Below are 72,089 nucleotides of genomic sequence, written 5' to 3' on the forward strand. Positions count from 1 at the left end.
ACTGAACAATGTATGGCTTATTTGATACGTGAGGTTTTTTTGATCTATTGGAAGTTTCGTAATGATAAAGTTGTTAGGAATGTACTGATATGTAGGATACGTGAGATCCCGGACACTTTTAGAAGAAACTCTTTATTATATAACGGAGTTGTCTCGATGACCATGAATATTCATGGTATGAGGCTAGTACCGCCGTGCCGCTTTGTGGACAACGACTCCCATTGTTAGGACGGAGATACATGTATCTTGTCAGTATATCATTCATATTTTTCAAGACTGATGCTCCGCAATTGAATTGAATTGCTCCGCAGCCGCCGTCTTCTGTGGGTGGGTGATGATGTCAGACACCCGTGGAACTGGGGTTGTCACTAGTTACCACAGTCACAAAGTCAAGATTGACTATGTCGTAAAAATGAATGAAAACAAAAATTCGATTTTTAGTCTTCATTTAAGGTTAGGCATACGGTTAGCAGTGTGGTTAAGGTTTAAAATCAGATTTTAAGAAGATAAATTGTAGAAAAGGGCGGAGTTTAGACATAATTCTGACTTTGTGGCTGTGGTAACTAGTGACGATCGTGGACTGGCGGTCTGCCATCTTTGATTGTGCGACAGGCCGCGGCGCCTTCACTCACTCAATACTGTCTCATACGAGACAACGGGTGTGCAAGAAGACAGAAACACAAGCCGAGAGCCTGTTAACGTCCAAATAACGGAGGACACGTCGGGGAAGAAGAAAGGGCACGGTGTAGGCAACAGAAACGCATCAGGCCCGTGCAAGTCGAGAGGAGCTTGTTGGATGCTAGCTTCCACGCTAGCTAATATCGTTAGCCGAACTAGCAAGGTAGCTTTTGTAATCCGCCGGCCACACACACACTCGCACAAAACAGGCCGAACCCAGACGAGGCATACGACAGACTAGAAGAAAGGGACCGGCGGTGACGGGTAGGTCGCCATGTCAATGATGTTCTAGCTAAATAGTTAGTGGTGAAAGCCAGGTTAGCGAAGCCGAATATGGATGTGATGGCAAATGGAATTCAAAACCGAAACTGAACGTTCGGACTATTTTCAGCTAGGTAGATGGTTAACCCACCATACTGCAGTGTGTAGTTTAAATCTGAACGATTGAAGTCCGTTAACAATCCAATATACTGTTACTGGGGTGAGGAATCATGTTTGATATCGTGAATTTGTGTTCGATTAGGTTTGGTGCTTTGGGCTAGAAGAGGCCCCTGCGTCGGGCCAATGTGACCCACCCTGCCTAAAATGGTCCATGAAGCCAGGCATCTTCCTGCCGGTGAACTAGTTACCATTTCACTACTTGGCTGAGATTCTACAAAAAAATCTCTAAGCCTTGAACATTGCTGATATTACAAATTTGTGTTTGAGGGTTGAACACGTTGCATAGACATTACTTTAACTATTGTGGTTTGGACGTGACTGTGTCTATGCCCCCCCCAGTTTAGAAATTATTATTCTTTTGACTATCCTTTATACATCGATGATGCACAACTCAAACACATTCACCTAGACAATTGGTAACCACACAGTCAACCGGTTTTAACATGTTTTGTGTTGACAATGATCCTGACTGCCGGACATGTCCATTAGTAAGTTATATGAACCACAATGTATGTTGATAACCTCAGGTAGCAGTGATCCCAATGACTGACGATGCAGATGTATTTATTGAGCACTCTGGTATGTGACTGGTATGCAAATGACCAGGCAGCGATTTGACCTGGCCTTGGGTGTACGAGGAAGTGAGTGCATCTATGAATGTGCAGACTGTTGGAGATGGTGAAAAGAAGTGATTCATCCTCCCTGTCTGACCAAGGTTTTTTGTGTGCGTGTCTTTCCAAATCTCCAGAGTTGGTCAGTTGAGGCCATTTCATAGGAGAGTAAATTGTTTCAACCAATAGTCTCACATTGGAAATCCTAAAAGTGTGTATAGTTCACCCATAGGTCAACTTTGTTTATTGTTCAAAAGTAGGTTTAAGTCTCTATTTAATTACATATTTTCTGTCATTTGTTATATGAAGATGACTGCAGGCCTTATTCCATAATTACTGGGAAAGATAGGCACCATCTAATTCCATCTCCCTACGGACTGGGAGATATTGATGTTCCTTCCTCCCAAGAGGCTGCAACTCAATACTATGGATGGGCTGCATCGCAATAGTAGTATAAAGTGGCTTACATCATTTGCATCTCCTCTCCCTTGTGTCCTACTGATTTTTAAACCAAGATGGATAAAATCAAAATGGCAGGTTAAGCCCTTTGTGGGACTCTCTTACTAGCCCCATTTATTTCATATCAGTGTAGGTTTGTGTGTTCAGCATGGCTTTCTGGTAGGCATGTAATGGCGTATTGGTAATCCCCTATTCAAGTACGTGGGTCCGCGGACCCCAAACCGATCCAAATGTAGCATGCATCGGTCAGAAAATCGATTCAAACGTTAGAATCACTGGTTCAGTTTTTTTTGTGGCTCATATTGCATTCTTTACCTTTCGAAAATACCTCAGATTTTGTGAAAACTTTCAGTGTCAAACTACATGTAACTGTGTTGACAGTAATTGATCTACAAGTCATTTTGCATGTCAAACAACCCCAGGCGATTATTAGTAGCCTAGTCAAACTGCGCACTGCCCAGCTTTCAAATGCTAATATGGTTTGCGTGATATTAGGCTTTATTAGTTGAGTGACAACCTATGTAATTTGCCTAGGTCATTGTTATAATGTGCTGTAAACTTGTTTTACAAGAATAAAAGAAAGCTACCAGACGCACAACTCTCATCTGGCTATACTGTACCTGCTGATTTTAGATTTTATTTTGATTGCACAACTTAACCATCAACAATAGTTTTGGTAGTTTTGCTTTGAACTAGGGAAGTAACGGATGGACAATTTTTGTTAATGTTTAAACAGCCTTTAAATATTTTTTTGTTAAAGCGATAACAGAAATATAGAAAATTCCATGTGAATTCACAATGCAGATAGTCTACATCGCGCTTCCCGCGGGGAGAGAGAATTGAATCATTTAGGCTGCTGGTGCTCTTGCTTTTCACGAGTGATGTGTTTTGCTTGCTGTTGTTGTCCAATGACAAGTCATCAAACCGGCACTAGGCTACAGTCATAAAACTAGAGCCTCTGTGTGGCAAAGGAATTTGTTTAATTTTTATTTTCCGGTAATGATCGGGACTTGTTAGTTATATTTTGTGAAGAATGTATCTTTTAAGTTAGGGATTTCCAAGGAGCCTAATTTCATTTTACCGTTTAAAGCTCCCCCTAATTTAAACTGTATATGCTCATGTTTTTTTATGTAGGGTAAAAAATAAAAAATAAACGATAATTTCATAACCAGGACAGCAATCATTTTTGCGGGGCGCATGGCCGAAGCGAGAAGAGATTACTTCATAAACTTCCAAAAGGGTAAAATCCAAAGTTGTGCATTATATTCATTGTCTATGTCATAGCTAATTTGTAAATGATTCATATTGATACATTACTAGTAAACACTTAACCAAAAAAATGGGTAGTTGGTTATGGTGATTAAAAAAATAGGCTACATTTCCCTCCCCTAATCTGATATGGCTCAGCTCAGGTGCCTATATATTACATACACCATAGACATACATAATTTATACACACCAGTCAGCTCAGACAGATCCAGCTCAGCAGCCGATTTTAATTTAGAATGGAAAATTCATGTTTATGCAACAAATGTTAGTGTATTGCATCGATTTGTTCTCCAATTCAATTGTATCGTTTCAAACTAAAAACGTATCGTTCCTGTATCGGAGCCCATGTATTTAGATGCATATTTGATTGCTTCGAAAGTGAAAGGTGCACATCTCTATCATCTGACTGCTGTTGTATCACTGTGAGGCAGTGAGTGGTGACTCAGCTGATATCCACCTCCTCAACTGGCACAGTGCACTGCACAGTTTTATGTCCATCTGTAGCTTCCTGCCATAGGGCCCATCTCAATAGTCTAAAAGGGGTTCCTTGTTTCATTTCCATAATTTCCAGCAATCTGAAAGTACTTGGTGAAAGCAAATAACAAAGGAATAATTCAGGACATCTATCTGCTTACTGCCTGGAGGTGACATCCCATTCCTTCCTTCTGCTCCTCATCTTTCCTCTCTTCTCTCAGCTCTCCCTGGAGGCAAAGGGACAGGGTTACTGTTATAAGGGCTATACACTGAGTGTACAAAATATTAGGAATACCTTCTCTTTCCATGACAGACTGACCAGGTGATATCTATGATCCCTTATTGATGTTAAATCCACTTCAATCAGTGTATATGATGGGGAAGAGACCGGTTAAATAAATATTTTTAAGCCTAGACAGTTAAGATATGTATTGTGTGTGTGCCATTCAGGGTGTGAATGGGCATGACAAACGATTGAAATGCCTTTGAACGAGGTATAGTAGGTGCCATGGACACCGGGTTTGCACACCATGGACACCGGTTTGCACACCATGCACACCGGTTTGAGAACTGCAACGCTGCTGTGTTTCTTACACACAAGAAACTGTGGAGCATATCAAGAATGGTCCACCACCTGAAGTACATCCAACCAACTTGACACAACTGTGGGAAGCATTGGAGTCAACATGGGCCAGCATCCCTGTGGAACCATTTGACACCTTGTAGTCCATGGCCTGATGAATTGAGGCTGTTCTGAGGGCAAAAGGAAGTGCAACTCAATATTAGGAAGTTGTTCCTAATGTTTTATACACTCAGTGTATGTGTAAATTTGGATAAAAACGTCTTAATCCAAATATAAGGCAAGGTAAGGCTGGAGACTGGATTACAGAGAGAAACTACTGGACATGATTTGAACTGAAGCTGGGTTTGTGGCTGTATAGAGCAGGTGGGCAACAACCTCTGGGGGCATGGCTGGGTTATGTGGGACTTGACAGAATAAGGCAGTGTTTTATTTTTTATTAGTGGTAGATCAGCTTTAATATTGCAGATAGATCGTTGTGTCGTACCCCAGTAAGAGTAGCTGTCGCTAACGGGGATCCAAATCAAAGCGCTCCACTTTGTCTGTTGTTACCACTGGTTAGGGTATTTTATGATATACCTGTATTGCTGCGCGGACCGGTTTGTGTTTTTACTTTACCTTCTATAATGGTATTTGGTTTGTTAAATGTGATACGACGTGTGTAACGTCTATTTTTATAGTTTACTTCGCTACTTGAGTCATCGCTGACTGCGCTCTCTCTCTATGCTGCTTTCCACACAGACCTATTCCCGCTCCCTGTCACTCGAGCACATGTGTTGTTCCTCAACCGCGAGACAGTTTTTAAAAATTGTATTTAACTTGGCAAATCAGTTAAGAACAAATTCTTATTTACAATGACTGCCTACTCCGGCCAAACCCTAACCCAGACGACGCCGGGCCAATTGTGAGCCGCCCTATGGGACTCCCAATCACTTCCGGTTGTGATAGAGCCTGGAATCGAACCAGGGTCTGTAGTGAGGCCTTTAGCACTGAGATGCAGTGCCTTAGACTGCTGCGCCACTCGGGAGCCTCACACGAGTCTGGTCAATGCAACAATGCTGTTTTCACTTTGCTTAAAAACCTCTGAGCTACCCCCCCCTACTTTTTTCAATTTCCGCCTGAAGACATACCCAAATCTAACTGACTGTAGCTCAGGCACAGAACCAAGGATATGCATATTTGAAAGATAACACTGAAGTTTGTGTAAATGTGAATTGAATGTAGGAGAATAACACACAATAGATCTGGTTTAGATAATACAATGAAAAAAAACATGTTTTTTATTTTTATTGTTGTATCATCTTTAAAATTAACAAGATAAAAAAAATAAAAAACATTCAGATAGGATGATGGGAACAATTTCAGTGAAAAACATAAGAGGGCAACAGTACTTGTGCAAAGTTTCAGAATGACTTCCAAAATGAGTGCGCTACATTACATTACATTTATCATGTACCCAAGTGGCCAAATTGGTGAAGGTATACATTTTGAAACAAATAACTATATACAAAATGCCAAAATGGTATTCTAACACACACCCCCCCAAAAATGGAAAAAAATATATACATTTACAAAATAACATGGGTAACTACACTGCTCAAAAAAATAAAGGGAACACTTAAACAACACAATGTAACTCCAAGTCAATCACACTTCTGTGAAATCAAACTGTCCATTTAGGAAGCAACACTGATTGACAATAAATTTCACATGCTGTTGTGCAAATGGAATAGACAACAGGTGGAAATTCTAGGCAATTAGCAAGACACACCCAATAAAGGAGTGGTTCTGCAGGTGGTGACCACAGACCACTTCTCAGTTCCTATGCTTCCTGGCTGATGTTTTGGTCACTTTTGAATGCTGGCGGTGCTTTCACTCTAGTGGTAGCATGAGATGGAGTCTACAACCCACACAAGTGGCTCAGGTAGTGCAGCTCGTCCAGGATGGCACATCAATGCGAGCTGTGGCAAGAAGGTTTGCTGTGTCTGTCAGCGTAGTGTCCAGAGCATGGAGGCGCTATCAGGAGACGTGGAGGAGGCCGTAGGAGGGCAACAACCCAGCAGCAGGACCGCTACCTCCGCCTTTGTGCAAGGAGGAGCAGGAGGAGCACTGCCAGAGCCCTGCAAAATGACCTCCAGCAGGCCACAAATGTGCATGTGTCTGCTCAAACGGTCAGAAACAGACTCCATGAGGGTGGTATGAGGGCCTGACGTCCACAGGTGGGGGTTGTGCTTACTACAGCCCAACACCGTGCAGGACGTTTGGCATTTGCCAGAGACCACCAAGATTGGCAAATTTGTCACTGGCGCCCTGTGCTCTTCACAGATGAAAGCAGGTTCACACTGAGCACATGTGACAGACGTGACAGAGTCTGGAGACGCCGTGGAGAACGTTCTGCTGCCTGCAACATCCTCCAGCATGACCGGTTTTGCGGTGAGTCAGTCATGGTGTGGGGTGGAATTTCTTTGGGGGGCCGCACAGCCCTCCATGTGCTCGCCAGAGGTAGCTTGACTGCCATTAGGTACCGAGATGAGATCCTCAGACCGCTTGTGAGACCATATGCTGGTGCGGTTGGCCCTGGGTTCCTCCTAATGCAAGACAATGCTAGACCTCATGTGGCTGGAGTGTGTCAGCAGTTCCTGCAAGAGGAAGGCATTGATGCTATGGACTGGCCCGCCCGTTCCCCAGACCTGAATCCAATTGAGCACATCTGGGACATCATGTCTCGCTCCATCCACCAACACCACGTTGCACCACAGACTGTCCAGGAGTTGGCAGATGCTTTAGTCCAGGTCTGGGATGAGATCACTCAGGAGACCATCTGCCACCTCGTCAGGAGCATGCCCAGGCATTGTAGGGAGGTCATACAGGCACGTGGAGGCCAAACACACTACTGAGCCTCATTTTGACTTGTTTTAAGGACATTACATAAAAGTTGGATCATAAAGTGGGGTTTCCACTTTAATTTTGAGTGTGACTCCAAATCCAGACCTTCATGGGTTGATACATTTGATTTCCATTGATAATATTTGTGTGATTTTGTTGTCAGCACATTCAGCTATGTAAAGAAAAAAGTATTTAATAAGAATATTTCATTCATTCAGATCTAGGATGTGTTATTTTAGTGTTCCCTTTATTTTTTTGAGCAGTGTATTTACACACTTTCAATATTTGGAAGACCCTCAGTCCTCTCAAATCAAATATATTTATATATCCCTTCGTACATCAGCTAATATCTCAAAGTGCTGTACAGAAACCCAGCCTAAAACCCCAAACAGCAAGCAATGCAGGTGTAGAAGCACGGTGGCTAGGAAAAACTCCCTAGAAAGGCCAAAACCTAGGGAGGAACCAGGCTATGAGGGGTGGCCAGTCCTCTTCTGGCTGTGCCGGGTGGAGATTATAATAGAACTTGGCTGAGATTTTCAAACGTTCATAGATGACCAGCAGGGTCAAATAATAATAATTACAGTAGTTGTAGAGGATGCAACAGGACAACACCTCGAGTAAATATGAACAGTTTAGGGTTCCATAGCCGCAGGCAGAACAGTTGAAACTGGAACAGCAGCAAGGCCAGGTGGACTGGGACAGCAAGGAGTCATCGTGCCAGGTAGTCCTGGCTCAGGTAGATAGAGAGAGAGACACTTAAATTCACACAGACACCGGATAAGACAGAAGAAGTACACCGGATGAGACTCCCGGACAGGGCCAAACAGGAAGGCTATAACCCCACCCCCTTTTCCAAAGCTCTACACAATATTGTGCTGCTGATGCCAGGTGCCATAGCAGTCTCTTTCTGCTGTAAAGTGAGTATCAACAGGTATAATAAACAGATATATATATGAGTACAGGGAACATAAGGTTGAATATATTATTATACATGCTAGATCTACCATCTCTTTTATATTATGACATTTCAGCTAGATCTACTGTCTCTATTATATTATGACAGACCAGCTAGATCTACTGTCTCCATTTCACTTTGGCCATTGTTGTGGGCCTGCCCTCCCCTCCCCTCAACAGCCTCAAATAGGCTATTTCATGTGGGGTGGCAGACACACGCATCTCACATTTCATTACATTACATTTTTATATATTGCTTCTAAAATAAAATAAAAATCACATATTTTATATTATTAATTTCAAACAAGGGCATTAGCATGAGAAGAACTTACCAGTCCAAAACATGTCCTCTCCGTTCAAAAAATATTCCTCCACTTGGGAATCGCTAAATGAATCGTCATACAACAATCTCTCACTTTTCCGATCAATTTCTTCTAAAATTGTGTGTAAATCTGTATATCTAGACTTAGATTTAGCTTTCCCTGACTTGGTCGCCATACTGATTGATATGTAAACAGCTGAATCTGCGCGTTTACCAAACAATGCTGTTCGTAATATGCGTAGGTCCCGTCCGGTATAAAACTTCAATAGCGAATGACTCTCTTTACGCCGGAGTTTACTACATGGGTTGGTCTTCCAACACATAACCATTGCATATTGCCGTTTACCTCAGCTCATTGGCTATCTACCCAGCTAGATTTCAAGACGATCAGTGGTCATTGGGTTAAAATACAGTCAATCAACGAAACAGTGGTCATATCATTGGTGCACAGTGATGTCATTACTTGTCTTCAAATCGGTTTCTTTCAGTCAATACGTCCCGCGAAATGGCCCATCACGTTTGGTTGTGTTACAAACAAACCAGTTGATTGCAATGAAACCAAACATGACTGGAAAAGTCACGTTTTGTGTGGATATTTACCCTCGAATGTGTTGTCAAATGGAATGAGACGGAATTCACGACACAAGCAGTTCACAAAATGTTTCGTGTTAGGCTATAAAAATGGATTTTATCAAACAAAAGATCATTCATTGTGTAACAATGAGCATTGGGATTGCAAACAGAGGAAGATCATCAAAGGTAAACTATTTATTTTAATGCAGTTTGTGATTTTGTTACGCCTGTGCTGGTTGAAATAGTTTTGTTTTTTATGGGGCTCTGTCCTCAGATTATCACATCGTATTCTTTCGCAGTAATTTTTTTTTATCTGACAACGCAGTTGGATTAGCAAGATTCTAGGCTTTCGAATACATGTGAGATACTTGTATTTTCATGAATGTTTAATATGACTATTTATGTAGCGATCACCGTATGTTGTGGAATTTCAGCCCGATACTGGGTTCCGTGCGCAGAGAGGTTAATATAAATCCACTAGCGTTCTATAATTACACTTAATTTGTTACATCTGCAAACAGCTAGTTTGTGTTTTCTTAGCAAGTTGAGCCAAATATGGTTAGCCGCTAATCGCTAGTAAGCTTACTAGCTAGCTTATAAATTAACTGAGTCAGAGCAAACGTAATTCATTATACAGCCTGTTAATACAAGTGATGGTGTAGACCTTAATCAAGATGTTTTTGCAACAGTATCTTCTAAATCAGTGGTTCCTAAACTTTTTATAGTCCCGTACCCTTTCAAACAGTCAGTCTTCAGCTGCGTACCCCCTCTAGCAACAGGGTCAGGGCACTCTGAAATGTAGTTTTTTGCCATCATTGTAAGCCTGCCACATACACACTATACGATACATTAAACATATGAGTGTGAGTCTTTCACAACCCAGCTTGTGGGAAGTGACAAAGAGCTCTTATAGGACCAGGGCACAAATAATAATAATCAATAATTTTGCTGTTTATATATCCATCTTACATATAAAACCTTATTTGTTCATTGTAAATTGTGAATAACTCACCACAGGTTAATGAGAATGGTGTGCTTGAAAGGATGCACATAACTCTGCAATGTTGGGTTGGGTTGTATTGGGGAGAGTCTGTCTTAAATAATTTCCCACACACAATCTGTGCCTATATTTAGTTTTCATGCTAATGAAGGCCGAGAATCCACTCTCACCTACACTACCGTTCAAAAGTTTGTGGTCACTTAGAAATGTCTTTGTTTTTGAAAGAAAAGCAAAAAAAAAATGGTCCATGTAAAATAACATCAGATTGATCAGAAATACAGTGTAGACATTGTTAATGTTGTCAATGACTTGTAGCTGGAAACGGCAGATAAAAAAATAAATAAATGGAATATATACATAGGCGTACAGAGGCCCCTTTTCAGCAACCATCACTCCTATGTTCCAATGGCACGTTGTGTTAGCTAATCCAAGTTAGGCTAATTGATTGTTAAAAAACCCTTTTGCAATTATGTTAGCACAGCTGAAAATTGTTGTTCTGATTAAAGAAGCAATAAAACTGGCCTTCTTGAGACAAGTTGAGTATCTGGAGCATCAACATTTGTCGGTTCGATTACAGGCGCAAAATGGCCAGAAACAAAGAACTTTCTTCTTAAGCTCGTAAGTCTATTCTTGTTCTGATAAACGAAGGCTATTCCATGAGAGAAATTGCCAAGAAACTAAAGATCTCATACAACGCTCCCTTCACAGAACAGCGCAAACTGGCCCTAACCAGAATATAAAGAGTGGGAGACCCCTAAACCTTACTATTTAATGTAGCTGCCAATGAGAAATACGCAAAGTATGAATATGTTAGCTACATGAAGTAGCTAAGAGAACATTACATGTAGCCAAAATTAAACGGTTCCCTAAGAAACACTTATCAACTTTGGTTCCTGCCCTCTCACAACAACTCCTCCCTGGCATTTTCATCCGTTGTCATGTCAAACAACGCTGTATTCAAACTATAGAATTGGAATCATGGAAGTCAAATGATTATTGGACCAGTTCGTTCACCCAAGGGTTTTGCTCTAAATCACAAGTCAAATCGCAGTTGCAACATTTGGTAAAAAATAAGCCCCAGATTGCTTGCCCATATTGTGCAGCCCTACGTGGAAGTGATCTCAAATAAGTGCAGAAATGGATGAAAATGCTGACTTTTTGATTGAATAGTATAACACAAACAGAATGGAGAAAGACCCATTGAAATCACTTGTAATGGGGAAACTTAAATACATTCTATTTCATTCCACTTTTCACAACAAATTGTGTTCCCTCAGGCCACTACTCTACTATCACGTATCTACAACACAAAATCCATGTGCACCTGTGTGTAGATTGCTTGTCTTATGTGTCTGTGTGTGTCTCTTCACAGTCCCCACTTCCATAAGGTGTATTTTTTTATCTGTTTTTCAAATCTGATTCTACTGCTTGCATCAGTTACCAGATGTGGAATAGTTCCATGTAGCCATAGCTCTATGTAGTACTGTGCTCCTCCCATAGTCTGTTCTTGACTTGGAGAGTGTGAAGAGACCTTTGGTGGCATGCCTTGTGGGGTATGCATGGGTGTCTGAACTGTGTTCTAGTAGTTTAAACAGACCCCGCAGTGCATTCAGCATGTCATCACTTCTTACAAAAAAAGTAGTGATGAAGGCAATCCCTCCTCCACTTTGAGCTATGAGAGATTTACATATTATTAATATTAGCTCTCGTGTATATTTAAGGACCAGCCGTGCTGCCCTGTTCTGAGCCGGTTGTATTTCCCGAGGTCCCTCTTTGTGGCACCTGACCACACAACTGAACAGTAGTCCAGGTGCGACAACTTGGACCTGTAGGACCTGCCTTGTTGATAGTGTTGTTAAAAAGGCAGAGCAGCGTTTTATTATGGACATATTTCTCCTCTTAGCTCCTGTTCTTCATGTTGTTTCGACATGACATTTTACTATCCAGGGTAACTCCAAGCAGTTTAGTCATCTCAACTTGCTCAATTTCCACATATATTACAAGATTTATTTGAGGTTTAGGATTTAGTGAATGATTTGCCCCAATTACAATGCTTTTAGTTTTTTTTTTTTTTTTGAGGACTAACTTATTCCTTGCTACCTACTCTGAAAATAACCAGCTCTTTCTTAAGTGTTGCAGTGATTTCACTCGCTGAAGTAGCTGACGTGTATAATGTTGAGTCATCCGTGTACATAGACACATTGGCTTTACTCAAGGCCAGTGGCATGTCATTGGTAAAAAGTAAGGGGCCTAGACAGCTGCCCTGGGGAATTCCTGATTCTACCTGAATTATGTTGGAGAGGCTTCCATTAAAGAACACCCTCGGTGTTCTGTTAGACAGGTATCTCTTTATCCACAATATAGCAAGGAGTATAAGGCCATAACACAAGTTTTCCAGCAGCAAACTATGATTGATAATGTCAAAGGCTGCACTGAAGTCTAACAAGACAGCCCCCACAATCTTTTTATCATCAATTTCTCTAAGCCAATCATCAGTCATTTGTGTAAGTCCCATGCATGTTGAATGTCCTTCCCCATAAGCATACTGAGTCTGTTGTCAATTTGTTGACATGAAAATAGCATTGTATCTGGTCAAACACCATTTTTTTCCAAAAGTTTAGTAAAGGTTGGTAACAGGCTGATGGGTTGGCTAACTTAGCCAGTAAAGGGGGCTTTACTATTATTGGGTATTGGCATTACTTTTGCTTCCCTCCAAGCCTGAAGGAACACACTTTCTAGTTGGCTTAGATTGAAGTTATGGCAATTAAGAGTGGCAATATCGTCCCCTATTATACTCAGTAATTTTACATCCAAGTTGTCAGACCCCGGTGGCTTGTCATTGTTGGTAGACAACAATTTTTTCACCTCTTCCACACTTGACAGAATTGAAAATTACAATGCTTGTCTTTCATAATTTGATCGGTTATACTTGGATGTGTAGTGTCAGTGTTTGTTGCTGGCGTCTCATGCCTAAATTCGTTAATCTTTCCAAATAAAGAATCATTAAAGCAATTGTCAATATCAGTGGGTTTTGTGATGAATGAGTCATCTGATTCAATCAATGATGATGTGGAGTTTGCCTTTTTGCCCAGAATTCCATTTAACCTGTTATGGCTGCAATCCTGATACCGGGATCGATAATGATAACTACCAGTGAAAATAGAGGGCGCCAAATTCAAACCACAGAAATCTCATAATTACAATTCCTAAAACATACATGTGTCTTATATCATTTTAAAGGTAATCTTATTGTTAATCCCACTAAAGTGTCCGATTTCAAATAGGCTTTTTAGCGAAAGCACTACAAACGATTATGTTAAGTCTCCACCAAACCACAATAAACACAGCCATTTTCCAGCAAAATACAGCATTCACAAAAACCAGAAATAAAGATAATTCAAGGTTAGTGATTAATTTTATCTTCATCAGATGACACTCATAGGACAGAAATACTCATCATAAATGTAGATGATAATACAAATTATAGATTTGATGATATACACATGGAATTATAGATATACCTCTCCTTAATGCAACTGCTGTGTCAGATTTTTTAAAACTCTACGGAAAAAGAAATGCATGCAATAATCTGAGACGGCGCTCAAATGTAAAAAACCACAGCCGCAAAGATGGCGTCAACATAAACAAGAAATTACATGATAAATATTCCCTAACCTTTGATGATCTACATCAGAAAGCACTGCAGGAATCCCAGGTCCACAATAAATGTTTTTGTTCGAAAATGTCTGTTATTTATGTCCAAATACCTTCTTTTGTTAGCGCATTTGGTATACATATCCAAACGCTAATTCTGGTCATCGTTATATCGGACAAAAACTTCAAAAAGTGATATTACCGGTCAAAGAAACATTTCAAACGCAGTACAGAATCGATCATTAGGATGTTTTTAACATATAGCTTCAATAAAGTTCCAACCAGAATATTCCTTCATGTCTACGTGAGTAATGGAACGCAAGTAAATACCATGAGGAAAAAATGCGATCACAAAATGGCTGCTTGATGGACATCTGATATATTCTGCTCTCATTCACTCCCACAACAACATATAAGCCTCATTATAATTTCTATTGATGGTTGACATCTAGTGGAACCCCTAGGCAGTGCAACATAATACATATCTCAAGGGGATTTCATTGGGGACTCTGGTGAATACATACAAGCTCAGATTTCTGACTTCCTGTTTTGATTTCAACTCAGGATTTTGCCTGACAATATGAGTTCTGTTATACTCTCAGACATCATTCAAACAGTTTTAGAAACTTCAGAGTGTTTTCTATCCAATACTAATAATAATATGCAAATATTAGCAACTATGACAGAGGAGCCCATGTTTGATATGGGCACCTTTCATCCAAGCTACTCAATACTGCCCCTGCAGCCATAAAAAGTTAAGGTGCTTAATCTTTTTACTATCATTCTTTATATAATTTAGTTTAGTCACATGATTATTCAATTTTCAGCACGTTTGCCAATCGATTGTGCAGACAGAATTTTGCCTCATCCCTCTCAACCATACAGTTGTTCAATTCCTCATCAATCCCCAGGGATGTATCAGTTTAGTCATTTTTGTAATGGGTCCATGCTTATTAGTAAATGGAATAGGCAATTTCTTTCTTTTTTCCACATTTTGTTACTTTACAGCCTAATTCTAACATGGATTCTGCTCACAATGCCCCAAAATGACAGTGATTTTTTTCTCCTTCAAATGTGTATATATATATATATATATATATATATATATATAAAAAAATGTAAAAAAATACAGATGCCTGATTAACGTAAGTATTCATACCCTTTGCTATGAGACTTGAAATTGAGCTCAGGTGCATCCTTTTTCTATTGATCATCCTTGAGAGGTTTCTTCAACTTGATTGGAGTCCACCTGTGGTAAATTCAATTGATGATTTCGAGAGGCACACATCTGTCTATATAAGGTCCCACAGTTGACAGTGCATGTTGGAGCAAAAACCGAGCCATGCGGTCGAAGGGAATTGTCCGTAAAGCTCCGAGACGGGAATGTGTTGAAGGACAGATCTAGGGAAGGGTGCCCCAAAAGATTCTGCAGCATTGAAGGTCCCCAAGAATACAGTGACCTTCCATTCTTAAATGGAAGAAGTTTAGAACCACCAAGACTTTCTAGATTTGGCCGCCTGACCAAACTGAGCAATCGGGGGAGAAGGGCCGTGGTCAGGGAGATGACCAAGAACCCGATGGTCACTCTGACAAAGCCCAGGAGTTCCTCTGTGGAGATAAGAGAACCTTCCAGAAAGACAACCATCTCTGCAGCACTCCACCAATCGGGCAGTGAAGTGCTCAGTAAAAGGAACATGATAGCCCTCTTGGAGTTTGCCAAAAACACCTAAAGGACTCTGACCACGAGAAACAAGATTCTCTGGTATGATGTAACCAAGATTGAACTCTTGGCCTGAATGCCAAGCGTCACATCTGGAGTTGACCTGGCACCATCCCTATGGTGAAGCATGTTGGTGGCAGCATCATGCTGTGGGGATGTTTTCTAGCGGCAGGGACTGGGAGACTAGTCAGGATCGAGGGAAAGCTGAACAGAGCAATGTACAGAGAGCCTTGATGAAAACCTGCTCTAGAGCACTCCGGACCTCCGACTGGGGCGAAGGTTCACCTTCCAACAGGACAACGAACCGAAGCACACAGCCAAGACAAAGCAGGAGTGGCTTCGGGACAAGTTTCTGAATGTCCTTGAGTGGCCCAGCCAGAGCCCGGACTTGAACCCGGTCGAACATCTCTGGAGAGACCTGAAAATAGCTGTGCAGCGACGCTCCCCATCCAACCTGACCGAGGTTAAGAGGATCTGCAGAGAAGAATGCGAGAAACTCCCCAAATACATGTGTGCTACGCGTGTAGCGCCATACCCAAGAAGACACAAGGCTGTAATCACTGCCAAAGGTGCTTCAACAAAGTACTGAGTAAACGGTCTGAATGCTTATGGAAATGTAATATTTCAACTTTATTTGTAATACATTCCTAAACCTGTTTTTGCTTTGTCTTTATGGGGTATTGTGTGTAGATTGTTGGGAAAAAATGAAATAATACGTTTTAGAATCGTGCTGTAAAGTGAAGTGAGGCAGATGAACCTGTAGCCATTTTACTTCAACAGTATTTAACATGAGATCCTCTAAGCTTTACAGGAATGTGGTTCTGAATATAAACGACAATACCTCTACCATTTGGCATTTGTCTTTTATGTAGATCTTAACCATGTATTGCTACCACTGTATCATCAAAGGTATTATCTAAGTGCGTTCCAGAGATTGTCAGAATATGAATGTCATCTGTTACTAGCACATTTTTTATTTAATGAACCATGTTTCTTAAGTTACATACAGTCCAAGTCAAAAGTTTGGCCACACCTCATTCATGGGTTTGATTTTATTTTAAACATTGGAGAATAATAGTGAAGCTTCAACTATGAAATAACACATATGGAATCATGTAGTTACCAAAAAAGTGTTAAACAAATCAAAATATATTTTATATTTGTATTTCTTCGAAGTGGCCACCCTTTGCCTTGATGACAGCTTTGCATACTCTTGGGCATTCTCTCAACCAGCTTCTTGGAATGCTTTTCAATTAACAACAGGGGTGCCTTAATCAAAGTTAATTTGTGGAATTTATTTTATCAATGCGTTTGAGCCAATAAATGTTGTTATGACAAAGGTAGGGGTGGTATACAGAAGATATCCCTATTTGGTAGACACAGAGTAGGTGAATGGATGATCTCTGCATGTGGTAACCACCGTGATGCATGGAGGTGTGGGGGTGCTTTGCATGGCTACCACAGCATTCTGCAGCGATACGCCATCCCATCTGGTTTGGGCTTAGTCCCACTATCATTTGTTGTTCAACGGTACAATGGCGCAACACACCTTCAGGCTGTGTAAGGGCTATTTGACCAAGGATAGTGATGGAGTGCTGCATCAGGTTAGCTGGCCTCCACAATCCCTGACCTCAACCCAATTGAGATGCTTTAAGATGAGTTGGACTGTGGAGTGAAGGAAAAGCTGCCAACAAGTGCTCAGCAAATGTGGAACTCCTTCAAGACTATTGGAAAAGCATTCCAGGTGAAGCTGGTTGAGAGAATGTCAAGAGTGTGCAAAGCTGTCATCAAGGCAAACAAATGTTTTATTTCCAATGACGGCCTAGGAACAATAGGTTAATTGCCTTGTTCAGGGCAGAACAACATATTTTTACCTTGTCAGCTCTAGGATTTGATCTTGCAACCTTTCTGTTACTGGCCCAACGCTCTAACTGCTAAGCTATCTCCCAACTTACTGGAAAGCTTAGCAGAAGTAGATGTGCTCATGCTTTTTATGTTGGTGCAGGGTGAGCTACCCACAGTGGATGTCCTACTAGGGCATACTGCCTCAGTGCTAACAGTATAACTGTGTTTCATAGGCACATGATTACTGCATACAATAGCTGTAGGATCAGCAGAGAGACCTAAATTAGGTTACTTACGTTGTCTTCCAACGCCCCTGGGATAATGTACATTTGCTGAAGCGTTATGACAACTCAGCGGCACAATGGTAGGGATTAATTGAGCTGGGCTTGGGTCATTGTCTCAACTCAGCCTTATAATCTGTGAAAGGATCCAGTACCCCAAATGATTTGGGTGGATCCCATCCTCTCTATAAAACAAGCTTTCTTCCCAGGAGCTGCAATAGTCCCGTAGCCAGTTATGGGGGTCTAAAAGTCTGCAGAAACGTTCAATGCCAGTAAATGAATTATTCTAAAGAATTGCTTCTTAAACAACATTTTGACAGTTTACATTTTCACCAGAATGTCCACATAGACACCTATTTTAATTAGAATAGTCATTACCCCTTAATTTTACCTAGAGAAATGTTTTGTGTTTGCGATATTGTTTGATGTAATTTAATACTCTAGGATTTAGGAAATAGCAGTTGCAGGTAAAAACAAAACAAAGTTATCCTACTTCCTTAGGCCCAGTGGTGTAAAGTACTTGAGTAAAAATACTTGAAAGTACTACTTAAGTTGTTTTTTGGGGGTATCTGCACTTTCTATTTGTTTACTACTTTTACTTTTGCTTCACTACATTCCTGAAGAAAATATTGTACTTTTTACTCCTTACATTTTCCTTGACATCCAATAGTACTCTTTACATTTTGAATGCTTATCAGGACAGGAAAATAATCCAAATTCACGCGCTTATCAACCGAACATCCCTGGTCATCCCTACTGCCTCTGATCTGGCAGACTCACTAAACACATGTGCTTTGTTTGTAAATGATGTCTGTGTTGGAGTGTGCCTCTGTCTTTCTGTAAAAAAATAAATAGACAATGGTGCTGTTTGGTTTGCTTATATAAGGATTTTTAAGAATTATTCTTACTTTTGGTACTTAAGTATGTTTTAAACCCAACACTTTTAGACTTTTACTGAAGTAGAATTTTACTGGATGACTTTTACTTTAGTAATTTTCTATTAAGGTATCTTTACTTTTACTCAAGTGTGACAGTTGGGTACTTTTTCCACCACTGCTTAGATCTACACCAATACCACCTTGTCAGAAAATCCTAGGGAGAGGGGGGATGGAAATGAGAGTAGGAGAGGAAAATAGTGTCTGTTTAGGCTGCTTTCTGTGTCCTTGATTGACTCTGTCCCTCTCTGGGGCACCTCCCACTGTGGCTCTGGCACACACGGGCTGAGGGTCTGGCCCGGGCTGCCTTGTGGAGGAAGTGGCTCTGCTTCTTATCTCTCATTCACTCCTTCCCTCTCCCAGCTCCTCTGCATTCTCAGCTGGCAGACGTTTGCTATCTTAGGGTGGCTAGGAAGTTGTGTGTTTATGCGAGTTTGCTTTTGCTCATATACAGTGAGTTTGCTCAATGCCTAGAGGAGATGTCCATTCAATTTCAGTAGATAAAAACATTAGGTTTTGTATTCAAGATGTCTGCCACAACAATTAGTGGTTCCTGAATTACCATTTGGGCATTGACTACATCATAATGTAGCAGTGCATACTTTAAGTGTTTTTTAAAAATTGTTTTTATATTTTCATTTTTATGTTTAGCTCACATTTTAAAAGTATGTATTAAGGAGTCTGTAATAAAATGTGTCAACGTATGCAAACAATAACAAAAACATTTCTATAGCTTCAAATCTATACAATCTATCAAATCTATACAATGTAGTTGGAGTGCCAAGATTGCTGTGCGGTGTCTTCAATACGCCCCCTCCCGTCAGTCAGTCATCCATGGTTTATACACATCATTGGTTAACCCTGTTGTCTTGTGGGAGGTTGGCATGAGAACACGACATGCCCCATCAATCTGCAATGAGTAATAATAAAACCAGACTCATCAGTGTTTAAATACATTTTTTGATATTTTATTGCAGGAGGCTGGTTCTGGAGGTGAGACCGGAGGACCAGACTCAATGAGTTTCCAGGAAAATGTCAGAGAAGTCAGGGCAGAGCACCAAGGCAAAGGATGGCAAGACCAAGTATGCAACCCTTAGCCTCTTCAACACATACAAGGGCAAGTCTCTGGAGACCCAGAAAACTGCAGGTATGCTCAAGCTAAACACACACTCACTCACATACACACTTCATGTCTGCCTCATCTTGTCCAGGGGCTAGGGGTCGATTTGGGATTGCTATAATAAATTCAGCTTCTAGCTTAATGTCTAAATGTTCTATGCCCTCTCCTCTCCCTCGGTCCAGTTGCTGCCAGACATGGGCTCCAGAGTTTGGGAAAGGTTGCCGTCAGTCGACGCATGCCCCCCCCTGCCAACCTGCCCAGTTTGAAGGCAGAGAATAAGGGCAACGACCCCAACGTTAACATCGTCCCCAAGGACGGCAGTGGCTGGGCCTCCAGACCTGAGGGAGGAGACGATAGGTGAGATACCAGGGCTGCCCCTGAATGAAATCTAAACACACTAATACCATGCCTGTCCTCAGGTTGTTTCTCAGCCCTAATGATGATGATAATAATAATAAAAAACGACTTCTCTCCACTATCTCTTTCTCTCTCCTCTTTGTTGTGTGTATCAGGCAGTCTGAGACCCCCCCTCCCCAGCCTAAGCCCGCTGCCCCCCAACCCCCAGAGGTCTCGTCCTCTATAGGGGGCAGCAGATCCTGGGCCAACAGTAAGCCACCACCACAGCTAGAAGGAGGAGCCCCTCGTGTGAGCAGCCAGTTCCACCAGGAGTTCCCCAGTTTGCAGGCGGCTGGGGAGGCGGAGAAAGGGGAGGGGCAGGAGGAGGAGCCTTATGGACCTGGACCCAGTCTCAGACCTCAGAGTATGAACACTCACATAATCACACACGCACATTCCCCAGTTTCAGTCCTCAGAACATGAGCATTACTCCTTTCTACCTGCTATTCATGGACCAAATGTCCTGACCCAAAGGTTGTCACTCTACAACAGAAATGACTCACCTGTGTTGTCTTGAGTTGTCTCTCATCCAGGGTGGGAAATGAACACCCACCACCTGCCAAATGCAGGTAGATTTTGGCGTTGGCGAGTAAGAATGTCTATTTCACCAGCCACGTTGGCGGGTGGTCACACAGAGCTTTTGGGAACACTCTTTATCAATTTAATTGACCCAAAAGGCTACTTAACACTTTACACTCCTGGAAATTGACCTAAATAGTTAGGGCAAAATTTAAATATTTCTTACAGAAGAAATATGCATAACAATGGTAGCAATTGAAAGGGAACAGTTTGGAGATAATGGGAGAATGATTATACCAAATGTGAGGACACAACCGTTTCCCTGACACAAGTCTGAATCCAATCCAAACATTACACTGTTGATTTGATGTGCATTTGACCTTTTCGCCTCATTTGACCTTTTCGCCTCATTTGTTTTCGCCTCATTTGTTTAAATCTGAAAATACTCTGGATACATTCAGTAACATAATATTTCCTGGAATATGTGGGGCAAGTACAAAATTAGACAAATAAATTACAAAGGTTTGAGTGAGTACTAATTGGTATCTGTAAGTGGCCACACACCTCAAGTGTGCACAGTTCCTAAGTCATTTCATTGCACTTTTGGCTTAAATAAGATTCAACTACACTGAGTGTACAAAACACCTTCCTAATATTGAGTTGCACCCCCTTTTGCCCCTCAAAACAGCATCAATTCGCCAGGGCATAGACTCCACAAGGTGGCAAAAGCGTTCCACACTTAAATATTTTGTTTTGCCCATTCACCCTCTGACACACACACACACACACGTCTCAATTGTCTCAAGGCTTAAAAGTCCTTCTTTAACCTGTCCTCCCCTTCATCTACACCTATTTGAAGTGGATTTAACAAGTGGCATCAATTTTGGATCATAGCTTTCACCTGGATTCACCTGGTCAGTCTCTTTTTAAAATGTATGTTTTAGCTCTCTTCTTTTGTTTGGAACACAACCCTGCATTCCCACCATCACACAATTACTGTTTACGCAATCCAAAAACAGTCCATTATAAATTGCAATCTGGAGCAGGTGGGCATAATTTGAAAACCCGTTATTTTGCCAACATGACCAGCCAAATTCTAAAATACGGTATTAATTAATGTTAGGCTTTCACAGTGCAATTCAGGGAAACAAATCATTTTGGTGCGCATAGAAACGAGTCTTGAGTGCATTCAGGTGCGTGTGCCGTTTTACATTTTTTTTACAATAGACAAGCACAGGCTCATTTTGTTCAAAACAACCCAGGATATGACATGTCATTTTTTTAAATTGTACGTTAAGAATAGTGATCATACATGACATGAGTTTATGATATGGAAATGTGAAGTGCACATTTGGACTCATGGTTGTTTGCTTGTATGATATCTAAGTGGTATTTATAATCCTCAACATCTCACCTTTCAAAATACATACAGAGCATTTGGAAAGTATTCCAACCCCTTGACTCTTTCCACATTTTGTTATGTTACAGCCTTATTCTAAAATTGATTTAATTGTTTTTTCCCCCCTCAGCAGTCTATACACATTACCCATAATGACAAAGCAAAAACAGGTTTTTTAACCTTTTTTTAAACAGACATTTTTACAATTACAATTTTTACAATTATAAATAAAAACTGATCACATTTACATAAGTATTCAGACCCTTTTACTCAGTACTTTGTTGAAACAGTTTTGGCACCGATTCCAGCCTCGAGTCTTCTTGGGTATGACGCTACAAGCTTGGCGCACCTGTATTTGGGCAGTTTCTCCCATTCTTCTCTGCAGATCCTCTCAAGCTCTGTCTGGTTGGATGGGAAGCGTTGTTGCACAGCTATTTTCAGGTCTATCCAGGGGGTTCAAGTCCGGGCTCTGGCTGGGCCACTCAAGGACATTCCCGAGACTTGTCTCAAAGCCACTCCTGTGTTGTCTTGGCTGTGTGCTTGGGGTGGTTGTCCAGTTGGAAGGAGAACCTTTGCACCAGTCTGAGCTCCTAACCTGCTCCAGAGCGCTTTTTCATCAAGGATTTCGCTGTACTTTGCTCCGTTCATCTTTCCCTCAATCCTTTCCCTCAAAGTCTTCTAGTCAATGTCTCTGAAAAGCATCCCCACAGCATGATGTTGCAGCCACTATGCTTCACCATAGGGATGGTACCAGGTTTACTCCAGGCGTGATGCTTGGCATTCAGGCCAAAGAGTTCAATCTTGGTTTCATCAGACCAGAGAATCTTGTTTCTCTTCGTCTGAGAGTCCTTTAGGTGCCTTTGGTAAACTTCAGGCGGGCTGTCGTGCCTTTTTCTGAGGAGTGGCTTCTGTCTGGCCACTCTACCATAAAGGCCTGATTGGTGGAGTGCTGCAGAGATGGTTGTCCTTCTGGAAGATTCTCCCATCTCCACAGAGGAACCCTGGAGCAACTATGTTATTGATGACCTTCAATGCTGCAGATTTTTTTGGGTAACCTTCCCCATATCTGTGCCTCTATGGACAATTCCTTCGAACTCATGGCTTGGTTTTTGCTCTGACATAGGCAGGTGTGTGCCTTTCCAAATCATGTACAATCAATTGAATTTACCACAGGTGGACTCCAAGTTGTAGAAACATCTCAAAGATGATCAATGGAAACAGGATGCGCCTGAGCTCAAATCCGAGTATGTTAGGGAAGGGTCTGAATATTTATTTGAGGTATTTCTGTTTTTAATTTGAATAAATTTGAAAACATTTCTAAAAACCTGTTTTCGCTTCAACATTATGCGGTATTGTGTGTGTGTGTGTAGGTTGAGGAAAAACATTTATTGAATCCATTTTAGAATAAGGCTGTAACGTAACAAAATGTGGGGAAGTCTGAATACCTTTTGAAATGCACTGTAGTCCTCTTAATTTACAGCATTTCCCTCACTCAAACCATGTTTCCATCCTCAGTTTTTATGCCAGAAAAGTCATGACAGCTGTGATGGAAACAGGAAGTTGCCCAGCTATTTTCAGGTCTTCTCAGAGATGTTCATCTGGTTCAACTCTGGGCTCTGGCTGGGCCACTCAAGGACATTGAGACTTGTCCCGAAGCCACTCCTGCTTTTTCTTGGCTGTGTGCTTAGGGTCTTTGTCCTGTTGAGCATGGAACACTCCAAAAACCTTTAATTCGTGAACTTTTAGTTAGTTATTTTTTATCATTAAAACACATACTTTTAGTGTTCTCCTAAATTTCAACTTAGGAGCACATGTACTCCTTGTAAAACATTTTTAATAAAAGCTATAATAATAATTATAATAAGCCATATCACTCAGCATTTTGTGTCAGGCAATTTTTTGATTCTTGATGTTTAGTTGTAGAACTGTTTCTGTTTTTACTATTGTTACTATTGTATCTGAATTTATTATTTTAACATACATGGGTTAACCCCTTAGAGCAGTGGTTCCCGAACTTGTTATAGTCCCCGTGCCCCTTCAAACATTCAACCTCCAGCTGCGTACACCCTATAGCACCAGGGTCAGCGCACTCTCAAATGTTGTTTTTTGCCATCGTAAGTATGCCACACACACACACCATTCGATACATTTATTAAACATAAGAACGAGTGTGAGTTTTTGTCATACCCGGCTCGTGGGAAGTGACAAAGAGCTCTTATAGGACCAGGGCACAAATAATACTCAATTTTGCTCTTTATTTATTCATCTTGCATATAAAACTTGATTTGTTCATCGAAAATTGTGTAACTCTACACAAGTTAATGAGAATGGTGTGCTTGATAGGATGCCCATAACTCTGCAATGTTGGGTTGTATTGAAGAGAGTCTGTCTTAAATCATTTTCCACACGGTCTGTGCCTATTTAGTTTTCATGCTAGTGAGGGCCGAGAATCCACTCTCACACAGGAACGTGGTTGCAAAGGGCGTCAGTGTCTGAACACTGCGTTTTGCCAAGGCAGGATACTCTGAGCGCAGCCCAATCCAGAAATCTGGCAGTGGCTTCTGATTATATTCCATTTTCACAGAACTGCTTGTTGCAATTTCGATGAGGCTTTCTTGTTCAGATATCGGTAAATGGACTGGAGGCAGGGCATGAAAGGGATAATGAATCCAGTTGATAACCAGCGCACTTTTGTATGTTGTAAAAGTGTTACATGGTCGCTGCCCATGTCATTGCATAATGAAGAAAATATACAAGAGTTCAGGGGCCTTGTTTTAACAAAGTTAACCATTTTCACTGTAGTATCCAAAATGTCTTTCAAGCTGTCAGGCATTCCCTTGGCAGCAAGAGCCTGTCAGTGGATGCTGCAGTGTTCCCAAGTAGAGACGGGAGAAACTGCTTGGAAGCGCGTTACCCCTCCACTATGTCTCACTCTCATGGCTTTTGCACCATCACTACAGATACCAACACATCTTGACCAGTCCATTTGATGTCACAAAGCTGTTGAGTACTTAAATAATATCCTCTCCTGTTGACCTGATTTCCAGTGGTTTGCAGAGAAGATGTCTTCCTTAATTGACCCCCCATAAACGTAACAGACATACAGTGGGGCAAAAAAGTATTTAGTCAGCCACCAATTGTGCAAGTTCTCCCACTTAAAAAGATGAGAGAGGCCTGTAATTTTCAACATAGGTACACTATGCGGCAGGGTAGGGTAGCCTAGTGGTTAGAGCGTTGGACTAGTAACCAGAAGGCTGCAAGTTCAAATCCCCGAGCTGACAAGGTACAAATCTGTCGTTCTGCCCCTGAACAGGCAGTTAACCCACTGTTCCTAGGCCGTCATTGAAAATAAGAATTTGTTCTTAACTGACTTGCCTAGTAAATGTAAATGTGGTTCTGGGATTTTTGCTCACCGTTCTTGTGATCATTTTGACCCCACGGGGTGAGATCTTGCGTGGAGCCCCAGATCGAGGGAGATTATCAGTGGTCTTGTATGTCTTCCATTTCCTAATAATTGCTCCCACAGTTGAAAAGTACATTTTCCACTGTGCTCTCCTCTCCTAGATGTTGGTAGTTGGCGAGAGGGCGGGGGCAGGAATCTGACCACAGGAGCCAGCCCTTCTGAGATGGACAGCCGTGGGCCAGAGGAGGGAGGGTCGGCTTTCAGCACCCCCTCACCCCCTGGGGAGGCGGAGGAGGGGGGCAGGGTGCCCCCTAATGAAAAGGGAGAAGTCAGGGAGAGGCTGCCCCTGTCTGTCCAGCCTGCATCCCTCTCCTCCCAGCCTCAGCTACAATCCTCCTCCTCTGTGCCTGCCCAGCCTAAACTCAACGGGGGCCAGCAGGCCTCTGCCGGGGTGCCTCCCCAGTTCCACCCCCAGTTCAGGGGCATGATGCCACCCTATGTAAGTGATGGAACGAATGCTGTATTGATTTCTAGGGTTATTGATTTTACTTGGGGTATAAAGAAACATGGAATTACTTACCTGATATGGGATGTTGTCTTGACAGTAGTTGCTAGTTTGCCAGAAATTTCTATGACTTTGCAGAGTAGGATTCTCCTGGTAATGGCCTTGTGTTCCTGTTCTAGATGTTCCACGCGTACCCCAGAATGCCCTTTGCTCCAATGCCAGGGAACATAAGATACCCTGTTCCACAGGATGGAGCCAGGTGAGTACACACACACTGCTACATCCCTACACACTCATCATTAGAGTAGACCTCTCTTCATCCAGTCCCCAGTGGACTGACGCTCCTGTGTGTGTTGTGTCCCCAGGAGGGTCCGCCCCCAGCAGGGCCCCCCCCAGGGCTGGCTCAAGGATCCAGACAGACCCTGCATCATCAGCGCTACAGAGCTCAAAGAGCTTGACAACCTGGACACTGAAGCTGACGAGGGCTGGGCTGGTAATACTCATCTGTATTTATACAAAACCATTTTTTACATGACGTTTTAATAGAATTGAATTTAAACGACATGTAATGGTAACCCTCATCTCTCCCGGTCTGTTATCCAGGAGCTCAAATGGAGGTAGACTACACAGAGAAACTCAACTTCAGTGACGATGAGGAGAACCAAGCCGCCAAGGAGAAAGGAGAAAACTGGTGAGTCTCACTGACGAAGGTGCTTCGTTTTCTGCCTCACTATCTGGAAGTGACAGACTGTGTTTGTCCTGGGTTATCTGTACTCCTCGAGACTGTTAGCCCGCTGAGCTTAAGCCTAGGCATTACCATGTAGCGCTAACAAACGACTAACCATCATGCTCGCTCTCTCAGGGAGTGGATCGGTAAAGTGGAGCGGATGAGGCCGCTGCGCCCCTCAGAGGGCAGCAAAGGCTCATGGGTAGATGGAAGGGACCCCAGGGCGCCCTCCCCAGGCAGTATAGGGCAGTACAAGACCGGCCCACCACAGGACTACCAGGTGAGGCTGAGTATCTTTGGCTTGATGAGGGAATCCTGGACTGATGCGCCATCAAGAGCTTTACTATACAAGTTCCTTTTGGATGTTAGAGAACTTATGTCATGTCTCTTTCCGTCTCTCCAGGGTCAGCCAGGTGTGCGCTTGGTAGGCAGCAGAGCCCCTCGCGTGGCCAAATCCCCCACCGCAGCTCCCTCTGGCGAGGAGGAGTCAGAGGCCTGGCGCCAGCAACGCAAGAAGCAGGACTTGTCGGAAGCAGTAGAAAGAGCCAGGCGGAGGAGAGAAGAGGAGGAGAAGAGGATGGAAGAGCAGAGACTCGCCGCCTGCGCAGAGAAACTCAAGCGCCTTAACGAGAAACTCCGCCCAGCAACAGAGGCCACATCCGTCCCTGCCGGAGAGACAAGCAATGAAGAGATGGGAGCTGTGTGTGAAGACACACCCCCTTTGTCTGTTCCTCCCCCCATCTCTAGCCCTGCACCTTCTCAGGCTGACCCTCTCCCACAACCCCTGACCATACCAGCCCCTCTCCAAGACAGAGAGAGGATGGAAAGAGAGAGGATGGAGAGCGAGAACAAGAGGATGGAAAGAGTAGAGCCTAGTGCGGAGGATAGTCAGTTTGTGCCTCGCCAGCCCAGCCCTCCGGTTCAAAGACCAGAGTCCATACCCCCAGAGCCTCAGCTCGGAGAAGGCACCCTAGGTGAGGTGGGCCCCCTGAGCGAGGTAAGCCCCCTGGTGGATGAGAGCCAGACTGAGAGACTGATTCCCATGCCTATCCGAGAGTACTTCAGCACCGATGAGAGTAGAGGTGAGAGCCCTGTGTTTGCACCAACATAAATGAACCAGTTGCTTTACCTCCCACAGTTTCAGTCCCAGCAAAGCAACACTTTCTATATATTTCAATGAAGGTTTACAGTGTGACTGACTACTGTCTCTCTCTCTAGTGGAGGGGCGTGTGCCCCTGTCTCTGCCCCGTATGGACCCCCCCATTGGAGAGGACACCCCGCTGGCCCCCCCAGACCTGGAGGGAGAGGCAGGGGTTGCCATACGCCCCTCTCTCACCTCGGGATACTCCAAACAATTCCAGAAGTCTCTGCCCCCACGCTTCCTCAGGCAGCAGGTATTGGACTGGTGTTGCTTAGATTTTTTTTATACCCAATGTCACATCCAATGTTCCTCTTGGGAAAAGTCAAGTTACCAAATGAAGTTCAATTCCATCTCTGGACTATGGAATCCTGAACTTTTAATGTTGTCCATGTTATTTTGAAGAGAAATGCCCTGAATCCAACTCTTACCTCTCTCTCCTTGCAGGAGCAGATGAAGCAGCAGCAGTGGCAGCAGCAACAGCAGCAGGGTGGTGGTGGAGGAGGAGGTGGTGGTGGTGGGACTGTGTCCCCATCAGGAGGAGGAAGTGTAGCTGCCCCCCAGCAGCAGCACCGCTCCCTGTACCAGCCCATCGGCCCCCCTCACCATCAGCAGCACCTGGCTAACATGGGCTTTGACCCCCGCTGGCTCATGATGCAGTCATACATGGACCCCCGCATAATGTCTGGAAGACCACCGCTCGACATGCCAAACATGCACCCTGGACCTGGTACGGAGATAATGATATACTGATGCGTGTGTGTTTTCAGAGTTTAGTTTTGCTTGTCTTCTGTGGGTGTTGTTGCCCTGTGTGTGTTTTGGTGTAAGTAGACATATATTTATAATAGCGTATAGTGTATATAAACTGTAAAAGGTCATCATTTTGATCCGGCCGTCCCCTTATCTATCTTGTCTCCAGGGCGGATGGGTCCTAAGCAGATAGTTCGTAGGGAAGCAGGGGACAAGTCCAGCTCCAGTTCTGACTCCTTTGACCACCTGACCAGGCCCATACGGGACCACAGTCTCCCCTCTGAACCACGTACAGTGTGGGGGTCTGACCCGTACGCACAAACTGATCCCCTAACCTCTGCCACTCCCCCTAAAGGATGGGAGGACAAGGACACCAGGTGAGGGGACAACACACCAATCAGGCTACATCTCAGTACACACCTGGTTTCCTCACCTCCACAGGGCATATGAATGAGAGGCAGTCACTTCTGTTGTTTGCAGAGTTTTTGATTAAAAAATCTCTCTCGCTTTTCCCCAGGTTGGACTCTGGGTTGGAGCTGGACCGGGGTTTACCAGTTATTTACCCCAGCCAGGATATCAGTCCTCTTGAACCCCGCAGCAAGATTGACTTATTCAGAAATCACACAGAACCCCTGTCAGCATTTGGCCCGGGCCCCGAGGAGGCTCCAGGATCCCTGCAGACAGAGAGAGGGCCTGGTGAGTCCCCCTTTGAGCCAGAGGAGCCTGGCCTGCCCACTGGAGAGGAAGTTGAGGCTCTGGGACAGGCCATGCTACAGAGGACCATCTCCCAGGGCTCCAGCCACTCACTCAAACTGGACGAGCCTAGGTTCGACAGCCTACCCCTGGGCACAAAGACACTTGAGCTCCAGGATGCAGGGGAGAGGCCAGGCCCAGATGAACTGAAGCCTAGGAAAGATCCTTTCTCCCAGGCTGCTGTGGCCAACAACAGGCCCACCCCTCCATCCGACAGCCTCCACAAGCCAGAGAAGCTGCCCTTGTCAGTCCCTAGCAAGCAGAAGGCTGAGTTGCGTTTGGGAGGGAGGTCAGTGGCCGGCCGGAGGGAAGGGCCAGGGGGTGAGAGGCCTGTACGCAGGTCTGGACCCATTAAGAAACCTGTACTCCGAGACATGAAGGAAGAGCGAGAGCAGCGGGAGGAGAGAGAGCGACACAGAGAGAGAGGGGAAAGAGGGGAGAGACCCAAGAAGGAGGAGCGAGGAGGAGCAAAAGCTGCCTTCGCGCCTGCTGCTGTGTCTGGGGGCCCCAGGGACAGGCCCCAGGGAGAAAGAGAGAGGGACAGGGAGAGGGATGGGAAGAGGGAGGCCCCTGAGACTGAGGAAGGGCCTGTGAATGGCCCCCAGAGATCCAGAGACACACAAGCCCTATCAGGAGCACAGGCACCAGCCTCCCAGGACAACAAGACAGACAAACCAATGACCAATGATAAACACCCCGAACCTAAACTATCCTGTAGGAAGGAGTCCAACCTTCCTCCAAGGGCCTACCGCCGTGAGGAGAGGGAGAGGGAGCGAGAAAGAGAAAGGGATCGGGAAAGAGAGATGGAGCGGGACAGAGAGAGAGACTGGCCGGCTGATGGTTTTCGAGCCAGAGGCAGAGGAGAGTACTACTCGCGAGGACGGAGTTTCCGGGGTACTTACAGTGGTCGAAATAGAGGTGGCCGGGGTCGTAGTCGAGGGGAGTACCCTTACCGGGAGCCACGCTCGCGCTCAGACCTCCCAACCACCGGTGGCGGCATTGCCTTCCGCTGCTGCCGTGAAGAGAGCGAGACGCGCAGCGAGAGCTCTGACTTCGAGGTGATGCCCAAACGCAGGAGGCGCCGTGGCTCCAATACCGAATCGGAGAGTGAAGGAGGACGGGAGTCCGCTAGCGACACAGGGGCTTCAGACCGTGAGCCCAGCGCTAAACCACCCCGACCGCTCCGCAGGGAACTACCAGGAGAGCCCCGCTCCGGACCACACAAACCTGGCTTTGGACCCCCTCACCTGGGAGAGAAAGGAGGGCTCAGGGGAGGAGACGAGGAGGGTAGGCCCAAGCCAGGCTTCCTGCCCAAAGGAGAGCCGTCACGGAGGGGGAGAGGGGGCCTGTACAGCAGGCGAGGGGGCACCAGGGAGAGAGGAGGTCCTAGGTCAGCTCCTCTCAGACGACCAGGAACCAGAGAGTTGTCCTCCCAGTGGCCCTCTAAACCCATGGAGACCTTCCGCCCTGAGGACACAGAACCCTCATCACGCTACGACAATCGGGACACCCACTCTGACCGACGGCCTGTACGAGGGGACAGAGACCGTCCTTTCGAGGTGAAGAAGTTTGGGGAGGGGGGACCCCAGAGTAGCAGAGACAGAGAGAGGCCCCGTCGTCCTCGCCCAGCCCGACCCCCCAGACAGGACAAACCCCCCCGCTTCCGGAGGCTGAAGGAAAGAGAGGCTGCTGTCTTAGCTGGAGGAGAGACAGGACCTGGACCCACCTCCACTGCCTCCCTCCCAGCCTTAGTGCGTGCCTCTGGGCCTGGCCCTGTCTCCCTGTCCCCTACCCTCTCCAGAGCTTCAGGGACCCCTGTCACCATTCCTGTAGAGGGGGGACCCACAGCCGTTGACCTGCACCTGACCTCTGACCCAGCCCTGCCTGATGCCACCCCTCCCACCACCTCTGCCATGGGCACCAAGTCACCTGACTTTTCCAACCAGAACTCTTCTGACCAGGCCAACGAGGAGTGGGAGACGGCGTCAGAGAGCAGTGACTTTAACGAACGGAGAGAACGAGAGGAGAGGAGGGGAGCGCTGGAGGCTGCTAACGCAGCTACCCAGCCCTCGGCCCCAGCCCCGCTACCCCCTCAAGGCTCAGCACCCCCCAGTAGGACCCCCACTGAGGGAGGGATGACGCCCAAACGCGAAGCAGCGGGGCCTGCCTGGGCCAGGAGGAGTTTCTCCAGTCAGCGTCCGGTGGAGAGGCAGAACCGCAGGGGGAACAGCGGACCCAAACCAGGCCGCGGCTACACAGGGGGGAAGGGAGAGAGGAGAGGAGGTGCCAAGGCTGGACGCAGAGGGTGAGTCATACACACTGATTTGGTTTGGCCTTAAGTCTAATGCCTTGACTGTTTGCATGTTAGATCTACTCACGGTTAACATATTGAACAATATCATATTATACAACCCATAGGCCGTGTGTGTGTGGGAGAGAGTGAGAGGTGTGGAAACATGATCTTCCTGAAGGACAAATGTTTCATCTCCTTTCGTGTCCTGTTTTAATTGTTGAAGCGAGTCAGGGTGTATTTTCAGACTGCTACCCTCTACTGTGGCCTCTGGAGGAGAAATACACTGGGTACTCATCATCGCTCCCTTTCTGGTGGCATCACAGTAGTCTAAAGTGGTTTCCTTTCCTCGTCTCCTCTCCTTCACGTGCACTGATGTGAAAGCAATGTCCTCTGTTACATCACTACATCCTGGACTGTAGACCACTGATGATCCTGTAGTCTTTAGACACCCTTTTTTTAATGAAGCTGCTGCTTCTCTGTACAGTGGCCTTGTGTGTGTCTAACATTTCTCTCCTCTCCTCCAGAGCTGCCCCTAACCCAGACTCAGCCCCAGGTGGGGGAGCAGTGCGTCCCGGGGGTAAAGATCCATCTGGACGCAGGAAGGACGAGGCCAAACAGACCAAACAGAAACCCAAGGAGAAGGAGAATGCTTTGTTGCAGTTTGACCTCAACAACTATGCCAGTGAGAGAGACACACACACACACACGTCTCCTATACACACCTGTCTCACACACCTGCTCATACCCATTGAGGCTATCTAGTGTCCATCTTGAAATGTTTTTTTTTCCCAATATGCCACGAGTACTGTAATATCATATTGGCCCAATACAGAATTCTTCCGATTCCATTGTTCTAGAACTTGTACCATGTCCGTGGAACTGATGTGATGTCCCTTCCTGTGTGCTGTCCTGTAGGTGTGGTGATCATAGATGACCATCCAGAGGTGACTACCTTAGAGGACACCCAGTCTAACACTGCAGACGACGGCTTCACTGAGGTGGTCTCACGTAAACAACAGAAACGACTACAGGACGAGGAGAGGAGGAAGAAAGAAGAACAGACTACACAGGTGAGAAGGAGGAGGGAGAGGGGGAAGAAAGAGGAGCAGACTACACAGGTGAGAAGGAGGAGGGAGAGGGGGAAGAAAGAAGAACAGACTACACAGGTGAGAAGGAGGAGGGAGAGGGGGAAGAAAGAGGAGCAGACTACACAGGTGAGAAGGAGGAGGGAGAGGGGGAGTGTGCACTTCACCACTGGGAGGCAGTTGCTCCTGTGAGTAGGGACACATTGACACAAGACTCCTATTCAAACTGAGGACCATAACATCTGACATCCCTAACCTGTATGTTGCATTGTGTGTCTGTTTACAGCACTATGGGAAGAAAGGATCAGGGGAGAAGGGGAGAGAGGAGGAGGAGGAGGCAAGCTGCCTCCCAGATTTGCCAAAAAGCAGCAGCAGCAACAAGCATCGCTACAACAGCAAGCCTCACAGCCACAGCCTCCACCCCCCCCCAAAAAAAACAAGCCACATCTCTCTGCCCCCCAGTTCCCTCCCCCTTCCCAGCCTGCTGCCTCTCCTCAGACTTTGGAGGGCTCTTTAACCCCCCTACCCTCCGCCCTGACCCCTACCATCGTGGACTTCAGCTCTAAGACCTCCCTGCCAGCTGTGGCCCTGGCCACGCAGCCCCACAGCACTCTGGGTACGGAACTCTGGGAAAACAAGGTGGCCGGATCCACCGTCCTGCCCGACGTCAAGAAACGTGAGTCAAACAACCTCAAGACACAGTCAAATTTCACCAGAGCATTTTATTAGTGAAAACGTTCCAACTTATGACTAGGTAGGCTAGTGTTTCATATATAGGCTTGGTGTTATATGTTGTGTGTGTTTCAGTTGGACCTATCAGCCCTCCTCAGCCTCCTTCAGTCAGTGCCTGGAACAAACCTCTCACCACTTTCACTGGGGCTGTCACTCCTGAGGTACAAACCTCCCTCTTTCTTTGCCTGGTAGCCATCTTGCACAGTGTTTCACAACCTTTTGTACAACAGACTGACCAGCTCTGGGTCTGTTCTGTTTCATTGTGGATCTAAAGAAAGTATGGTGTGTTGTAGGGAGTCAAACCTGGCTCCGAAGGAAGTGTGGATCTGGGGATGGACAGGATCCAGTTTGGAGCCCCGTCCTCAGCTGGCAGTACAGACAGTGATGGTGTACCAGCCATGCTAGAGACTGGACCTGACAACAAACTACCTGCTCCTAAAGAACAGAGACAGAAACAGCCCCGTGCTGGACCTATCAAAACACAGAAGGTAAGGTACTACATGTGTGTGCACACACACACTGACTGAAATCCTCAGAAAATCAATAGATTGATAAGTTATGGTTCTTCATAGTTTTTTATAAACTCTAACTGTATCCCTCCCCTCTCCCTCCCCAGCTCCCTGACATGGAGCCTAAGGAGTACAAGCCTGGCCCTATCGGTAAAGAACGCTCCCTCCGTAACCGCAAGGCTAAGGACATCCACGGGGGGGAGGGAGAGGGTCTGGATGGGGGGATAGTACCAGGAGGAGGGGCCAGCAGAGCAGTGGACTCCAGCCCCACCAACACCGACACCTCTGTTCCTGAGCTGGGGGGTGACATCGAGGTGATGATCACCATAGCTTCTTCGGAGTATGGCAGCAGTTCCAAGGTGAGAGGGGATGGGGTTGGTTGGTTGAAATGGTATACCCGATATGGCAACCAGTCTTTCCACCTCAGAACTCTGCTTTAAATAGGAATGTACAGGTAACTGCCAAAATAAAGGAAATGCCAACATAAAGTGTCTTAATAGGGTGTTGGGCCACCATGAGCCAGAACAACTTCAATATGCCTTGGCATAGATTCTACAAGAGTCTGGAACTCTATAGGAGGGATGTGACACCATTCTTCCTCGAGAATGTCCATAATTTGGTGTTTTTGATGGTGGTGGAAAACGCTGTCTCAGGCACCGCTGCAGAATCTCCCAGAAGTGTTCAATTGGGTTGTGAGATCTGGTGACCGAGGCATATGGTTTCCTTCGTTTTCATGTTTATCAAACCATTCAGGGACCACTCGTGCCCTATGGATGGGGGTTTTGTCATCCTATGGGGGCATAATTACCGTAGCCAAAATAACGGCCTGCCCATTCTATACATGATGGGATGATGATTGCTTAACCAGTGTGGAAGCACCTGCTTTCAATATACTGTGTATCCCTCAAATAATCAAGTGTTTCCATTATTTTGGCAGTTACCTGTGTTCCATTCATTGCGATTATATTGACGAAATGTTGTTTCTCACCCCACGTCAGGAGTCAGTGACTGACTACACCACCCCTTCGTCGTCTCTGGCTGACAGCGTTCCTACTGGAGGGAGTAAGATGGAGGAGAGCCTGGTAGCCAACGTGCCCCTGCCCCACTCTCTGCCTCTCCCTCGTAGAGAGGCGCTACAGCAGAGCTCCAGCCTCAGTACTGTCTCTCCTGCTAGCGTTGACCTCACACTGAAGGTAATGTTACGAAACCCATAACTAGCCTACGGATAATGTTGCGCTCACTAGGGGTCCAAGGTTTAATTACTAGGGATGTGACAAATGTTAAAATGTTCACTTTTAAACCGCCCAAAAAATGTATTCTTTAAAGGATATCATAAAATGATGTAATTCAGACATGCTCCTGCGTGTGATTACTATGGGGCAATGCAGTTCAGTCTGCTGCAGTCCTGGCAACCTACCAGACAGCACTCACCTTACTGCTGTCCCCCACCAACTCAGCAACTATGTTATTAATGTTGTTTTAGGGTCTCTGTGCTTCTCCATGTTCTCAGTTGTCAGTACATGGGGCTTCATGTCCCAGTCCTCATCAATGTGATGGCTCGTTGCGGTGATGTATGACAGCGTGTTCATAGACGTCCAACCATCTGTAAATAATCAAAATAGTAACCTCCCATATCTTCTACATGATCTAGTGGGGGTTTAAATGCTTGGTCTCGTATCGGGACTAGTGGGGGTTAATATGCTTGGTCTCGTATCGGGACTGGTGGGGGTTAATATGCTTGGTCTCGTATCGGGACTGGTGGGGGTTAATATGCTTGGTCTCGTATCGGGACTGGTGGGGGTTTATATGCTTGGTCTGGTATCTGCACTGGTGGGGGTTAATATGCTTGGTCTGGTATCTGCACTGGTGGGGGTTAATATGCTTGGTCTGGTATCTGGACTGGTGGGGGTTAATATGCTTGGTCTCGTATCGGGACTGGTGGGGGTTAATATGCTTGGTCTCGTATCGGGACTGGTGGGGGTTTATATGCTTGGTCTCATAAATGTGGTTGTGACAAGCTGTGCTCACTAGCTGTGCAGGACTCATTAGAACAGAGTGGACAGAAATGTGGTTGTGACAAGCTGTGCTCACTAGCTGTGCAGGACTCATTAGAACAGAGTGGACAGGACCCATCACCAAATCAGACTGGGCGGAAAAAAACATCATACACAATTATTGCCTGGTTTTCTTCCCAATTTCGTTCTGTTGTAGTTTCACTCACTTCAAACCATACTCGCTTCAGATTGAAGTACTGTCAGACTGATTTGTAGTAGACTGTCCTTGCTGCAAATAAGAAAAATAACATTGGCTGTTCATTGACATCACTTTTGATTACACAGTGGGGTCGTGATTTTTTTATTTTCTTTAAATGGGGTCACGAGCCAAAAAGGTTTGGGAACCTCTGACTTACCACGTGTATTAGTATCAAACAGAGCGAGCAGTGACGCGCAAATGATAGCCACGAGCACACGGCTACAACTTTCTCCCCATCATCTCCCTACGGTGCAGTGGTGCACATTCAGATGTCAGAGGTTAAAGTTCTGTCACTGCAACGGATTTCCCTGATATGGATAACATGTGAGGTTTGAGGATTTCCCTGATATGGATAACATGTGAGGTTTGAGGAAACACTCCACACTATGAAAGTCTAAACTAGATAGAAAGTGTGTCGAAATTATAATGGACCTATATATTTCTAAATAACTGCCCTTTTTCATGCCTGCAAATAGTTTTTGACAAATCGGTCATAAAGAAATGTGTGGCACTCGAGCCAAAACGTTTCCCTGTTGATCTGAGATCGACTTACGTTTCAGTCATGGAAAACAGAGGAAACATTGAACCACACCTCAGACAGAAGGTCTTCTAATGAATTAATTTGACCTTCTCTCTGTTTAGATGGAGTCAGCTCGTAAAGCGTGGGAGAACTCCCCCAGCCTGGTAGAGAAGAGCTCTCCTGTCACCTCCTCTTCTCCCATCACCTCCTGCACCTCCTCCTCCTACTCCTCCTTCTCCTCTGCCTCCATGCCTCAGATACCAGTGGCCTCCGTTACGCCAAGCACCTCTCTGACAGGTACTGTGTTTATTTTTCTGTCTGATTTAATGCTTTTTATACAATGCTTTTACACAAGTATTTGTTACGTGAATACTTTTTTAAACAAAAATAGTTTTCCGTCTAATAAATGGATTGGTGGGCAACATCACCCGCATAAACTGCAACAGCAACCGGGTGTAGTGACATCTCCTTCCCCCCCTGCCCAGGTGCTGGGACCTACACCACGTCCTCTCTGAGCACTAAGACCACCACGGCCTCTGACCCCCCCAACATCTGCAAGGTGAAACCCCAGCAGCTGCAGACTGGATCCATGAGCGGGACCAGCTTCTCCCAGCTGGGCTGTGTGGCCCCCTTGCTGCCCCAGCAGCAACAGACTCCACAGGTCTACGTCTCCCAGTCTGCAGCAGGTGAGACCCCCAACACATCTGAAGCTTTTATGCACTTAGAGATAATGACTAGGGCTGAGGTTTTTACCTAACTAGGTGACCTCACCAGGAAAAAGTGTGTACCTAGTTAGTTAGTGTAGCAGATACTACTAAACCTGAATGAAAACAGTTCTGTTGAGTGGGTATGGAGGCTTATTAGCTTTTTATGACGAGACAGCCATTGAGTGTTGTGCTCCTCTCTTGTCGTATCAGTGACTGCTGAGTGACCCTCCCGTTGGTATGCTAGCTATAGAACTGACTACAGTGCAGTACAGTAGGCCCCATAGGGAGGTCAGCTATTAGCGTCTATCAGAGAGAGAGCTGAGCCCACAGGAACAGAGAAAGGTCACTGCATTCACAATCCTTATGTGAACTGAGATGGAGACAGCTCTGCTATTACTGAAGGTAATGCTAGTGATTCAAATGTTCTCTGGTGAGTTTGTGAATTTAGGAGTTTTGATCCCTTTTCTCTTTCTTCTATTCTCTCTCTCTTTCTATTCTCTTCTCTCTCGTTCTCATTCTCTCTCTCGTTCTCGTTCTCATTCTCTCTCTCGCTCTCTCTCGTTCTCTTGCTTTCTCTCGTTCTCGCTCTCTCTCATTCTCGCTTTCTCGTTCTCTCTCTCGTTCTGTCGCTCTCTCATTCTCTCTCTGGTTCTCTGTCTCTTTCGTTCTCGTTCTGTCTCTCTCTCTCGTTCTGTCTCTGTGGGTTCTGCAGCCCAGATTCCAGCGTTCTACATGGACACCAGTCACCTGTTCAGCAACCCCCGCCTGGCACCTCCCTCTCTGGCACAGCAGCAGGGCTACCAGCCTAGACTCTCACAGGTAAACACTACAAGGATCTCTTTAATTTGTCTTAAAGCTTAAACTGCCCTTATGTAGCCTTACTCTCCCCTTATAAAACCTTATTCTTCCCTTGTGAAGCCTTATAAGGCCTTATTTTCTCCCCTCCAGCAGGCAGCGGTGCAGCAGATTCCAATCCCCATCTATGCTCCCCTGCAGGGCCAGCACCAACACACACACCAACACACACACTCTCACCAGGCCCAGCTAGGCCTCAGCACCGGACCTCCCGTCTCACAGCCACAGGACCTCTTCAGCTCCTCACTGCAGCCTTACAGGTAACACACACTCAGCAGGATATGTTGATGTTTGTGTATTTATCCAACAATGCTGTTTGGGGGATGTGTAGTCACTCTGACCGGTAAGAGGTGTGTGTGTGTTTGATCACACACTTTCAACTCACTCCTCTGTCCTGTAGGTCTCAGCAGGCCTTTATGCAGAGCAGCCTGTCCCAGCCCAGCCCCATGATGTTATCAGGGCCGTCTCTCCACAGCTACCCTGGGGTTGGGGGCCCTGACCTGGGCAAGCCTCAGTCCAGCCTGGCCTACCAGCAGCCCTCCAACACACACATCCCGATCATGTTTGAACCACAGCTCAACCAGCCCTCTGGCATGGGAGGATCCCAGCTGATAGACACACACCTACTGCAGGTATGGGAAAAGGTACACACAACGTAGCAGCAACATTCTTATAACTGTTGAGTGGGAGAACTCATGTTATCCTGGTAAATGCTCGAGTTCTATGTGACTATACAAGAGCTTAAGAGCTTTGTAAGGAATATTGTCTTAACAACCCCCCCCCCCCTGTTCCCTCTCCAGCGTCAGGGGATGAGTCAGCATTCTAACCTGTACTCGGGGCAGGTGCAGCAACACGGACAGAGCAGTTACTATAGTAACACACAGTCTCCTAGCTCTGCCATGCAGCAGGTATACACATTTATTTACACACTTTCAAATAGATGATTGTCAAAACAGACAATCATGACATTGGGACTAACTCACCTCTCGCTCTCTCCTCTCTAGGTGCAAGTCTCTCTGCCGGGCTCCCAGCTAGGTCTTCCTAACTATGGTTCTGGGGGTGGCCAACCCCTCCTGGCGCTGCCCCCCACCCCTCCCCAGGCTCAGCCCCCCAGCCTCAGCCGCCAGCCCCCCATCTCCCAGCCCTACAGGGGTCCATTCGGGCCCGGACCCACACACAGCATGATGCAGCCTCCTTCCAGCAAGGTACACCAGGGAACCAATCAAAAGCTCTGCGTATGTGAGAGAGAGATGCTTGTTTGTATGTCTTCAAGCCTTATTATATTGTAGCTGCCTGTGTTCTGTGTGTGAGCATTGTGTTGGTGAGATGCTAGCAGTACATGACGTAATGTGTCTGCTCTGTGTGTTTCTATCCAGATGTGTGAGATGGACCTGAAGCTGTTTGGCAGTGGGATGGACATGAAGCCTGGCACTCCTCCTCACAGCGCTAGGAGCACTACTCCTACATCTAGTCCTTACAGGTAACACACACACTACTCCTACATCTAGTCCTTACAGGTAACACGCACACCTTCTACCTGTTTATGAGTGTGCCAAGAGCTGATGTTTTGTTGTGTCTGGTCAGGGCCAGCTCTACATCTCCCAGCAGCCAGTCCAGTAAGATGAACAGCATGCTGTACCAGAAACAGTTCCAGCCCAGCTCTGCTGCCATGAGGGTCACACAGCACTTCCCTGGACAGTTCAACCCACAGGTATTAGACACACACACACTGGAGAGGGATAGACCAGAGCCTAACACTGACCCATTTTATTAGAAAGAAATCCAAAGAAAAAGTGCTTGACATTAACACTTTCTCCTTCTCTCCCTCCTTTCAGATTCTGTCTCAGCCCAACATGGTCTCTCCTCTGGTGCGCCCTCCCCCCCACACCCAACATGCTAACTCATTTGGTGGAGGGATGCAGCGTTCGCCAATGGGCCCACCACCCATGTCTCCCTCTCTGGGAGGAGGGCTGATGCCTCACCCCCGGCCGCTACCGCAGCAGCAGCAGTTCCCCCAGCACCCCCCCAGAGGGCCTCCTCCCCCCGCACCTCGAGGCCCACCAGGTCCCAGAGGCAACCAGGCAGAGCAGGACCTCAAGGTATAGTACTGAAGGGTTATGGGTACTGTAGTGCAGATGTATTTGAGCTCTACATGGGTGGTGATCTGTACAAGCGTGTTTCTTCGGCCCTTGAGTAACCCCAATGTGACACATTTTTGCTCTAGTCCTGCTTGCTGATTAGTTGACTGGTTGAACCTGAATGTGCCTGGTGGTGAAATCCTGATGTATCCTAAATTAATCCAGCAGTACGACGTGATTGATTTGATAGCTGTATTAACTGGTTGATCTCCTGTCGGTTCCTCAGGCGAAGCAGCGAGCCGAGGTGCTCCAGTCGACTCATAAGTTCTTCTCAGAGCAGCAGCTCAAGGCTCCGTCAGTCTCCAAACCCACTCGTCTCGACCAGGGGGGATGCAAACCCCCCCTCGACATCCTGCCCCCCAACCACCAGACCGTAGGAGTCGTGGAGCGCCCTGAGCCCGACAAATCCTCTCTGTCGGTGGGCAAGCCCATCCGGACCGGCCCTATCAAGCCCCAGGCCATCAAACCAGAGGAGGGGAAGTAGAGCCTCAACATTCTCCACAGAAGGAGAGGTGGAGAAATAATCCAGCTGCTCCACTCATTCACACAATCACTCGCTCTCACACATCACCCGTGCTGTTGTTGGAGAGGGGGAGGGAGAGAAAGGGAGGAGAGGTGGGGTGTATAAGTCTGAATGAGAGGGCTACTGTGTGTGCTCCAACCTCCCACCTCTCTCTCCCCCCCTCCTTCTCTCCTGTCCTCCACTATTGGGGGTCTGTGTGTTTTCGGCGGAAGACAGTGCGTAAACTGTACTTCAAATGTCTACCGTGATGGTAGAAAAAGAGGGAGCGAAAAAAAAAAAGATATGAGATTCGCTGCTGATTTTGCCATTTTTATAGCTCTATGATTTTGGTTCCTTTCCTTTTCTCAGTTGAATCACATGAAGACAGGGCTCTCCTTTTTGTTAACAAAAGAATGTATCAATCTTTTGTTTTTGTAGTTGAACAATCTTATTTAAAGCGATGTCTTTTAGTGAAGCACAGACACGTTCTATTCACCTGTCTGTCCTCCTCCCATCATTACTAACACAGCTATGTGAGTGTGTACAATCTCTGCATGATCACCACACACCTTCCCCTTAGTGCTCAAAGGTTTCACCAATATTACTTCAAGAGAAACTATGAAGTAATTCCGTTTTTTTGTTTGTTTTCCTAGAGAGGAAATGTAAGATGCAGCAGTTGATTGCTTGATCGATTGAGTTATTGATAAGTCTGCCTTCCCTCCTGCTTTCTGCTCTCATTTCTTTGCCTGACATGGTGGTGTATGGGGGTGTGTGTGTGTGTTTTTGTGTTTTGCGTGTTGCACACATGGGCAGGCTATTGCCCGGTTCTCTGTATCTTTAGCCAAAGGTTGAGCAGCGCAAAGATGTCACAGAGCCTTTGGAAATTCCTGTTGCTATGGCAGCAGAGTGGAAGGGGAGTTATTATGGGTTGTCGGTAAACCCTGAATCCAGTCTAGGGATACGTCTCACACACTCCCCTCTTCCATTTCCCTCCCTGCCTCCCTCAAGAGTAAGGATAGTAGAATACACCTATAATACACTCCTCTACCACCGTTCACACACCCATCCTCAGTGTCTCTCATACACACACTTTACTGTCGGGCACCCTACCCTGCTGCTACTGACAGAAAGAGAGAGTGAGTACTGGTGCCCTTAGCCAGGACACACAGCAGGAGAGGGCTAGAGAGTGGGGGTTTCATTTTAAAAACTGTAGAAACAGAAAATCATTCAGTGTAACCCTCACCAAGAGGAAACAAGACTGACTGAGACGGGGAGGAAGAGAACAGCATGAGAAAACAGCCTCCAGAGTTGAACTGTAGTCTATGGTTCAGCTGTGTTCCGGGCAGAAGGACAGGTGTTCGTGTTGAGAGGAGAGCTCGCCCCTGTCTTCTCCTGTCTCTCCAACTCACTCAGTCTCACTCAAGCCTACACCGCTCACTCATCTCGGGTTTACCATGGTGAGAAGGGTCCTTCAGAAATGTACAGTAGTATGCTCCCCTAGTGGGTAGGGGGCTATGGAGCCAGTTGCCCCACCCCACTCTAACCAGAACATGGAATGAGAATTGTGTAGGAGGGAGTGGTGGAGGGTGTGATCATGATGATAATTAGTTTAGTTTTACTTGTACAGGGGGTACATCGCTGTATTAAAATATGTACGGTCTTATTTACATTCTTGGTTTGGTTAAAGAAACTAATAAAATTATATGCTGTTAAAAAGTGAACCTGTGACTGGTAGTTTATTCTTCGGTCTTAACTCATAATTCAGTCCAAAGAACCAACGTGTGGTTGCAGATGGCACCACTAGATGTCAGTATCAAGATGTGAATATCAAGATTAATACCGTAGGAGGGAAAACGCAACATTTACCCACAGATGGGAGTCAGATGTCTCTCAGGATGCATAAATCTGACGCATCTGTTTAGAACTTCCACTCACCACAAAATATAGTGAGGAGGGGAAGCCCAGTGGCGGGAAGTGGGAGAAGAATGGAGCTTGATAAATCTTCCCGACATTCAACACATTTTCTCATCAATGGTTCCCAAAACTAGAGTTTGTTAAGAACACTGCACAAAGTTTTGTAGACTTTACCCTTTGCCGAAGTTTCCCTCCAAAAATTGTTTAGGAGTGCCTTCTTCAGAGAAGGCGTTCCCAAACGGAAATATGCAAATGCATGCTAACAGTATCTCACTAGCTTGTGCTCGTCTCTGCCCTCCTTGCTTGTTCTGCCCACTATGCTTCATTTGCTACCATTGGAAACAACACCAATGAGATATCTTGGGATAGTTACCAGTGTCTTTGATTTACCTAAAATCAATGTGGACTGTTGAGGCAGCCTAATCTCTTAGCGGCAGGTAGCCTAGTGGTTAGAGCGTTGGGCCCGTAACCGAAAGGTTGCAAGATTAAATCCCAGAGCTGACAAGGTAAAAATGGTCATTCTGCCCCTGAACAAGGCAATTAATCCACTTTTCTCCGGTAGGCCGTTGTAAATAACAATTTGTTCTTAACCGACTTGCCTGGTTAAATAAAAAATAGCCTAGACGTAACATAGTAAATGTAAATCCGGGACACTCAAATTAGTATTTGTTACGTGTGGTATGGTTACTTGGTATGGCAAATACGAAAGGAGGATGGTTGCGTGTTCGACCCTTATCATGGACAATTTTATCTAATTAGCATGTTAGCTAACCCCTAGTCCAGTTAACATTAGCCAACTAGCAAACGTTAGCGACAACAAATTGGAAAAGGTAACGTAACACATACGTTTCTCAAATTTATAACATATTGTACGAATTGCAATTCGTAACATGTCATATGAATTGTAAATATTGGTCATCCACAAATTAATACATAACATACAATACATACCATGCAAAACGTAACATATCATACTGTGCATGAGGAGTGGATTGGTTTTATGTACCGAATAATACGAAATGCTCTGAGACCAAGTTGGTTGAGGACTTCATCCTCTTTCTCAGGCAGAAACAACACTGCTCACATACACTTTGCATCCAGGGAGGGAGGAAAACCCAGAGGCCAGGATTTAGTAGGAATGTGGATGATCTCAACTGTTTTTCCCCATTTCAGTCCTAATATTGCCTCATGTTGAAGTGATTCTCCAACAGTCTGGACCCGCTTCATTCAGGAGTCCCTTTTACTAAAACATGAGGTTTATGAGACAATGTTGGGTTAAACCAACGCTTTTATTCATCACAATATTTTTGAAGCTGTCAATTAAAACTATTTTACTCAAAGGGCTCTGGACATAAGTAGGGAATGGGTGTAATTTGAGAAAGCGCCATTGTAAGTCATGTGTAAATTAGCAGCAGGCAGGGTGAGGTCTGGTATGTTAGGAAGCCAACCCCAGAAAGAGGGAAGTAATTCAGGAGGCTACCCCACATCAAACTCTCTGCACCCCCGGTGGCCTAACAATGAAGAGAACCCATGAAGACGGGTGGTATCGCTCTCATTCCTCTACCTCTCTCCTTACAATTAAACACAACAGCGTTCCTCATTTTCTGATTCAGTGGAAATACTTCTGTCTCCCGTCCACCCACGTGTATGTTTGGAGAGGTACCGGTAAACATGTTATTGATGATGTCTGCTTCTGAAGGCTGAGGCATGAGAAATCATGCCTCTCCTTCCTGATGAGGAACCAGCCATCAGACACACCAGTCTGGTCACTTACACATACCAGGAATGACTGACTGGAGGGACTTTCACACTGCATCTCATTCCCTGCTGTTTAACAGCTAGACAAAGATGAGTGATGATGATAACACTGTTATAACACCATGCATTGATTCAGCTGTCAGCCAACAATAATTGAGAAAATGCTCCAGTCAAGTTAGTTACACAATATCTATCCAGGTACTGCTATGTGGAGAGAGCATTCTAGCAATTGAGAGGGCAATGGCTTTCATGGAACTCTGTAAACATTATGAGCCTCAGTCCATAGAAATATCTTTGTGAGGAGGCTAGTAAAGGTAGAGAATCCTGTTAAACACAATGTAATCACTGGACTTACATTAGGCAGGCCACACAGACGCATCCAGCCTATGTTAACACCTGTGTGTGTGCACGTGCATGCTTGAGTGAGTGTGTCACATCTGCCTGTCTACATAAATACCTGAAATTAAAGTAACTGTCCAGCGTTTCCAAATGTCTATGAAATATGACTTATAATTAATTACATTATGAGTGAAATGGTGTGGGCGTATCCAGTTCATTAAAAATATGAGTGCTAGTAGACCGCTGATTGGCCAGCTCATCCTCCTAAAGGAGTATGACATCATACTCTATAAGGAAATTAAGCATTTATGAACTTTTAAAAGTGAGATTTTCACTGGACAATTACTTTAAACGTTGTTTACTGTGTGTTTATCATAGACTGTAAAAAAGATATACAGTACATTGTTTTGTTTGGTGTGTTTTGGCATAGAGTAGAATATATGACTACTTCTCCGATTGAGGAGACGATCTGTTTACAGCCATGTTGTGACTGAAAAAACACACCACCGGATAAATTAATTAACAGACATAGACCCATGATGACAAAGGTCAAATGGAAAGTTTTATTTCCCTCAACACCTTCCATTTTACTGTTAGTGATTATCATTGACAGGCTTTTTTTCAGATTTAGAATGAGAATGTGTTTTGGTACATAGCAGTCTTATCTGGTGATATATAACAGGGCTGAAGGAGAGATAGCAGGGCTAGTGATAAAGTGCGCTTCAGAGAGATATGGCTTTGACCTCTGCTGACCTCCAGGTCAGGAGGAAATGTCCCAGTTATCTTGTAAAGTGACCAGTGATTCCATGTCTATGTACAGTACATGGGGCAGCAGCCTCTAAGGTGCAGGGTTGAGTGCCTGGGTGGTAGATGGCTATTGACAGTGTTTAAGTTCAGGGCAGGGTACTGGTTGGAGGCTGGCTAGTGACAGTGGCTAAGTCCAGGGCAGGGTACTGGGTGAAGGCTGGCTAGTGACAGTGGCTAAGTTCAGGGCAGGGTACTGGGTGGAGGCTGGCTAGTGACAGTGGCTAAGTCCAGGGCAGGGTACTGGGTAAAGGCTGGCTAGTGACAGTGGCTAAGTTCAGGGCAGGGTACTGGGTGGAGGCTGGCTAGTGACAGTGGCTAAGTCCAGGGCAGGGTACTGGGTAAAGGCTGGCTAGTGACAGTGGCTAAGTTCAGGGCAGGGTACTGGGTGGAGGCTGGCTAGTGACAGTGGCTAAGTCCAGGGCAGGGTACTGGGTAAAGGCTGGCTAGTGACAGTGGCTAAGTTCAGGGCAGGGTACTGGGTGGAGGCTGGCTAGTGACAGTGGCTAAGTCCAGGGCAGGGTACTGGGTAAAGGCTGGCTAGTGACAGTGGCTAAGTCCAGGGCAGGGTACTGGGTGGAGGCTGGCTAGTGACAGTGGCTAAGTTCAGGGCAGGGTACTGGGTGGAGGCTGGCTAGTGACAGTGGCTAAGTCCATGGCAGGGTACTGGGTGGAGGCTGGCTAGTGACAGTGGCTAAGTCCAGGGCAGGGTACTGGGTAAAGGCTGGCTAGTGACAGTGGCTAAGTCCAGGGCAGGGTACTGGGTGGAGGCTGGCTAGTGACAGTGGCTAAGTTCAGGGCAGGGTACTGGGTAAAGGCTGGCTAGTGACAGTGGCTAAGTTCAGGGCAGGGTACTGGGTGGAGGCTGGCTAGTGACAGTGGCTAAGTTCAGGGCAGGGTACTGGGTGAAGGCTGGCTAGTGACAGTGGCTAAGTTCAGGGCAGGGTACTGGGTGAAGGCTGGCTAGTGACAGTGGCTAAGTTCAGGGCAGGGTACTGGGTGGAGGCTGGCTAGTGACAGTGGCTAAGTTCAGGGCAGGGTACTGGGTGAAGGCTGGCTAGTGACAGTGGCTAAGTTCAGGGCAGGGTACTGGGTAAAGGCTGGCTAGTGACAGTGGCTAAGTCCAGGGCAGGGTACTGGGTAAAGGCTGGCTAGTGACAGTGGCTAAGTCCAGGGCAGGGTACTGGGTAAAGGCTGGCTAGTGACAGTGGCTAAGTTCAGGGCAGGGTACTGGGTAAAGGCTGGCTAGTGACAGTGGCTAAGTCCAGGGCAGGGTACTGGGTAAAGGCTGGCTAGTGACAGTGGCTAAGTTCAGGGCAGGGTACTGGGTGGAGGCTGGCTAGTGACAGTGGCTAAGTCCAGGGCAGGGTACTGGGTAAAGGCTGGCTAGTGACAGTGGCTAAGTTCAGGGCAGGGTACTGGGTAAAGGCTGGCTAGTGACAGTGGCTAAGTTCAGGGCAGGGTACTGGGTAAAGGCTGGCTAGTGACAGTGGCTAAGTCCAGGGCAGGGTACTGGGTGGAGGCTGGCTAGTGACAGTGGCTAAGTTCAGGGCAGGGTACTGGGTGGAGGCTGGCTAGTGACAGTGGCTAAGTTCAGGGCAGGGTACTGGGTGAAGGCTGGCTAGTGACAGTGGCTAAGTCCAGGGCAGTGTACTGGGTGGAGGCTGGCTAGTGATGACTATTTAACAAGTCTGATGGCCTTGAGATAGAAGCTGTTTCTCTCTCGGTCCCAGATTTGATGCACCTGTACTTACCTCGCTTTCTGGATGATAGCGGGGTAAACAGGCCGTGGCTCGTCCTTGATGATCTTTTTGGCCTTCCTGTGACATTGCGTGCTGTAGGTGTCCTGGATGGCAGACAGTGTGCCCCCGGTGATGTGTTGGGCAGACCGCACCACCCTCTGGAGAGCCCTGCGGTTGCGGGCAGTGCAGTTGCCGTACCAGGCGGTGATACAGCCCAACAGGATTCTCTCAATGGAACACCTGTAAACGTTTGTGAGGGTCTTAGGGGCCAAGGCGAATTTCTTCAGCCTCCTGAGATTGAAGAGACGCTGTTGCACCTTCTTCACCACACTGTCTGCGTGGATGGACCATTTCAGATTGTCAGTGATGTGTATGTCGAGGAACTTGAAGCTTTACACCTTCTCCACTGCGGTCCCGTCTATGTGGATGGAGGTATGCTCCCTCTTCTGTCTCCTGAGTTTGACTCTGAATGGTTAAACCCTTAGCCTACAATTTCCGCACACCCGCAGAAATCAAATTAACATAATTTAAAAATCCCTGTTTAGCCTCCCGAGTGGTACAGCAGTCTAAGGTACTGCATTGCAGTGCATGAGGCGTCACTACAGACCCAGGTTCAATCTCAGGCTGTGTCACAGCCGGCCGTGACCGGGAGACCCATGAGGCGGCGCCCAATTGTCCGGGTTAGAGGAGGGTTTGGCCAGCTGGGATGACCTTGTCCCATCGCGCTCTAGCAACTCCTTATGGCGGGCCGGTTGCATGCTGACTTCGGGTTGCCAGCTGGACGGTGTTTCCGCAGACACATTGGTGCTGCTGGCTTCCGGGATAAGCAAGCAGTGTGTCAAGAAGCAGTGCGGCTCGGCAGGGTCGTGTTTCAGGGGAGGCATGGCCCTCGACCTTCACCTCTCCCGAGTCCATAGGGGAGTTGCAGTGATGGGACAAGAATGTAACTACCAATTGGATATCATGAAATTGGGGAGAAAAGGGGGTAAAAGTACATCTATTTATCTATCTATATATATATACACTACCGTTCAAAGGTTTGGGGTCACTTAGAAATGTTCTTATAAATATTCATATTAAATAGTTATAAATGTATCACTAGCCACTTTAAACAATGCCACTTTATATAATGTTTACATACCCTACATTACTCATCTCATATGTAAATACTGTACTCTATACCATCTACTGCATCTTGCCTATGCCGTTCGGCCATTACTCATTCATATATTTTTATGTACATATTCTTATTCATTCCTTTACACTTGTGTGTATAAGGTAGTTGTTGTGAAATTGTTAGGTTAGATTACTTGTTAGATATTACTGCATGGTCAGAACTAGAAGCACAAGCATTTCGCTACACTCGCATTAACATCTGCTAACCATGTGTATGTGACAAATAAAATGTGATTTGATTTGATAAATACAATGTGATTCCATAAACTTATGGGCAGCCACATCTATATTGTACAAAAATAAACATTCATACTTCGATAGGTTTCTGTGCGTTTTCAACATTTGTACATCTCAAATTATAAACCTACAATAATCTACACCATCTCAATCTAATCTCAAAACGAGATGGCAAGTATCATCTATAGTAGATACAAGAAACAACAAAGTATATATATATGGCCATATATTACTTTTACTCTTTAGGAATCTCTCACCATCTTCACCACATTCTCTACATCTTCCTCTCATCACCCAACCTCCTTCCTCCTCTCCCCATCCTCCTCTAGCATACCCATCTCCATTCCTTCATCTGCCTTGCTCCAGCTCTGGAGCCACTCTCGGGCGCGGGGTCATCTGTTGCTCTCATCAGGGCCTCTGGTGTGCCATTCTACAAATTATCTTCATTCTTTCATTGATTCTTTCCCATGTTTACAAACACCAGAACATACTATTTCCGGGCTGTTACGGTAGTGTAGTAGGTCTGGACTAGAACTGAAGAGCTCATCTAAGGCATGACCATGTCTGAGCCATGGTCACCCCCACAGCACTTACACCTATGAAGGTTCCCAATCATAGCCATTTCTCTCTATTTTCATTTTCAGCATTTCAGTCTTCCACCAATTGTATTTACTTGATTGTGCCAATCTTCAGATTGACGCTGCCACAAATCAGGGAGAGAGACTGGGCAGGCGCTAAGGGTATTCTCCAGCTGATCAGAGAAAGCAGGAAGGATTGGGAGAGCATCTCTGTAGCGACCATCCTCAGCTGGAAGAAAATGCATTGATTTATTTTAGAAAGCTGAACAGAACGCTGTGATCCTATATTTATAACACAGCTTGTTTGGTCGTCTGTGTCAAGAGCGAGAGTGGATTCAACGAAAACAGCAGGTAACGTTAGCATTAGCTTGCTGGCTAGCTAACATTACAGCTGTGTGTGTGTTTTCTCTGTGGCTATGAAATGTACGTAGCGGCCTGTCTGCATATTCATTTTAGCCACAATCTAGACTATACTCTTAACTAAAATAATGACATTGTATTTGTTGAATTCAAATAGCTAGTCCTGATTTGTGTTAGCTAGCCAATTATTAACCAACTGGCTAGCTAAACCGGCTCTGCTAGCTGACGTACATTTTCCATTCACAGAAGACAATGACTGTCTGGCTTTCTCGATATTTCAGATTTAGCTGGCTGTGTGGCTTGACTGCAAGCTCGCTCGATATAGCTCACTATTCTTGATGGCGAATAGCTGAGGATAGCTACTGTATCTAACGAACCTTAGCTGGCTATTGTTACACAATCAGTGTTGTTGATGTCAAAGGATTAATTGGTGTCAAATGATTAATGTTACTGGTTATGTCTTTAGATCAGAGGAGATGTATCTGTGTGTCAACTGGATTTTATGTAGAGTGCTAGCTAATCCATTGAGTCCTGTAATCATCAAATACCATGGTAAACTGCAGCTCAGCTATGCCCCGGGCAGGGCCTTTCATTGCCTAATAAGTCGCTGTCATACCAGCTTTCTGGTATACAGACTGAACTAAAGCACTTAAACGTGGAAAGTTTCCTTACAAGTTAGAACGTTGTAAGGATTTCGTCAATACATGTACCCGAGTTAGTTGTCCAAGGTACAGCTGATATAGGAACGTCGGCGAGGTCTTGCATATATTATTGATAGTCTACCTGTTTTAACCAACTCCTGTATCATACACCAGGCTATGTGAAGTGTGAACTATGCTCTCAGCCAAACAGAAATATCAGTTTTACTTCCTTCAGATAAACCTTTGATTATGGCTGCCTAAACTGGTTGTTTACTTTCTTACCAGATTTGAGGCTCTCTGTCATTTCATCATTCCCCTTATAGCTGATGCCATTTAGATACTAGGAATAGGCTACACCTTCTCAGCTGATAACTGCTTTTTCCTCACTTGATTTTTAAATGCACAATCTGTAGTTTCACAGTCCCATGTGGCATTGGGACAAAGTTCCCTCTCCATCTCTCTCTTCCCATCCATCCTTCTTTTCTTCATAGATTTTGGGATGACCAAAACTTCTTACCACAACATGACGTTACAGATTGTGCCTTTAAAGTGCTTATTTCAAAGCTGCGTACGTACATATGTCCAACTCAGCTCTGCTAGATTTGGCTTTTCTCTTCTTTCTGTGCATCTCTCTCTCTCTCTCTTTTCTCTGTAGTTGCGTGAGATAGAGCCCTGTCCCCTGCCACTATCTCCTTCTCTGTTTACCAGAAAGTTCCACTCCGCTCCTGGCCACGGAACGGCCCTTTTCCAACTGCACTGCCAGAAGGAGACGCTGAGAAAAGCAACAGTTTCAGAGTCTGAGCTGGATTCAATGGTACCAGAGGGACTGGAGGAACTTGGGTGGAGGGGCTGGGGCAGGAGAGAAGGGCTTGGGGTGGAAGCTGTGAAGACAGGAGAGGTGGGATGTGTTTAGACATAGTTCAATTCAACAAATCTTTGTCCCCAATTCATGTGCAGCATAAAAGTATGAAAAGGCGATGGGTTTAGAGTGGGTAAAGGAGGTATTTACTCTTCCTTGCGCTGTCTCTCCTCACCTAAATGCATTTGACTTCAGTTTCAGTGGAACAATTTGATGTTTGGTTGTACAACTCAGAGGCTACACAGGAGGCCTTTGTTCCACTGAGAATCAGGGGTTGAGTTTTATGGACCTGGGGCTGGGTTTGATGCACACTCATGTATTCAACTGATCTGGGAACAGGAATGGTTGAGGCTAGCTGGAGGAACAACATGTTTTCTACTCCAAGGTTCAGAGAAAGAGACAGGGCCTAGGGAGGAGAGCGGAGAGGAGGAACCAGGAAGGAGACGGAAGGAGGAGAGTCAGACACTCAATGAAGAGGTACAGGCAACAGAGAACAGACACAGGAGACCTCCCCTGAGTGAGCTTGGTTCCACAGCATAGCCAGCAAGAAGTTTTAAATCAAACCCTGCTCCCCAATAAAACTGCTCCCACGTACCATCCCTTAACAGGGAACAGGCAGGAGAGAGGAGCACCTCTGAAAAACAACTAAGGCCACTCTGCTGAAATGGAACATTTTAGTGTTTAAAAATCTGTCCAACAGCAACACCCACTCATAAGTAGGCCTAACTCTCCTACATCACATCCTGGCAGGCCTGAAATAATCCCTCTAGGCCTAGGGGTTAGGGGAAATGGTTTTAAAACCGGAATGGTTCTGTTACTGAATATGCTTATTTAAAAACTCTAAATGAGTTGTATATGTTTTGAAGATTTAGGTGAAGTGTTCTTCTCTGCTCTCACTTTACATGGTGAGGACTGCAGGCCTCACACACACAAACCCCACTCCTTTTTGGACTGCTCTGTCTGCTGTTAAACTTAAATATTTGTTTGATGTAACATGACCAGTGTTTTCCAGAAACACTGTGTACAAAACATTAAGAACAGCTGCTCTTTCCATGACATAGACTGACCAGGTGAATCCAGGTGAAAGCTATAAACTCTTATTGATATTACTTGTTAAATCCACTTCAATCAGTGTCGGTGAAAGGGAGGAGACCGTTTTAAAGAAGGATTTTTAAGCCTTGGGACAACTGCGATGGATTGTCTGTGAGTGCCGTTCAGAGGGTGAATGGGCAAGACCAAACACGTAAGTGCCTTTGAACTGGGTATGGTAGTAGGTGCCAGGCGCACTGGTTTGTGTCAAGAACATTCACCATCAACAGTTTTGTGTGTATATATGTGTGTGTGTATATATATATATATATATATATATATATATATATATGTATGTATGTATGTGTGTGTGTATAAAGTATGGTCCACCAAATGACATCCAGTCAACTTGACACATCTGTGGGAAGCATTGGAGTCAACATTGGCCAGCATTCCTAATGTTTGGCATACTCCGTTTATAGATTTAGCGGTGGCGTAAAGACTCAGGGAACATTGAGAGGAACCAGACTCGATCATTATTCTGAACATTAGAGGTTGTGTTGGACTCAGAAGTGTGTAAAGACTCAAGCAGGCAGGCCAGCTATGCCACACTATATCTGTGATGTGATAACCATCTGGACAGTAAGCTGGTGTTGAGTGAGTGCTGTGTATGTTTGGTATTTGTCTGGCGATGGTATGATGACTGTAGCAGCAGTGGTCACCTGGAGGACTCGCTAACAGTTTGCAGGCTTTCGTTTCCAGCCCAGCACACCTGATTCTACTTATCATGGTTGATTATTGGATGTGTTATTGCTGGCTGGAGCTAAAGCCTGGACCCCCCCCCCCAGTAGGACCAGGGTTGCTGCTGTAGCAGACAGTATTGTATTGTGTGTGAGGTCTCTAACGGGTGTGTTGCTCCTCCTGTCCTACAGAGGGAACCAGAGCGGGAGGAGCAGCCTGACAACGCCAACATGCCTCCCAAGTTTAAACGACACCTCAACGATGAAGAGGTCACTGGATCCATACGCAGCGAGAGGGTGAGACACTGGTGGAGGGAGTCAGGTTCAATGGTTTCTATTCTATTTACAGTGCAAACTCATTTAAACTCGGAATTAAAAACAAGGGGAGAGAGATTTTGCAAGAGGGACATTGCAGGGAGACGGCAACCCTTCTCTGAGGTTCAGAGAGGACCCATTCCTACTCTGTCTCAGCATTGTTATTGTCTTCAGCTAAGATCAAAGAGAAACAGACACACACCCCCCTCGCCATACCGTCTTCTCTGATAATAGCTCCCAGTCCTCTCCTGGCTCCCGGGACCACATCCAGGAGTGGGCAGAGCAGTGACACGCAGTCAGACGGCGAGGGTTGAACGTGGGTAGTGGAGAGGCAGAAAGGGCTTTTGAACCACTCCTCAGATAAAAACTATAGTAGCCTTTATCATATGGATTACATTCCCCCAGTAATCTGGTGATATCTTTATATGCAGCAAGAAATATATTTATATCATTAAAGGTCCAATGCAGCTGTTTTTATCTCAATATCAAATCATTTCTGGGTAACAATTTTCAATGAAAATGATAAAAAAAGAAACCAAAATAGCTTCTTAGCGAAATGCAATTTCTCAAACAAGAATTTTGCTAGGACTGTTTGGGAGTGGTCTGGGAGAGATGTGTCTGACCCTTGACCTCTGCCCCCTCACAGAGGAACCTGTTGGAGGAAGACTCTGATGAAGAGGAGGACTTCTTCCTGTGAGTAATAATCCCACATACATTGTTTGTGTCTGAAATTACTACTTATTTCTGCCTATTTCTGCTTTCGAATAGAGCCTATTTTGGGCTGTAAGGCTGTGTATTTGGAGCCAACAGATTTTCTGTATGCTTGTCTTTCAGGAGGGGACCAACTGGACCCAGATTTGGAGCCGGAAATGACAAAATCAGACAGTAAGTGTGTGTGTGTATCTTTGGGGAGGGGGGCTTGAGTCGTATTAGAAATTATGAATGAAAGACATAATTCCCTTTTTTTTTTTTTTTTGAATTTCCTGCACCATTAACAAATCTGATTTGAAAATAACTACATGTGTTTCTGTGGAACTGCTGAACACAGTTGATTTTGATGGTTCTGGATACAATACCTCCTAGTAGTACTGCCTCTTACTGGAACCCTCTCTGATTCCAAGGTGGACCTTGTCTTTTGGGCAGCAGGTGGTCTAGCAGTTGGTCTAGTAGTCACCACCGATGCCCACAGCACATCGACTGCATGTCTGTTCTCCAATCACAGCCCTTCCGCTGTCATGTCTATCTCTGTCTGCCTGCCTGTCTGTTTGAGCGGTAATTTCCAGACAGACAGAGGTCCCTTGGTGCATCGCAGATTATTTGATGTATCTGGTCAGGTTGGTGCCCTTGAGCCGGTGCTTGGTTTAGTCAAAGACCCTTCTTCTGGAGCACTTGGAAGACGGCTTGGCACAGAACTCGTTATGTTTCTCCATGCGGCTGTGATCAATGCACCGGCTGCAGTGCTCACACGGCTTCAGCTTGAAGTTGGTAGCACTCATTCCAAATCAACATTTCGTCTCCACCTGAATGAAGGAATTAGCCTAATTAGTTTGTTAGTTTGGCAAATTTAAAATCCATTGAGTTTTCCTTATGAATAGAACACTACACAGATTAAAATGGTCAAGGATAAAAATCACAATCAACCAAATTATTTCCATTGTGGTCCTCCTCGTTATTAGATGGGCAAAGGTACGCACAGCTCAGGCAAGACTGTGCAGTGAGCCCTTTACATTTTATTAAATTGAAGAAAAAAAATACATTATACAAATAGGCCTACTTATGATAACAACAATGAATTATATCATCAATAGACTAATTCACCTCTCTGTTTTTCTTATTCTTTTCATTCACACTCTACTTGACTTGGACCCACTCCCTGTTCACCTATCTTTGCATTTCACAGTACCAGTCAAAAGTTTGGACACATATACTCATTGAAGAATAATAGTGAAGACATCAAAACTATGAAATAACACACATGGAATCATGTATTAACCAAAAAAGTGTTAAACAAATCTACATATATTTTATATTTGAGATTCTTCAAAGTAACCACCCTTTGCTTTGATGACAGCTTTGCACACTCTTGGCATTCTCTCAACCCTCTTCATGAGGAATGCTTTTCCAACCGTCTTGAAGCAGTTCCCACATATGCTGAGCACTTGTTGGCTGTTTTTCCTCTCTGCGGTCCAACTCATCCCAAACCATCTGTTTGGTTGAGATCGGGTGATTGTAGAGGCCAAGTCATCTGATGCAGCACCATCACTCTCCTTCTTTGTCAAATAGCCCTTACACAGCCTGGAGGTGTGTTTTTTGAGTCTTGTCCTGTTGAAAAATAAATGATAGTCCCACTAAGCACAAACCAGATGGGATGGTGTGTCGCTGCAGAATGCTGTGGTAGCCATGCTGGTTAAGTATGCCTTGAATTCTAAATAATGTGTTATTTCATATTTTTGATGTCTTCACTATTAGTCTACAGTACATGTAGAAAATAGTAAAAATAAAAACCCTGGAATGAGTAGGTGTGTCAACATTTGACTGGTACTGTATACAGTGGGGCAAAAAAGTATTTAGTCAGCCACCAATTGTGCAAGTTCTCCCACTTAAAAAGACGAGAGGCCTGTAATTTTCATCATAGGTACACTTCAACTATGACAGACAAAATGAAAAAAATAATAATAATCACACTAGGATTTTTAATGAATTTATTTCCAAATTATGGTGGAAAATAATTATTTGGTCAATAACAAAAGTTTATGTCAATACTTTGTTATATACCCTTTTTTGGCAATGACAGAGGTCAAACGCTTTCTGTAAGTCTTCACAAGGTTTTCACACACTGTTGCTGGTATTTTGGCCCATTCCTCCATGCAGATCTCCTTTAGAGCAGTGATGTTTTGGGGCTGTTGCTGGGCAACACGGACTTTCAACTCCCTCCAAAGATTTTCTATGGGGTTGAGATCTGGAGACTGGCTAGGCCACTCCAGGACCTTGAAATGCTTCTTACGAAGCCACTCCTTCGTTGTCCGGGCGGTGTGTTTGGGATCATTGTCATGCTGAAAGACCCAGCCACGTTTCATCTTCAATGCCCTTGCTGATGGAAGGAGGTTTTCACTCAAAATCTCACGATACGTGGCCCCATTCATTCTTTCCTTTACACGGATCAGTCATCCTGGTCCCTTTGCAGAAAAACAGCCCCAAAGCATGATGTTTCCACCCCCATGCTTCACAGTAGGTATGGTGTTCTTTGGATGCAACTCAGCATTCTTTGTCCTCCAAGCACGACGAGTTGAGTTTTTACCAAAAAGTTATATTTTGGTTTCATCTGACCATATGACATTCTCCCAATCTTCGTTTGGTTCATCCAAATGCTCTCTAGCAAACTTCAGACGGGCCTGGACATGTACTGGCTTAAGCAGGGGGACACTGCAGGATTTGTGTCCCTGGCAGCGTAGTGTGTTACTGATGGTAGGCTTTGTTACTTTGGTCCCAGCTCTCTGCAGGTCATTCACTAGGTCCCCCCGTGTGGTTCTGGGATTTTTGCCTACCGTTCTTGTGATCATTTTGACCCCACGGGGTGAGATCTTGCGTGGAGCCCCAGATCGAGGGAGATTATCAGTGGTCTTGTATGTCTTCCATTTCCTAATAATTGCTCCCACAGTTGATTTCTTTAAATCAAGCTGCTTACCTATTGCAGATTCAGTCTTCCCAGCCTGGTGCAGGTCTACAATTTTGTTTCTGGTGTCCTTTGACAGCTCTTTGGTCTTGGCCATAGTGGAGTTTTGAGTGTGACTGTTTGAGGTTGTGGACAGGTGTCTTTTATACTGATAACAAGTTCAAACAGGTGTCATTAATACAGGTAACGAGTGGAGGACAGAGGAGCCTCATAATGAAAAAGTCTGTGAGAGCTCGAAATCTTGCTTGTTTGTAGGTGACCAAATACTTATTTTCCACCATAATTTGCAAATAACTTCATTAAAAATCCTACAATGTGATTTTCTGGATTTTTTTTTCTCCTTTTGTCTGTCATAGTTGAAGTGTACCTATGATGAAAATTACAGGCGCCTCATCTTTTTAAGTGGGAGAACTTGCACAATTGGTGGCTGACTAAATACTTTTTTGCCCAACTGTATATATATATATATTTTTTTTAATCTCACATCTGCTTTGGCTTACTCTCCATGCTGCCCTCTTCTTCGTTTTTCCTCGCCTCTTTCCTCTTCCTCATCTCTTATTTCCCATAGGTCAGAATCTACCTTCATTTGGCAGATCTCTTGGATGTACTTCTTCATCTTGAACTGTTTACAGCCTCAATTCTTCTTGGGTATGACGTTACTAGCTTGGCACACCTGTATTTTGGGATTTTCTCCCAATCTTCTCTGTAGATTGTCAGGATGGATGAGGAGTGTCACTGCACAGCTATTTTCAGAGCTACCCAGAGATGTTTGATCGGGTTCAAGTCTGAGCTCTGGCTGGGCAACTCAAGGACATTCAGAAACTTGTCCCGAAGCCACTCCTGTGTTTTGGCTGTGTGCTTTGGGTCGTTGTCCTGTTGGAAGGTGAACCTTTGCCCCAGTCTGAGGTCCTGAGTGCTCTGGAGCAGCTTTCATCAAAGATCTCTCGGTACTTTGTTCCGTTCATCTTTCCCTCGATCCTGACATGTCTCTCAGTCCCTGCCGCTGAAAAACATCCCCACAGCATGATGCTGCCACCACCATTCTTCACCGTAGGGATGGTGCCAGGTTTCGTCCAGACATGATTCTTGGCATTCAGGCCAAAGATTTCAATCTTGTTTTCATCAGACCAGAGAATCTTGTTTCTCATGGTCTGAGAGTCCTTTAGGTGCCTCTTGGCAAACTCCAAGTGGGCTGTCATATGTCTTTTTACTGAGTGGCTTCCGTCTGGCCATTCTACCATAAAGGCCTGATTAGTGGAGTGTTACAGAGATGGGAGAACCTACTAGAAGGACAACCATCTCCACAGAGGAACTCTGAAGCTCTGTCAGAGTGACCATCAGGTTCTTGGTCACCTCCCTGACCAAGGCCCTTCTTCCCCAATTGGATGGGCGGCCAGCTCTAGGAAGAGCCTTGATGGTTCCAAACTCCTTCCATTTAAGAATGAATTTAAGAAGAACAATGCTGCAGACATTTTTTGGTACCCTTCCCCAGATCTGTGCCTAGACACAATCCAGTCTCAGCTATACGGACAATTCCTTCGACCTCATGGCTTGGTTTTTGGCTCTGACATGTACTGTCACCTTATCGACAGGTGTGTGCCTTTCCAAATCATGTCCAATTAATTGAATTTACCACAGGTGGACTCAAATCAAGTTGTAGAAACATCTCAAGGATGATCAATGGAAACAGGATGCACCTGAGCTCAATTTCGAGTCTGATAGCAAAGGGTCTGAATACTTATGTAAATAATATTTTAATGTTTTTTTTTTAATACCTGGCTAACATCCAGTGAGATTGCAGAGCGCCAAATACAGAAATACTCATTATAATAATTTAGAAAAGATACAACTATTTTACATAGGTTTAAAGATGAACCTCTTGTGAATCCAACCACGGTGTCAGATTTCAAAAATGCTTTATGGCGACGCATACCTTACGATTATTTGAGAACGTAGCCCAGCAGACAAATCATTACAAACAGTAACCAGCCAAGTATAAGAGTTACACAAGTCAGAAATAGAGAGAGAATTAATCACTTACCTTTGATGATCTTCATATGGTTGCACTCAGAAGACATTCATTTATTCAATAAATGTTCCTTTTGTTCAATAAAGTCTCTTTATATCCAAAAACCTCAGTTTTGTTCAGTAATCCACAGGCTCAAACGCAGTCACAACAGGCAGACAAAAAATCCAAATAGTATCCATAAAGTTCGTAGAAACATTTCAAACAATGTTAATAATCAATCCTCAGGTTGTTTTTAGCCTAAATAATCAATAATATTTCAACCTGACAATAACGTCGTCAATATAAAAGGTAAACAAGAAAGGCACTCTCGCGCTCATGAAAAAGCTCTGTGACACGGCAGGGTCCACTCATTCAGACTGCTCTTACTCCCTCATTTTTCAGAATACAAGCCTGAAACTATTTCTAAAGACTGTTTAACATCTAGTGGAAGGCATAGGAACTGAAATTTGAGTCCTAAGTCAATGGATACTGTAATGGCATTGAATAGAAAACTACAAAAATAAAACAATCCTACATCCTGAATGGATTTTTCTCAGGTTTTTGCCTGCCAAATCAGTTCTGTTATACTCACAGACACTATTTTAACAGTTTTGGAAACTTTAGTGTTTTCGGTCATTAAGACACTAACAGCTTACAGATGGTAGGCAATTAAGGTCACAGTTATGAAAACGTAGGACACTAAAGAGGCCCTTCTACTGGTTCTGAAAAACACCAAATGAAAGATGCCCAGGGTCCCTGCTCATCTGTGTGAACGTGCCTTAGGCATGCTGCAAGGAGGCATGAGGACTGCAGATGTGGCCAGGGCAATAAATTGCAATGTCTGTACTGTGAGACACTTAAGACAGTGCTACAGGGAGACCGGACGGACAGCTGATCGTCTTTGCAGTGACAGACCATGTGTAACAACACCTGCACAGGATCGGTACATCCGAATAACACACCTGCGGGACAGGTACAGGATGGCAACAATATCTGCTCGCGTTACACCAGGAACGCACAATCCCTCCATCAGTGCTCAGATTGTCTGCAATAGGCTGAGAGAGGCTGGACTGAGGGCTTGTAGGCCAACAATGTCGCCTATGGGCACAAACCCACCGTCGCTGGACCAGACAGGACTGGCAAAAAGTGCTTTTCAGTGACGAGTCACGGTTTTGTCTCACCAGGGGTGATGGTCGGATTCTGGTTTATCAAATCCCACAGGCGTTACACCGAGGCCGGTACTCTGAAGCGGGGTCAATTTGGAGGTGGAGGGTCCGTCATGGTCTGGGGCAGTGTGTCACAACATCATCGTACTGAGCTTGTTGTCATTGCAGGCAATCTCAACGCTGTGCATTACAGGGAAGACATCCTCCTCCCTCGTGGTACTCTTCCTGTAGGCTCATCCTGACATGACCCTCCAGCATAACAATGCCACCTGCTCATTCTGTGTGATTTCTTGCAAGACAGGAATGTCAGTGTTCTGCCATGGCCAGCGAAGAACCCGGATCTCAATCCCATTGAGCACGCCTGGGTCCTGTTGGATCGGAGGGTGAGGGCTGGGGCCATTCCCCCCCAGAAATGTCCTGTAACTTGCAGGTGCCTTGGTGGAAGAGTGGGGAAACATCTCACAGCAAGAACTGGCAAATCTGTTGCAGTCCATGAGGAGGAGATGCACTGCAGTACTTAATGAAGCTGGTGGCCACAACAGAGATTTACTTTTGACCCCCCCCCCCCCCCCCCCTTTGTTCAGGGACACATTATTCCATTTCCAAATATTTACAGATGTTAAGTTTTCTGAAAATAAACGCAGTTGACCGTGAGAGGACATATTTCTTTGCTGAGTTTATTTAAACACAGTACATTTCTTCGAGAGGAAAAGTGTTACTCTACCCAATGATATCACATAACACATTGTACATCAAATTATCTTGTAATATGGAGTGTGTGCGTGCTCCCCATACACCCCAGCAGAGTTCAGAAAAAGAGCCCAGCCACAGACTGTCTTAGTATTATGTAACATAGTCTAATATGTGATGTAAGGATCATGAATATCATCCACCTGGTTTTTGATTTTCACTTTTTTTTCTCACTTTTTTCAATCGCTGGCAGAGAAGAATACGTGACTGCATACGTGACTGCAGAAGAATACACGACTCTCTCCCCCACTCCCTTTCTCCTCCTGTCTGTGCCAGTTGTCTGTGTGAGGTTTGTGTCAGGACATGCCATGCCAGGCTCAGTTGGGCCCAGGTGAGGGGTGTGGTCCAGTCCAGGTGTGTGTGTGTGGGAGAGAGTCAGGTGTTGGCAGCCAGGTGAGGACGCTAGGACTACAGCCAGGTGTGATGGAGAGATTACCTGGGCAGGACACTCAGGACAAACAAAAAATCAGACTAGTCCTTGCCTGCTCTGCTGGATACCATGTATCAGTCCAGAGAATAGGGTGTGTGTGTGTGCATTAAGTTGAAAATAGCTCTGTGTGTGGGCTTGTGAATGTATCAGTAAGAACAGCAGTACCAGCCAAAGAACTGCCCCACCTTCAACAGAGTTCACATTCTGTTTGTGTGTTGACATTCACTTTTTTTTTTTCTTCTCTCCACTCCCTCAGAGTTCAGTCGCAGGTTGATGAGGTCATCGATGTGATGCAGGAGAACATCTCCAAGGTGATCGACAGGGGAGAGCGACTGGAGGACCTGCAGGACAAGTCAGGTGAGACTCAAGTCATTTTCAGATCTATATATTAATATCTGCAGAACTAAGTGGCCTGGTGGTTAGTGTCTGACCCTGAGATTGGAAGGTTGGGCTGTTTCCTAGGACGTCATTGTAAACAAGAATTTGTTCTTAACTGACTTACCTAGTTAAATAAAGGTTAAATAAAAAAATGGGAGTAAAAATGGGACCCAATGCATCTCTGCTTGGCATTCAGCATTAGGAGATAGATTGGTGTTAAAGCCCTGCGATAGACTTGCGTCCTGGCGGTGTACTTGCACATCAAATATCCTCACGCTACAGAAACGGGACAGGCTACTTACTTACTCTGACACACCGCCATCTCTAGAGACTATTATAAAAACACTCTAGACTCCTGTCTTACATAAACCGATAGGAAAGGAAATTCCTCAGTGTGCCCAGCCGGAAGTTTGTACAAGGAAGAAACCATTCCTGAAATTCCATGACCTGGAATTCTGACTGGTCTATTAGTCACCCTCTACAGGCGCTCATATCCCGCTGGGAATTCTACTCAGTCACTCTGGAATGGGAATAAGACGAGGCTAACTCTCACTCCTGACTGCTCTTCTCTGGTTATCATGGATCGGAGCCAAATGTGGCGATGGCATGCAGAACGCACACCAGATGCAGGGTTTAGATGGGCAGGTGTGGCAACTATAAAGGAAGTAAATGGAGTCTCGTCTGTACTGTAGTAATAGTGATTATTATTAGAGCTGTTTTTCATCTGGGGCATTAAGGAGGCAGATCGCTAATTTCCAGGACGTTGGGAAATGCCTTCAAAACCGGCCACTAGGATCCACAGTGCGCGCTATTAGCGTCAAGTAGGCTTGGGTTTTGTTAGTGTTAAAGACTCTGGATCAGAAGGTTGTGCGTTCGATCCCAGTGATGGACGCTAGTCTTTTTTTGGGGGGGGGGTTAATCCTATCCCAAAACTTAATCCTTAACCTTCTAAATTTGACGTTTGGAGAACTGAGCAGGAGGAGTCAACCTGGGGTGTCAAAAATACAACAAAAAAATTGACATTTTGAGCAACTTTGAAATTTTGACATTTGGAGGAACGGAACAATACTGAGCAGGAAAACTTCAATCTGTTTTAGCTCATTTCTACTGGCATGTCACATGCAACAAGAGGAGAAAAACAACTCTAGACCACCTCTACTCCAAACGCAGAGATGCGTACAAAGCTCTCCCTCGCCCTCCATTTGGCAAATCTGACCATAATTCTATCTTTCTGATTCCGGCTTACAAGCAAAAACTAAAGCGGTAGTGGTCAGATGACACAGATGCTAAACTACAGGATTGTTTTGCTAGCACAGACTGGAATATGTTCCGGGTTAGACTGGAATATGTTCCGGGTTCATCCGATGGCATTGAGGATTATACCACATCATTCACCAGCTTCATCAATAAGTGCACTGATGACGCGTCCCCACAGTGACCGTGCGTAGATACCCCAACCAGAAGCCATGGATTACAGGCACCAATCCACACTGAGCTAAACGGTAGAGCTGACAATTTCAAGGGGCGGGACACTAACCCGGACGCTTATAAGAAATCGTGCTATGCCCTTCGACGAACCATCAAACAGGCAAAGCTTCAATACAGGACTAAGATTGAATCCTACTACACCGCTTCTGACTCTCATCGGATGTGGCAGGGCTTGCAAACTATCACGGACTACAAAGGGAAGCCCAGCCATGAGCTGCCCAGTGACAGGAGCCTCCCAGACAATCAAAATGAATTCTATGCGCACTTCGAGGCAAGCAACATTTAAGCATACATGAGAGTACCAGTTGTTTCCGGACAACTGTGATCCAGCTCTCCGTAGCCGATGTAAGTAAGACCTAAACCCTTGTGTAGTCTTAACATTCTGTATGCTCCCCTTGTGCTAAGGGTAAAAAAATGACCTGCCTTCACCAAACCCCTAAAATAAAGCTGCTTAATAATTGAATTTTAAATCCCAAATCTATTTTGCATGAAGAAACAACCTGTCAATCATCACAAACTTTGTGAATATCTGTGTTTTCCCTCTTCACCATGCAGGAAGACTGCATTTAATCAGTGGACACCACTGTTTTATTACAACACACCTGGCATAATTGTTTTCTTTACTAAAGTAGAGGTTTATTATTATTATTGCTAAAGGCACTGCATTGGTGTAAAACATTTTTTAGCAAGAGATAGCACTTGTATAGCCTAAAAGTAGCAGAAATGTGCAGAACGTAGTTTAGAATCCATTTTATTGAAAGGAAACAATAAGTCTTGTACGTTTTTGGCAACATAGTGATATATTCTTATATACTGTACAATGAGGAATTCAACTACAAAATACTAGTCTTCTCCCATTTTCTTTTGAACCATTTCCCCCACCCACAACTTGTATAAACAACAACAATAAATAAGAATAAAATAAGATAATAGATACAAAACAAAAGCGTGAAGAACATAAATCAATCAACTCTAATTAGCACATGTAGGACAGTATGCAAGTGTGTGTGCATGGATTTTGCAGATGTATTTCTTACATGTGCAGCACATAGTATTTGTTTTACAGTCCTTTGGGGCGCAGAATTGGCATCTCCTCCTCTTGCCTGCCCCAGCTGCAGCCTCAGGTGGATTAAGACAAGATTCAGCCACTTGAACAGCTTTCACAAGCGCTGCAGAGGCTGCTCTGCTGGGGAGGCGCTCTCTTCTTTGAATGTGTGGGGTTACAAGTGCCTTTCCCAGCTGCTCTAGGAACACCCTCCTCTTGTTCTGCTTATCAGGCATCCAGGTAGGGTTGATCTTGTTCCATGTCACGAAGGCATTGTTTGAGGACACATCAATGACATTATGGAACATGACCAGGACCAGCGGGCTTTCATCCTCCTGCAGCTGTAAGTTCCAATCACCTTTTCCAGGTTGTCTTGCTATTTCTAACTGTGCCAACCATGGTGATCTTCCTCTTCAGGAGCTGCTGGCTGAGTTCATAAGAGGTAAAGAAATTGTCACATGTGACATTGTGACTCCCCAGTCCATCTGTCACATCAAGCACAACCCGCATCCCCTGGTTCTTCTCTGGGCCTCCACTGGTCGGCTTCCTGGTGTAGACTTGCATCTTCCAAGCGTAGCTGGATTGTGCATCACAGGCCACCCATATCTTGATGCCATACTTTGCTGGCTTGCTGGGCATATACTTCTGGAAAGGACAGCGACCTTTTGACAAAAGAGATTACTATCAGTAATTAGTATCAGTGTCACAGAAAACAGTCCCATAAATCAATGATCTTACAGCAATATAAAATGAACTGTGAAAATCACTTACCTTACAGATATGAAAATAAAAATGTACCCCTGAATGGAGCCAGTTGCTCATCTACTGTTACTTAAGGCCCAGGGTGGTAGAGGTACGGCAGACGTCTCCCAGACCTCTCTTATGGCCGCCAGTTTGTCTCACACGTCTTGCAGGTCTTGACTCAAGGCTATCAAATCGTAGCATTCTTGAGAAAGTGTGAAAGACTCTGTGGGATCGTGGCAAGGAACATCACCCTTCCCCTCTCTGCATCTGAGACTACATGTAGCCTCGTCTCGTGACCTATATACACCCGCTAAGATTAGCAGCCCTATGTAGGCACGCAGGTCAATCTCATCCATCCTTTTCCAGTTGTTTCCATATTTACAGAAACCCTCCAAATCTGTCATCTCCAGAATTATTTTTTTGATGGCTGGTGTGATGAACATGTAGAATGTTGAGGCGATGTCCTGGGCAACTGCATGTCTTGTGGGCCCTGGGGTCATCCTTATAACATGTTGTGCTGCTATCCTGGCCTGGTTGTCATATGGTGAAAAGGACCATGTTATTTGCTGTTCTTTGACAAAAATGTCTCTCTTTCAGCTTGGGGGGATTTCTTCATCTGAAGATGATGCATCCCGCCTCCCGGGTGGTGCAGTGGTTAAGGGCGCTGTATTGCAGCGCCAGCTGTGCCATCAGAGACTCTGGGTTCGCGCCCAGGCTCTGTCGTAACAGGCCGCGACCGGGAGGTCCATGGGGCGACACACAATTGGCCTAGCGTTGTCCGGGTTAGGGAGGGCTTGGTCGGTAGGGATGTCCTTGTCTCATCGCGCACCAGCAACTCCTGTGGCGGGCCGGGCGCAGTGCGCGCTAACAAAGGTTGCTAGGTGCACGGTGTTTCCTCCGACACATTGGTGCGGCTGGCTTCCGGGTTTGATGCGCGCTGTGTTAAGAAGCAGTGCGGCTAGGTTGGGTTGTGTATCGGAGGACGCATGATTTTTAACCTTCGTCTCCCCCGAGCCCATACGGGAGTTGTAGCGATGAGACAAGATAGTAGCTACTACAACAATTGGACACCACGAAATTGGGGAGAAAAAGGGGTAAAAAAAAGAGAGAAAAAAAAGAAGATGATGCATCCTGCTCTGAGTTGTATTCTTCCCCGTCTTCTTCTTCAGATACCTCCTCCTCTTCTAAATCATTGTGCTCTTGTTCCTCCTGGACATCTGAAAAAGTCAGACCTATTGGGCACTGAAACATGCACTCATGGCTTCAGCAAAGAGAGAACTATCGTGCAGCACCTTTATAGCCTCTGACTGCATTGCCCATTAGTAAACAATGCTTTCAAGAAATGTTTATTTTGTCTGTTCAATCAGTAGTACATATAATCTGTGTGTGTGTTTGTTTGTTTGTTTGTTTTAATGATTTTATAACTGCCGGGTCAAAAATGACTCTTAAGACTTTGTACCCTGGTGGTGTACAGCTTTCATGGATGTTTCACTTTTTCTCACAGTGGAGTCACTAGGTAAAGTCATAAAATTTCAAGTTGAAAAAAATATAATTTAGGGTGTTTTCTCCGCTGTTAAACATATAATTTTTGACCCTTAAGACACAAGGGTTAAACAGGTCACAAGGCCGCAGGGCCAGACAGATTACCAGGAAGTGTATTCAGAGCATGCGTTGACAAACTGGCAAGTGTCTTCACTGACATTTTCAACCTCTCCATCAGAGTCTGTAATGCTTACATGTTTCAAGTAGAGAAACTTGTGCCCAAGAATGCCAAGGTAACCTGCCTAAATGACTACCCGTAGAACTCGTCTGTAGCCATGATGCTTTGAAAGTCTGGTCATGGCTCACATCAACACCATCATCCCAGAAACCCTATACCCACTCCATTTCAACAGATCTACCCATACCATCCCAACAGATCCACAGATGATGCAATCTCTATTGCACTCCATACTGCCCTTCCCCACCTGGACAAAAGGAACACCTATGTGAGGATGCTGTTCAATGACTACAGCTCAGCGTTCAACCCCATAGTGCCCTCAAAGCTTGTCACTAAGCTAAGGATCCTGGGACTAAACACCTCCCTCTGCAACTGGATCCTGGAATTCCTGACCCCAGGTGGTAAGGGTAGGCAACAACACATCTTCCACGCTGATCCTCAACACGGGGGCCCCTCAAGGGTGCGTGCTTTGTCCCCTCCTATACTCCCTGTTCACCTACAACTGTGTGGCCAAGCACGACTCAAACACAATCATTAAGTTTGCCGATGGCACAACAGTGATCACTGACAACAATGAGATGGCCTATAGGGAGGAGGTCCAAGACCTAACCTGTACCCCCCCGCACATTGACTCGGAACTGGTACCCCGCCTGTATATAGCCACGTTATTGTTCATTTTTCTTACTTTAGTTTATTTACTAAATATTTTCTTAACTGTTATTTTTCTTAACTGCATTGTTGGTTAAGGGCTTGTAAGTAAGCTTTTCACGGTTGTATTCGGCGCATGTGACATACAATTTCATTTGATTATTATAACAGTCTTTCCACTAGATGTTGGAACATTGCTCCAGGGACTTTCTTCCATTCAGCCACGAGCATTACTGAGGTCGGGCATTAATGTTGGTTGATTAGGCTTGACTCGCAGTCGGCTTTCGAATTGATCCCAAAGGTGTTTGTTGGGGTTGAGGTCAGGGCTCTGTGCAGGCCAGTCAGGTTCATCCACACCGATCTCGAAAAAAAATATTTCTGTATGGACCTTGCTTTGTGCATGGGGGAATTGTCATGCTGAAATAGGAAAGGGCCTTCCCCAAACTGTTGCCACCAAGTTGGAAGCACAGAATCGTCTAGAATTTCACTGTTTGCTGCATTAAGATTTCCCTTCACTTTAACTAAGGGGCCTAACCAAACCATGAAAAACAGCCCCAGACCATTATTCCTCCTCCAAACTTTACAGTTTGCAATATTGGGGCTGGTAGGTTGCTCCTGGCATTCGTCAAACCCAGATTTGTCCGTCACATGACATCAAGTTTTTATTGTCACGTGCACAAGTACAGTGAAATGCCTTTCTTGCATTAGAGGAGAGTGGTTCGCCACAAGAACAGGAGATCTCTGCACGCTCAGCTTAGCAGCTTTCATGTCCCTGCCAACACACAGAATGTCAAACAACTGTCTGACTCCAAATAGAAAGAGAGATATTAAATACAACTTATATATAAGGACATGGAGAGGCAGAAGGAACGAGTTTGTGTTTAGGGTTTTGCTTTGGCAACATTAGGTTGCCCCTGTCATACCAAAGTTTGTTTTGAATCTGAGTGAGTGAGGTTTGAGTTTATTTGGTTTATTTGTCCATTTTAAAACACAATACAACCACACGTGGATACAGTACAATGCCATTAAATCTTTGAGGATGACACACAAAAGGTTAAAAACATATTTCCATTGTGGTGTTCGAGAAAATCCACGAAAACAAAATATACTGCAGATTATAAAATTTTAAAAAATCGCAAATACATCTCATCAGTAAGGAAAAATCTGTAAAAGGAATACAATATTTTAGCAGGTAACATTCATTGAAATGAAAACAGTTCTTTAAGCCTGTGCAGTGTTAAAGCATTAAGCCCATAAACCATTTCTTAAGGTTTGTCTTAAATTTCTTTAGTGTAGGGATGAATTTTATATGGTTTGGTACACCAGTCCATTCCTCAGCACCAATGTTAAGGAAATAACTTTTTCCAGCCATGCTCCTATAGCGCAGCGGTCTGATACTGGCAACACTGGCTCCTGAGTTTATCTGTCATGTGTTGGTCTAGTTCACATAACAAGTATGTAACAGAGCATTTTTCCTTCACCACTACACTATTACACTTGACAGAGAAGTTGGAAGAGTTTCTCACTTTGTGTTTGGAACCAAACAGGATAAATTCTGTCTTGCCTAAATGCAGAGTGTTTGTTGTCGGATAACCACTTACTGACTTCAGTCAGTTCGTTGCTTAGGGCCTTTTCAACAGTCTTCTTATTCTTATATGAAACCAGGAGGGCAGAATCATACAAGAACAGAGAGCACGAACAGGCAGAATCATACAAGAACAGAGAGCACGAACAGGCAGAATCCTACAAGAACAGGGAGCACGAACAGGCAGAATCATACAAGAACAGGGAGCACGAACAGGCAGAATCATACAAGAACAGGGAGCACGAACAGGCAGAATCATACAAGAACAGGGAGCACGAACAGGCAGAATCATACAAGAACAGAGAGCACGAACAGGCAGAATCATACAAGAACAGAGAGCACGAACAGGCAGAATCATACAAGAACAGAGAGCACGAACAGGCAGAATCATACAAGAACAGAGAGCACGGCAACAGGCAGAATCATACAAGAACAGAGAGCACGAACAGGCAGAATCATACAAGAACAGAGAGCACGAACAGGCAGAATCATACAAGAACAGAGAGCACGAACAGGCAGAATCATACAAGAACAGAGAGCACGAACAGGCAGAATCATACAAGAACAGAGAGCACGAACAGGCAGAATCATACAAGAACAGAGAGCACGAACAGGCAGAATCATACAAGAACAGAGAGCACGAACAGGCAGAATCATACAAGAACAGAGAGCACGAACAGGCAGAATCATACAAGAACAGAGAGCACGAACAGGCAGAATCATACAAGAACAGAGAGCACGAACAGGCAGAATCATACAAGAACAGAGAGCACGAACAGGCAGAATCATACAAGAACAGAGAGCACGAACAGGCAGAATCATACAAGAACAGAGAGCACGAACAGGCAGAATCATACAAGAACAGAGAGCACGAACAGGCAGAATCCAGGTCTTTGATGAAGAGCAAAATAAAAAAATTCTCCCCTGGGGGACACCATATTTGATCTCCTTAGCAATCAGACCGTGTTCCTCCCATATCCACCCTTTGGACCCTATCTGTTAGGTATGACTTTACCCATAATAAGGAGATTCTTTCAGTTTGTACAACAAAATATCATGCTTCACAGTACCAAATGCTTTTTGTAGTTTAAGCATGACCATACCACAGAAGTTGCCCGTGTCAATTTCTTGCTTGATAAAGTATCGTAAACAAGTGTCGGTAGGATAGGATTGTCTTCAACCGGACTGAAGGTCATTATGAAATGTCTTGGTCATCAATGTACTTTATGATCTGTTCATGGAGGGCCTTTTCTTAAACCTTTGACAACACAGTCAAGATTGACACTGGTTGGTAGTTCCCTTGTTCAACTTCGCTTCCTTTTTTGTACAAAGGAACAACTTTTGCATGTTTCAACTCTCGTGGTACCTTTCCATGTTGAATGGAAACGTTGATGTTTTTTACGTAAGGTCTGATACGATCAGCGGCACTGCTCAGGAATCTAGCTGGGATGTTATCCAGTCCCGTGGCTTTCTGTTTGTTTGTCTAGCTCTTTAAGCATCTTTGTCAAATCTGAAGTTGAAACCTGGGAAAATGCAAACTGTCTTTCGGAGAATAATAGATTTCAATATGATGGTTGCCAAAGTTGGTCAACAAGGTTGAGATGATCAGCCACTTGTGCTCTGTCAAAGGTTACAGTATAACATTGATGTTTAGTCCAATGCTGTTTGACTTTGTTTTTCGCTTGTTGCTTGTGCCTAGGTCAAGTTCAAGTCTTCCAGAGCTCCCTTGGGTTGTTTTTTTATGGATCTTGCTCTTATAGAAGGACTGTTTCACTTCGTCAACCAGCCTTTGTCATAGTTTTGGTTAATTTTCCTAGTGCAGTGTATTAAGAAATAGTCACTCATTCCATATGCAATTACACCACTTTGGGATATCTTGTGATTATCTGTGGTGTCACAGATTCTTGTGGGCTCATTTATCAACTGAGCCAAACAAAGTTTTGCAAAAGTTAGACAAGGCCTTATACAGGGGGCAGCTCGTTTTCAGTACATCAGTATTTGCATCACCCAGTAGAATCACTTCAGAGGTTAGAAAGTCACAGTAGGCAGTACACACATTTCCAAGGATCTCATAAAAGTGGCTCTGGTCTGGAGGTCTATACAGAGCCCCTACAAAGATTGCTTTGCTCTTAGGTAATAATATTGGTAGTTATAAAGGCTGGTTTGTCAAAATGTCTGTATACAGTTGTCGCAGTGACCTCATGAACATTCTATTGTCATCTGACATCACCCTGTGTTCCAAAAAGCGTCATTTCTCTATCTGATTACCAATAAAACCATCTGTTTAAAAAGGAATTTAGTAAATGTCAACCTTGCGAGTCAGGCAACTGAAAGCAACTTTCTAAACAATGTTATGGTTAGTTGCTAGCTTGTTCAAATAATGACCAGAGTATAGCTGAATTTGTTCTTAACTGACTTGCCTAGTTAAATAAAGATAAAATACATAAAAATAGCTGCTTAGCTACTTTTTATTCATTGTTACAGGAAAATAAACCCACCACAACAACATTATTTACAAGGTAATCACGGCGAGCTTACTGAAAATAGCTTACGACTGTTAGTGTGACGATATAAAAGTAGGTCATTCTGAGAATCTGAGAACTCCTGCACCTTCTTGTCACAGACTGATTTGGTCTTGTTGCTGTAGCAGCCCAGTAACCACGACAATGGATATTGCGACAGTTGCGGAGACATTTACTTTTTTGTCTGTGCAACAAAGAAACCAACAGTCTACAGACTTTCCACCGGAATATAAATTAAATGTCCTTTTGACCAGCAACACTTGTCGCATTCTATTTGTCTACAGACATGTCGTTAGACCAAGTATAAACCGCCGTTAAGTCATAGAGAAGGAGAATACAACACAGACAGCTCCTATCACATGTTGTTTACACGTTTCCTTCTGTGTCTCCCTGTCCCCCTCTTCTCTGTCTGTCCCCCACATCCCCTCTCTCTTCTCATCTTATCTCCCTTCAC

The 72,089-nt window shown here is 44.9% G+C and overlaps 2 protein-coding genes across 2 annotated transcripts in view; both read left to right on the top strand.

Moving 5' to 3' along the window:
- The first annotated feature begins 572 nt into the window (after nt 1–572).
- Nucleotides 573–42,707, top strand: prrc2c (proline-rich coiled-coil 2C). Its single transcript, XM_065003116.1, is given in 33 exon segments — nt 573–942; nt 19,660–19,829; nt 19,985–20,159; nt 20,315–20,562; nt 25,681–26,018; nt 26,204–26,283; nt 26,390–26,517; nt 26,628–26,715; nt 26,887–27,031; nt 27,155–27,833; nt 27,970–28,145; nt 28,337–28,619; nt 28,809–29,016; nt 29,157–31,697; nt 32,210–32,367; nt 32,601–32,755; nt 33,057–33,090; nt 33,093–33,446; nt 33,578–33,663; nt 33,796–33,990; nt 34,119–34,370; nt 35,010–35,204; nt 36,907–37,081; nt 37,270–37,470; nt 38,204–38,310; nt 38,440–38,606; nt 38,747–38,990; nt 39,147–39,254; nt 39,351–39,551; nt 39,723–39,826; nt 39,931–40,057; nt 40,182–40,445; nt 40,711–42,707. Coding segments are annotated over 32 exon segments (8,589 nt in total). The 5' UTR covers nt 573–942; nt 19,660–19,714; the 3' UTR covers nt 40,969–42,707.
- Nucleotides 42,708–49,478: 6,771 nt separating this feature from the next.
- The window catches only part of vamp4 (vesicle-associated membrane protein 4), a 27,630-nt gene continuing 5,019 nt past the window's right edge, over nt 49,479–72,089 (top strand). Inside the window, exons 1-5 of the mRNA XM_029686322.2 lie at nt 49,479–49,885; nt 53,356–53,460; nt 54,125–54,171; nt 54,313–54,363; nt 61,762–61,862. Coding sequence (XP_029542182.1) covers nt 53,395–53,460; nt 54,125–54,171; nt 54,313–54,363; nt 61,762–61,862 — 265 coding nt within the window. The 5' untranslated portion in view covers nt 49,479–49,885; nt 53,356–53,394. The remainder of the gene's footprint in view (nt 49,886–53,355; nt 53,461–54,124; nt 54,172–54,312; nt 54,364–61,761; nt 61,863–72,089) is intronic.

This window comes from Oncorhynchus nerka, linkage group LG17 (genome assembly GCF_034236695.1).
Source record: "Oncorhynchus nerka isolate Pitt River linkage group LG17, Oner_Uvic_2.0, whole genome shotgun sequence".
Lineage (NCBI taxonomy): Eukaryota > Metazoa > Chordata > Actinopteri > Salmoniformes > Salmonidae > Oncorhynchus > Oncorhynchus nerka.